We start from the raw sequence: 72089 nt of genomic DNA on the forward strand, positions 1-72089 counted from the left end.
GCCGGAATAGCCGGCTGGAGATGGAGAGGAGACGGCCCCGGCTGTACATACGTAAGTTTTCTTCTAGTTTTCCTCCCTAGTGGTGGTTGGGAGCTGTGCCTCAGATCTAGGCGGCAAGATCCGGGGATTAGGGTTCTTCTTCTTGCTGCTATATATGTCTCCGGTGGTCGGAGCATAGAAAAGGAGGGAGCCACGGTCTCCGCAAATAAAGTAGAGACCACAGATCTTCCGATGCTGCTGAGGCACCGTGGAAGTAGAGCCTCCCCTGGCCGGCCATGGAGGCGAGGGGGAGAGGCGATGCTTTCTGCGGCACACGACAGAGCTTCTTATGGCCAGCCGTGGAGGCGAGGAGGAGAAGCCAAGCCGTGTGCTCTCCCCGGCGGAGCAGAGATCCAGGTACTTCTCTCTGGCTCTGGATTTGGTGAGTTCTTGGGCAGCTCTTCCTCCTCCTTGTGGTCGTGGAGACAGACAGGAGGGTGAGAGCCCCAGAGCTCGTCGATCTGGAGTTAAGAGGCACACGGCTGAGCGTGCGGTGCTCACCACAATGGAAGCTCTCTATCGGCGGCAGATCTCAAGCGTCGGCGCCTTCAGTCGCCGCTATTTTTGGCCAAGGGGGAAGAGAATTATACGTACGTAGGCACTTGATGGACTACTTCTTTTCCTAACTTTAACGTACGTGCTTGTGAGTCCCAATTAACCACGCGCGCGCGATATAGGCATCCAATGGAGGCGCGTACGTGATCGAGGAGAAATTAATAAAAGCCACGTACGTAGTAACTTGTTTTCGCCGGCTCGGAATTCGGTCCGCGCCGTACGTACGGTTTTAATGGATCGAGTCAAAAGGTGCGATTTTAATGGATGGACGATTTTAACTTGTCAAAAGGTGGAAGGAAAGAAGAGACGAGAAGGGGGCTCGAACGACTCGCTGCCGCTCCGCGTCGCCCCGCGGCGACAGGGGGCGACCCCTCCTCCTCCCCGCCTCAGCGCTCCTCCCCCGCCCCTCCCCGCTGCCGCTGCCGGCGCGAGCCGCCGGGCAAAGCCCGCACGGTGCCGGCGGCGGTGGCTCTTCTCGGCGCGAGCTGCTGCGGGCCTCGCGGGGCGGTCTTCAGCGGCGTCGACGCCCATCCCCTCCGGCCGACGCGGGGGCGCATCCGGATCCCGGCTTGGTGGTGGCGCGGCACGGCGGCCCAGCCACCGGTGCTGGCGCGACCTTGACGCCGGGGCGGCCGTGGCCAGGGGTGGCGGCGGCGGGCACACAACTGTGCACGACTGCCTTCTATTTAAAAAAAACATGTCCAAAGGTTGAACAGCACGTCTGTTCGATCCACGCGCGCGCGCGGGGCAACGAAAGAAAGAAACGATTCGAGTGCACGATCGCGCGCGCGTGAAAAGGTGGAAGGAAAGATGAGTCAATCGAACGACCTGCTCCGCTGCTGTGATTGTGAGCGATGGGTGAAGTGAAGCGACGCAGGTCCTTCTCCATTCTCCATGAGGCGAGGTCTGCACAGGCAGCAGCCCTCCTAGTCCTGGTCCCTGTTCTCTTGGCGTCCGTCCTCCTCATGGTGCGCCGCTTCGGGAACGGGACGGCCACGGCGAGAGCCAGAGAGGAGGCGCTGGGCAAGCTGCCCTCTCCCCGCGGCCGGCTCCCCGTCATCGGTCACCTGCACCTGCTGGGCTCCTTCCCGCACGTCTCCCTCCGCGACCTCGCCGCCCAGCACGGCCGCGACGGCCTCATGCTCCTCCGCCTCGGCGCCGTCCCCACGCTCGTCGTCTCCTCGCCGGCCGCCACGGCAGTTGTTGATGAAGTGGGCGGCGGCAGAGTGCCTCCTCTCCTCTCCTCTCCGCGTATTGAAGAATCGATATCCCTCCCTCCACAAGGTGAGGTACCAACCCCCTGATTTGACCATCCTCTTTAGCTCTAGCTATAAGAACAGCTAACATATCAGCCACGATATTGAACAAAATAGGTGACATAGGGTCACCCTACCGAAGGCCCTTCAAGGTTTGAAAATAGTGTCCAATATCATCATTAACTTTAATACCTATTCCATAGGTGTTTTTACGATCCATGCTATGCAAGAACATGGAAACAAGCGGGTATCCGAATATCTCAAAAATTACCCGCCAATACGAGCCAAGGGTTCCCACGTCCTAGGCTCCTAGCAGTATAAAACTAGTTGGCCCGGCCTCCAGGTTTGTAGTTAGGAAGCTAGCACTCCGCTGCTTTGATTGTGAGCGATGGGTCAAGCGACGCAGGTCCTTCTCCATGAGGCGAGGTCTGCACAGGCAGCAGCCCTCCTAGTCCTGGTCCCTCTTCTCTTGGCGTCCGTCCTCCTCATGGTGCGCCGCTTCGGGAACGGGACGGCCACGGCGAGAGCCAGAGAGGAGGTGCTGGGCAAGCTGCCCTCTCCCTGCGGCCGGCTCCCCGTCATCGGCCACCTGCACCTGCTGGGCTCCCTCCCGCACGTCTCCCTCCGCGACCTCGCCGCCCAGCACGGCCGCGACGGCCTCATGCTCCTCCGCCTCGGCGCCGTCCCCACGCTCGTCGTCTCCTCGCCGGCCGCCGCGCAGGCCGTCCTGCGCACGCACGACCACGTCTTCGCCTCCCGGCCGCACTCCCCCGTCACCGACATCCTCTTCTACGGCTCCACGGACGTCGCCTTCTGCCCCTACGGCCACCACTGGCGCCAGGTCAAGAAGATCGCCACCACGCACCTCCTCACCGCCAGGAAGGTCCGCTCCTACCGCCACGCGCGGGAGCACGAGGTCAGGCTCGTCGTCGCCAAGCTCCGCGACGCGGTCGGCGCCGGCGCCCCCGTCGACCTCAGCGACATGCTCAGCGCCTTCGCCAACGACGTCGTCTGCCACGCCGTGTCCGGCAAGTCCTTCCGGAAGCAGGGCCACAACAAGCTCTTCCGGGAGCTGGTGGAGGCCAACTCCTCGCTCATCGGCGGCTTCAACCTCGAGGACCACTTCCCGGCGCTGGTGAAGCTGGACATCATCAAGAGGATGGTGTGCGCCAAGGCCCGGAGAGTGCACAAGATGTGGGACGACCTGCTTGATAGCCTCATCGACCACCACGCCAGCAAGCCGGCGTCAGAACGCGGCGGCGAGGACTGCGACTTCATCGACGTCTTGCTTTCCGTGCAGCAAGAGTACAACCTCACGAATGACCATATCAAGGCTCAGTTGACGGTACGCACGTATAGTATGACCTCACAATCAAACGGCACCTTCACCTACACGTCACATACTAGCAAAGCTAGTCTAGCTCTATATGCATGCTAAGCTGTTGGTTTTTTGTATTTACCTGCTGATCCATCCAAATGCATATGTAGATCATGCTTGAAGCTGGCACGGACACATCATTCATAGTGCTGGAGTACGCCATGGTTCGGCTCATGCAAAACCCCCACCTCATGGCCAAGCTACAAGCCGAGGTGAGGAACACCATACCCAAGGAAAAAGACATGGTCACAGAAGACGACCTCACCGGTTTGGCCTACCTGAAAGCGGTGATCAAGGAGACGCTCCGGCTCCACATGCCGGCGCCGCTCCTCGTGCCCCACCTATCCATGGCCGGCTGCGACATCAATGGCTACACCATACCATCGGGGACGCGCGTCATCATCAATAGCTGGGCTCTCGCGAGGGATCCAGGCGGCTGGGAGAACGCGGAGGAGTTCGTGCCCGAGCGCTTCTTGGAAGGCGGCAGCGCCGCCGCCGTGGACTACAGGGGGAACGACTTCCTCTACCTCCCGTTTGGGGCCGGGCGAAGGATATGCCCCGGCATCAACTTCGCCATCGTGACCGTCGAGATCATGCTGGCAAATCTCATGTACCACTTCGACTGGAAGCTACCACATGGATCGGCGCGGGAAGGTGGCATTAGTATGGCCGAATCATTTGGGATCACTGTGCACCGCAAGGAGAAGCTCCTCCTCGTCCCTTCGCTGCCGCAAGATTAACATACTGGTTTATGCATGGTCTTGTGAGTTTTGTGCCCACAAGATTAACTGAGGACTATATTACCTATCACAATAATATCGTGCTTTTGGACTTCTAGTTAAGCACATATGTATTATTATTGAATAAAGATGAAGCAGCCTACCCTCTCAGCCAGATCGGAGGGGGGAGCCACTGGAATCGCCCCCATTAAATCCTATGTTGTCTCCATGATAAATTTGGAGTAGTCCACAACTAGATTTGTGTGTGTGGCAATATCTTGATGAAATATTTCCAAGTAATGTCATTATTAAAGAACCATATGAATTTCCCTATATATTATTACCATATTATTTATGTATTATTGGTGGTTGATATGTTGCTTGTTAGGTGAATTTTTCATATGCAATCAATAATTATGCTTTCCCTTGATGCATTTTTTTGACGGTCAACGGCAGGAGCTCTGCCTTTGCATTAAGAAGGGGCAAATTGATCCGGTTAATAAGGAAAACCGGGCCCAAAAACCGTACATCGCGTGGTTGATTCAGGAAAACCGGCAAAAGACCACACACGATAACTCATGGCACATCGTCTGTGCCAGTATACAAGTGCCTCTAAACCTAAGAATACATGCCACACCTTGTACCCGACAAAGACAAACCCCTCAGACACACACAAACTCTCACCGCTGGTAGCGCACCGATGTGCACCCTCACAATAGAAGTGGTCAAGCATTGACGTCTACTAAGGCGCACACCGCCTTGATTGTCCGAGGCGTGTGTTGCTTCTTATACATCTGCAGATAATGTTGCATCTTCTCATTCAGAACTTCTTCGTTGGTTTTCCCTTTGCTCTTAGAATTATGGAACCTCCCCAAAAGCCTCCGCCCGCCTATCCTCGGCGCGCTTGGCTACATGAATGTCGCAATCTGTGCTTTTCTTGTCCAAACGATAACTGCGTCGCTCTAAGAGAGATGGAGCAGTCTCCCCATCTGCATAGGGCTCGACACGGTGAGAGCAAGATCTCCGAAGAAGTCCCCCCACGGAGAAGGTGAGGCCTTCTCGAGTGGCTCATCTCGCATCCATCTGGATTAACCCCTTTGAGGACTTCTCGGTGCAGGGAGCACCAGAAACTTTCAGATCTTCCGCAGCTGAAAGCCCATCAAGTTCCACCTCAGTCAGCTCCATGTCAAAGCAAGATGCCATTATTTGAACATCCACCTTGTCCTGCTCCTTTGCGCCTTGAATCATCATCTCCGGAAGGACTAAAGCCAAATCAGGAGGATCATCTGTAGCCTGCACCATCACACTAGACCTCTCAGATTGATGGGATTCGTAGCATAGAAAACAAAAAAATTCCTACCGCGAGAACGCAATCCAAGCCAAGATGCAATCTAGAAGATGGTAGCAACGAGGGGATGAACGAGACTAACCCTTGAAGATTTCCAAAGCCTACGAGATTAGATCTCGTTGTTGCAGAAGATGATCACTTGCCGCTTACAAAAGCGCGTAGAAGATCTTGACGGTGCCACAATCGGGCATGGGCGGCATGGGCTCGAGACTTACAAAAGCCTTCGAGAAGTGGCTCGCCGACTGGGAGCGCGACCGCGCCTCGAAGGCGGCATGGGCGGCGAGCATCGGCAGCACCAGCGGCGGAGGAAGCGGAGGAGATCCGCCCGCTGGCGAGGAGGAAGCGGAGGCGGCAGAGGAGGAGGCGGCCTTCCGGCGTGCGGTGGCCGAATCCGAGAAGGATGCCGCCGAGAAGGCTCGGGCGAAGGCAGAGGAGGAGGCGGCGGCCATCGCCGCCGTCCGGGAGTTCGAGGCGCGGGAGGCGCAGGAGGAGGCGGCCTCCATCGCGTTCATCCCCTTCGTCATCCTTGACGAATAGATGTAGGATAGATGTAGTATGATCGCAATGTATGTATGATCCGTAGTATGATCAATGAAGATGAATCCGGCAGCACGACGGCGTGGTGGCGGTGGCGGTGGAGATCTCCGACGGAGCTTCGCTAAGCGTGCGGGAGAAGAGGAGGAGAGAGGGGGGGCGGCTAGGGTTTGGGAGAGGGGTGGCCGGCCTCCTTGGGTGCGGCCAAGGTGGGGTGGTTGTGGTGGCCGGCCCACTCTCCTATGCCCCTCATTATATAGGTGGATCCCCAAGTGTTGGACTACAAGTCTTCGAATAAGACCCCAACACTAGAACCTTCCATGTAGTAGGGTCACCGGCGAGATCGTCGGCACAGCCACCCTGCTCGGCCGCACCACCGCCAGCGCCGACCCAGCGCGCCGGACCTCTCCGACCCCGCTCAACGCACCACTTCGGAAACGCGGAGGAGCAGAGCAGAGGAACCGCGACCCTCTCCCGCCGGGAGCGAAGGCCGCACGCCGCCGGTGACGGAGGGAGCCCCCGAGCTCCTCCGCTCTCACGATGAAGTCACCCAAGGTCGCCGCCGCAGGTCTGCGCCATGGCGAGAGCCCCTGCTGTTGGTCAGACCCCGACCCGCCCTCGGCGCCGTGGGCGGCCGCACACCCCTGCTCCTCGTCATCGTCCGAGAGGCCGGCCAACGCCCAGAACCTGCCGCGGCCGTTCCCCGCCCCTGCGGAAACCTCCGCCGGCCCTGCTCCGGCGCCGCTCGCCGTCGACGGCGGCTCTGAAGCCATACCGAACCCAAAATCGCCTATCTTATCGCCAGAGCCTTGCTCTCCGTACTGTGACAACCCTGCCTCGCGATTCATGCTGGCAAAAATTACTACTCCTCCGTTTGATCCGTTTTAATCGACGACGCAAACCATCTACACATGCACGCGATTTTCACAAACTTGGCGTAGATGTAACCGGATTAGAGATCTTCCAAACTAGCCCGGCTTTGCCAAAAGAACATGGATAAAATTAATCAGCCCTGCAAGATGGACTCAAAAACAGATGCTCAAAGGTGAGAAACAGAAACTATGCATGATGAGGTTACCTGTTGGGCTTGCTCGCGAACGTCCAGGCGAACTGAGATTATAAGCACAGGAAGACGACGGATGACTCCCAGTTCCTACCGGATGATGTAGCCATCTTCACCACGGCCTCACCACCGATTGAAACGATAGACGCAACTGCTCGTCCACCATGGCCACTCCTCGCATCTGTCCACCACTGCAATTGTTGCGGCAGAGTGCCTCCTCTTCTCTTCTCTCCGAGCAAGAGTCAAAGTCTAAGTCACACGCGACGCACGCGTTGGTTCCATCCCTCCTTGTATATATAGACTGAAGGAGGCCAAGATTGGAGGTTCAAATTTTGGGGGAGGGAACATAGGTAGAGCGGGAAGAAGATGAAATTTCTTTTGATTCTATCATCTTACTTCGTTGGTGGCTGTTAGCAGCTTGCCATAGATGGACGCCTAAGATTACGTTGTCCCGCGGATCGCGCAGACGGATCACTAATGAATTCTTGATTTTTAATCCTATGCATGCCAGAGGCATAATAGCACAGCTCTAGCTTGGTTTGGGAGTCTGTCGCTTAGTTTCACCTAAAAATCAGGGCCCATTCATTTATTATGGTTCCTAAGATTTAACGATTAGTTTCCCCAGTTACTACTGGTGACCCCGGAACTAGTGCAAATTAGTAGTACTATACATGTTTTACTAAGATCGATTGCATGGTTTGTGCTAGTAGAGATTAACACAGATTTTTTTGAAGTGGATTAAATAGGGCTTAGCTACTCCAGACCCTGCAATGTTTTAGTTTCATGTTACCAACTGATCATCGTTTAGAATGTTCAAACTTGAAACTTTTTTCACTCTTTTGAGGCCCTGAGTTGTTCATCTCTCGCAGTAGCTAAACCTTGGCAGCTATATAGGTGCTAAGTAGATACACGGATGTATTTTCTGGCTTTGTATTTCTATGAGGATTCACAAGTTGTTGTCGAAGAGGTGTGAGACCAATCTCACCATGAGCAACAATTATGTTTATGCTAGTTGTACCGACTATATGACGTCATGTACTTGTTTTAACTGATGAAACAATATGGATGCACGTCACCGTTCGTTTACAGGGCCCTATGTCCAGCACAATTGGCAGTCGTGCTTCTTAGCCAGATCCTACTTATGTGCTGATCCATTTCAGAACAAACCAAATACTCCTTTTGTACTAAGGAACCAGCCCAGATGAGCAATGCCAAATTATTTTCTTGTGCTGTTTACAAGGGGGAGACTTGTATAGGATCTATCTATTAGGTGAGATCATAGGATCAACTCACACAAAACTTGTTTTTATCATGCGAAAAAATCTTAAAATAATATAGAACATACATATAGATTGTATCTACAACTCCAAAAAAAATCATCTCAAAATTTGATCTACACTTGAAGAAACAAAAAAGACAAATCTGACTATGAATAGTGTCATATCTGATTGAATTCTAGTTCACACTATTCACACCTAAATTTGTCTTTTTTGGTTCTCTAAGTATATGTTGAATTTGAAGCTGCAATTTTTTGGTCTTGCATATGTAACATATATGTGCGTTGTCATTTTTTTTCATAATTTTTTGAACATGTTTTGTGCTTCAAAAAATTTGTTCTCATAGATCCTATCTAAAGGGTGATCCTACCTAAGTCTTCCCCGGAGGTCAAGAAAGAGCAGTGATAGTTCAACAATTTGCGTTAAGAACATAAAATTAATAATCAACTGAAAAAAAAATTGGGTGTTATTTGCTTTTTTTTTACCACACAACGGACTTCACAAACTACAAAAGTGCAAACAGAAACACATCAGGTGATATTCAACCAAACCATAGGCTGAACCAAACGGAAATGCCACGACACTAAACAACCAACAACAGTGAAAGTTAATCCTAATGCATAACTCAAAAGTTTCTTAATCAGTTCCGGGACGGATACAAAAGTACATAATATAAATGCAAGATTCTATCGAACGTAATTTTTTTTACGAGGAATATATATTTCTACTATCGAACGTAATCAGCTCTAGATACATCATAAGTATACATCAGCTAGCTAAGCTACAATCAGCAGGTACATTCACACAGATAGATAGTTCCAGGAGTTTGGACATCAGGAAATGTAACACACACCTAGCTAGACATGCACATATATCACCCCTCAAGTGTGACAATACTATCCCGTCTAAACTAGCTGCCTAGATCATCCAAAGATGGCAACTCTTTTTTGTGAAAAGGCAGCCTGGCCTGCTTTTCATTGATATTAGAAAGAGGGTACAAGATGACCAAAGGGAAAATAAAACATACAAAGAAAAGAACCTGCAGCTAGCAAGCTAGGCAGATGCGAAACATCATGGATTAGTCAATCCGGCTCTCTCGGTCTGTGCAGCAGCTCATGAGCCCTTTTTGCCTGCGTCTCGCCAATTCCGCTTCCTCGATGATATTGGAATGGATTCTGCTGATCGGCGCTGCATTGTTGTGGAAGATCCTATTGTTACGCTCCTTCCAAATTGTCCACCAAGTGAGGTGAACTACGCTCCTTCCAAATTGCCCAAGTGAGGTGAACTAGGCTTTGTCACTGTCATTCTATGTGTGCCAAATCCATCGCACACGAAGTGCAGTAGCCTTACGCTGCAGGTCGGTTATACCAAGACCGGCAAATTCCAGCGGCCGACAGATAGCTTCCCATCTCACCAAGCATTTTCCACCCTAAGCTCATCATTATTCCAGAGAAATCCCATTCGGAGCTTATCGATAGCCTTGATAAGCCAAATATGAGGGTCAATGACTAGCAGCTGATAAATGTGCATTGCCGAGAGCACATGCTTAACGAGGAGCAGCCTAGCATCAAGGGAGAAGTTCCCTTTGTTCCAGCCCTTGACCTTTCTGGACAGCTTGTTGAGGGAGGGTTGTAGGTCACCTTTGCGCAGGCGCTGGTCAGACAACGGAAGACCTAGGTAGGTGCAGGGGAACACCTTCACAGTGCATTGCAGGGTCATGGAGAGGGTGTTGGTGTCAATATGGCCGCACTGGATCGGTATGATTGCACTCTTGGCGTAATTTGTGATCAGCCCTGAAGCATCACCAAAGCATTGCAGTAGTGACTTGACGGCTATGAGCTCCTCCACATCAGGCTCTATGAAGATAACCACATCATCAGCGTACATAGAGACTCTATTCTTGGGTTGCAGGTATCTGTTGCTCTTCAGGGCACCCACGCGGTCTGCCATGGTGAATAGCGCCTTCATACTTCCACCAGTATCAGAGTACCATCCAAAACAGGAATACCTATAAGGTAAATGGTGATTTCGGAAACAGATGCTCCCAGGTCCAATAACAAATGGACTTGATAATGTAACCAAGACCACCACCCTTGGATTCGCCCCACCGTGAGTGATCAATAACACCATCTGCTACCAAATGCAACTGTGGTCCAGGTGGACACGCACTGCTGGTCAAGAACACCATCTCGCTACCGAATGCAACCGTGGTCCAGGTGGCCACGCACCACCAATACTCACCACTAACCGCAGTGGATGCACAAAGCCGCCGCAGGAAATCTTCTCCAATAGTTGATGGCCCTATGGCAGTGAAGAAAGACATTTTACTACATTTATTAGCATTGAAGAACCAGTAAATACAGTAACTATACTAAAGACAAGAAGAAATAACTAAGCAATTACATCATATATCCTAATGCTCCAATCACATAAACTGGCTCAATACCCTTCTCCGGTCTACCTGCAACAGCGAATTCTGCTAGGCATTCTCAGGAACAAGCAGTGTTTCTATCATGAAAAAGAGAAGTCCCAGGTCGGAAGTTCATGTATCTTTGTCACTGCTGCTATCTTTACTTTTCTTATCATCCAACCTAAGGCTCATAGTGATATCAATCGGTATGCTACAGATCAATGTATTTCTACAAAATTCAACCATCCTAGAATGCCCCTGCTAGGGATGACCACAGTAATAATCATATTATAAATAGCATGCAGGTATATAGTAGTTCATGGAAAGAAGGGTATTTAGTTCATGGAAAGACGGGTATATAATCACTCATTTGAGTGCAAGTACCAAAAAAAGCATAAGCACCACAATTCCATATTGACAAATTGGTGGCGGCATGACTGCACTGGAGAGAACACATCGATATGAGCAAGAAGCAGTGGTAGAACTGCAGCTTTGACCGACACTCGCCAGCTAGCTGCGCCTCTCCTCCTGATGTCTCTGTTTACGGACATGAATTCTAAATGCTTTCTTTTGTTTTCAAAAGGGAGTGATGCAGTATTTCCTTACCAAAAAATGCAACATATAGTATGGTTATAGAAAGGCAAAAACAACATAATAATTTATATTTTCTTTCACAAACACATCATGTATTATGTTCAAAAGTTAGCTCAGCAAAATGACCACACTGGGAAGAGGTTTATGCACAAGAATCATGACTGATTCTCAAATGTTCTAAGCAAGTGCATCCCAATAGCTTCTAGGCTTCTACCATTTGTTTGGGCTACCCCAAATGCACACATACACCAAAATATGCAGAAATGATGAATAACAAAACCAAGTACATACTCGGCTCATAATGCATATAAGATCACAAAGAATACATGTAGGTAGCATAGACCAAAGAAGAAACACAACTATAGCATGCTTAACATCAACATAGTTTACATGAGATGATCTTTACTAGCTAAACCTAAAACAAGGAAGGAAGCACATAGGAGCAAAATAGGCTCATTGCAGCTTTGTGGTTGCGGCAAAATGGTGCAACACTAACATGTAAAAATGGTGATTCAATAAACCGACACCGAGATTGCATCAGGCTATGATGAACTTCAAAAATAAAGCTTTGATCCAAAGAGGGTGCATTGCTAAAAAAATATATGCATCTCACTAACATTAGCTATAAATTTGTGCTCTCCTTGACTAGATGATTCAGAGAAGGACAAAACTATAGAGCACACAGAGAATACCACTATATGGACCTAATAATGAAGGATTTATACCTCGGTGAAGAAGAGAGTAGTAGAAACAGCCTTGGTTCCTACAACAGCTATGCCAGGGAAGGGTGCTCACAGCACGGCCTCGGCGCTGGCAAGAGCATGGCTGTGGTCGCAGCCCACCTGCGAGCCTTCCGCTCTCTGTGTCTCCCACCCGAGAAAGCATACATCTACTGCCTATGCGGAAAGCAATTGTTTATTGAGTGAAACAAAGTTTCCATTCATGCATGCAGATGATTTCCTACACACAACTTAACAAAGAGACATTAAGGCATTTGTTTTAGTCGATATCAGCATAGGACATCAAGGGTAACAATCAACCCATGAGGCCAATGCAAGAAGTTTGTGTATGTATATTTCCAGCGATGCAACCATCAAAAGTAATCTCACACTCAAATGAAAATTAAATCTGATTCTATTATCTCCTCATAGAGTCATAGCCAATCTATTTATCATCATAGCAAATCAACTATTTACTTAGTGAACAGAAAATATCAACTATGTATGTTCAAACAAGAATACACTTCGATCTTGTTAGGAAATCAAACACCTCTACATAACATCAAGGTGGTAACAATCTGAATACCAAAAAAAGAGGCTAAATCGACACAACCAAAAGCTAACATGAGTGACTGAATTAACAAAAAATATTTTTTTCCTGCAAATTTGTGGCCTAATCCAATTAAGAATGTCATACTAACCTTAGAACATCATGACACGCTGCCCATAGTTTCATTTGTATACGATGCCGATCTTCAGCACGAAGAGATGTGGTCCCACCGGAAAGCGAGACCACTACCCATTGACGGCCACCAACCATTGGAGGGCTCTAGGGAGCATCCGAGGCCGTGAAGCCGTGCCGCCTGCAGCAGCCATGGGACACGTTCGCGGGAGACACCGGCAGCAGCATCCCAAGCAGGCAAACAACAGAGGAGTTCAGGGAGGCCGACTTAATTTGATCACCTCCTTTTTGCATGGCCACGAGCATGATCACCAGAGGCATGTCATTACTATAAAAACGACCACGTTACTTCTAAACCCATCATGGTAAATATAATTATTTTCACCAATTGCCACTATCAAAAAATGAGTAAGACATTATTTTTTTACAAGGACTAACTACCCGGAAAATTCTATCATAAGCAAATAATTAGTTTGAAGCTAATATCAGGAACATAGCAACAATTTGAATAGAATATGTACTACTATAGACTCTTGTGTCGAAGGGGAATGCAAACATGTAATGGTCATCATCATCATCATGAATGTCTATCAACTCACATACGTCCAGGGAACAAAGAACGTCATCGACACCACTGGCATAACAGTATAACACATAGCTACCTCCTACAGTAATCACACTTGAGACAAAAACATCAGATACCAACAGAAAAATGCACTAGAACTTTATATCAACCAATCTTCACATCGTTCAACACGTAAGAGTTATATAGATCTTCGCTATGATCACCTAGACTACATATAAAACTTTTGTCAATTACGTGCTTTGAATAAAGGCAGATACATTTTAACAAAAAAAGTTATGAACATTTGATTCTCTTAAAATTCAGAGAAGAACACATAGAAGGATACACACAAAAGCACAAGAAACAAGCATAGAGATGAAGTATCTACCTCACTAGAAATGCTAAAACCACCTCATCAAAGACATCCATCATCGCAGCAGAAGCACCAAGCATTGCATCGTCGGCTAGGTCCGGGAAGGGGTGCTTTCACGCCTCTTGGCTCTTGGTCTTGGCAAAGTGGGGAGGCTCGAGCACAAGTGCACATCGTGTGGAAGCGGCGCTGCAACTGATCTCAGCAGTCACAGCCAAGTTGCGCCTCTTCTCCTGATGTCTCTATTTATTCAAACAAATCATAAATGCTTATAATATTTTTTTTGTTGCCAAAAGGGAGTAATGCATGATTTAATTATCAAAACTACACGATCTAGTGCAATTATACAAAGACAAAAACAACTGAATATTTTCAAACTTCCTTGCAAAAATAAATCATGTATTATGTTCAAAAGTTGGCTCGAAAGAAATGATTTCAATTGTTTAAATTTACATCTAATCAAAATATGGATATGCTTTAACAACACCAATTGCAACTATCTTACATGCAAACCAACTTAACATTTCTTAGCCTAGTTTGAATCTGAGAACCTAGGAACATATATATTCTTTGGCTCGGTCGTTTTATCCCGGAGCACGTAGAGTAGAAAGGAGTGGCACGAGGAACTTACCAAAAAATCCACAAAAGTCTAAGAACGCCACCCTCTAGTCATGAACCAGACACAATCATATTATGCTCCTGTGCTTCAAAAACTTGCAGTTAAGAAACATCAAATATCAAGACAATGAATGTCATAGCATTGTGAATTAAATCAATAAAAGTGAGTTCAAAGCAGAACGGATAAAAGTAAAGCTCTAGACCTCTAATTATAACATTGAGATGATACTTCCAATCATGGAAGAGCTTGCAGGATAGCTTGGTATTCTTATAAAGCAGAATACAAAAAACAGGGGAGAAAACAACAAAGATCTCATAAGTAGTACCCACATAGTCATGAAGTCCGTCACAATACAAAAACATTCATGTAGATAACAGATGCATGTATAGATACTAACCGCTCGCATATGCATGTAGAGATACTAACTTCTCACATATACATGTATAGATACTAACCGCTCATCTAAACAAGGTTAACCAGTTGTTTCACAAAAAAAAAAATTGTTGAAGATTCGTATAAAGAGAAATACCAGCTAAATTTGTTCGTTCTAGAAAGTAAACAGATAACGCCAAAGTACCATAAGGAATATCTAAACCTCACCAGCAGAATATCTATGTACACATAGATAGCAATACCGAGATCATTCCAAGATCTAGCAATAAGTTATCGAGACCACACAAGACCAACAAGTGGTATTCAATACCAAATAATAGCAAGTTTAGGCCTATAACACAAAATCATCAACTACGTTGGCTTACAATAACCAAGGACAGATGTCAATGTGTTAGGAATAGAACGTAGAAACTACACCGACCAGATGATCATCATCACCATAAATCAAATAAGGTTCATCATCTCAAATGCTGGAGCATAGTGAAGCCATCGCACGATGGTCCACATGGGAGCAACACATTCAAGTGGTAAACAAATAACTCACCAGAGAGGTCATCCACGAGCCACTACGGTTTCGTGCGGTGAGCTCATGATGTTCACTAGGACCAGCCATTGACCTCCGCCATCATCTTGGCTATGATGGGAGCCACCTTCAGGTTGACTTGGTTCTTGGCGAAGTTGGCTAGGAGGCTCATCACTACCGAACCGCAACGTCACCCCTCCCATCCCCTACCCTAGAAGAACCCTGAAACATCAAGAATATGCTACTCAACAACATAGCATACACAGTTATTAATAAGTTGTTGATGCAAAAAAAGTGCAACTACTTTCCCGAAAAATTCAAGTTACCCAAATAGCAGCACTCGAGCTGCATAACATCCGCATAGAGATCAGATATGGTGCTAATTAATGACTCATTGGAAGGCTAGCCATTCCATTACAATATAAGAAAAAACTAGCAAAACTACACTACAATGAACATTAACATTTCACAATGTCCTGGACTATTCACCATGATTATTATGTGGATTTTAAATGCTAACTATCCACTAAAACAAATAATTGATAAAGAAATTTCCAGTTTACATGCAAAAATACATCTTACTAATAAGCATTGGCGCGACGACAAGCTGCCCCTGGTTGCAAAGTTGTTTAACATTGTTCTAAAAGATGTCGTGTACTAAAATTTGGTCGCACATTGTACGAATGTTGCACTTCTAATTACCATTTTATTTACTCATTTGAGGTTTCAAGTATGTAGCTATATTAAGATTTTTACAAATCGACTTTTTTCTAAATTAAGGCAAAAATACATCTTACTAATAAGATCAGTTCCAACAAGTGCAATCAACAACATTTTAGACAACAAAAACCTCTTAATAAGAACTCAAGCTCCATGCATTAAATAAATATCTGGTTTGAGGTTCACATTAGTCACCCAAACCAAATGCACAAGCCTGGAGCTAACATTGTGCCCACAAATGGCCCACAAGTTAAATACAAAGACTCATCTTTATAAAAAAATCAGCCCTCTCAAGCTAACACTCAGCAAACAGCCCAGCCAAGATTTAAAAACACTTGGCATATCAAAATTAAACCCACATGTGGTTAACACTTCGACACGGTGTGCTTGTCAACTTAGGATACCCATCAGCTGAACTTGATAACTATCAACAAGACTATGACAGAACAGCCTATAATAGAACACCAAGTAAATAAGAACAGCAAGACATGACAAAGCAAGTAGTGCCATCACCTAGTAATTCAGAAACAAGTATCAAGAGCATCACAGGTAGCAACACTAAAGGTAACTAGCACCACCTGACCAGCAGCATATGATCACAAGCAAGGAGGTAACTAAGAAACACTCTAAACTCAATGTCATTACTTTTTCTCAAGTGAGCAACAACATACCATGAGCAAAGCATCCTAGAGCTTAAAAGTCAAAAGTACTAGTATGATACAACATACATTGTGAGTTGAGGAGCCCCAAATTCTGAACACAAGTAACCAAGACACAAACAAGATTGCCCATGCATCGTAGATCCTAACTAGATTCTTGGGAATACCTGCAAATATAAAAGGATGGTGGAAATTAAACCATGGGCATTCACATTAACAATTTCATCATCGTAGTACCATCGCTTTCGAGTTAAGTGATTGCAGTAGAAGTACAATGCATGCCTAGAAAATGTTATATGTGTTGAGAATCATAGCTTACTTACAAATCTCCGCAAGATTACTATAGCCAATGAACTTAAACGATAGAGAAGCATATCACCACTAATATAAAAAGAGCGAGACTGCCGATCCGGTGCATCTTGACCGTTCATATGCCTATATTTAATGGTCCACGTTCTTCCAATGTTGTATGATATGCCACACAATCGAATCACACAACAAAAATAATTGCTCCCAAACCCCAAATCCCACCCATGCCATAATTACCATCCCAAGTTTTTTTTAGAGAACGCAAGACATGTTGCGTTTCATTTCATTGAACAGAAGAAGACAACGGGAGTACAACGTCCGTAAGGAGGGACACACACACACAACACACACACACACACGACCGTCCTCACCAAGCGACTACAACTTGGTAAGGAGGTGCCCTCGACTACAGACCGCAACAACATTAGGCCTCGCCTAGCCTTGCCTCCAACCAAGAATGGTGAGGCATTCAGACGTGGGACAACAGGGCAGCGACACCGCCGTTGCTGACTCTTCCAAGGATGATTGCAGCTCCAAGACTGCCCATGCCAACGTACCTCACACCCATCATGTGATAAGAGAGTCGGCAAGTGGGAGGCAGGGCCTAGCTGGAACAGGTGTAGCAATCATCGAGAGGCGTCGGCTTTGGCATACGCAGCGCCCTGGATTTCCATGCCTTGTGAAGCAGTCTACGCCGTAGCGACGCATCACCAACATCCAGCTGCAGCAACCAATACTCCACTTGCAGCCAAAGCAGCGCCCTCAAGAGGGGAACAGCGCTGAGAAGCCGCCGCTGCCCGATCCAGCAGGCCAGACCTAGGGTTTCCCCCGATGCTCGAGGAGAAAGTCTGGTGAGAGTCATGCCAATGCCTCCAAGAAGGTAACGGCACCCTCGGGCGTCGACGTTGACAGCGCAGGCTGTTGCCACGCGGGGATTTCGCCTCGACCCACGAACAGGACCTTCAATGGTGCAGGGGCAGACCGGAGGTGGTGAGGCAGGTTGCGGGAGTAGCCCGACCCGCGGAGGAAGCCTAGAACCGGCGCAGGAGGAGGGGCACCGGCCAGCGCAGGCGCCGCCGCGCCGGCCCGCAGCTACCGCCGCCGGGATCCGTCGGGGCAAAGCAGAGCAGCCATCGCCCAAAGGGCCGTTGCTCGCATGCCCGCACGTCCGACGTCCTCCACCAGCGATGGCCGGGAGGAGGGTTGGAGGAGGGGATCGAAGAAGGGGAAGCCAACACCGCAGCTAGCATCGTCGCGGAGCGCCACAGCTGCAGCCCGCACGGCCCAGGTCGGGCATGAGCGCCGCCACCAGCAGGCATTCCTCGCCGCGCAGCTTCCCCGGGCGCCACACCGCCGCGTGCCGCCTTCATTCCCCGCGCCACACCACGCCGCCGCAGCCCGCGTGACCCGCGCGAAGGAGCTCCGTCGTGGTGCGCCACGAACACAGCCCCCGCATTCGCCGCCGGGAGCCGCCATCACCGCGGGCGGCGGCGGCTAGGGAGCAGGGGAGCTCGGTTTGGTTTTAGGGTTTGGGGTGGTCGCCTCCGGAGTCGCCCGCGTGAGCGACCCGGGAGGCAGAGGGTGAGCCAGGCTTGACCACTTTTCTACCTTCCCAAATATTATGCGCCATCCGCACGATCACTGGAACTGCTCCTATACGCATGTATGACCTCGACGACCTGGATTTTGGTGGTGGTTCTTAATTTGAACATGACTTTCTCTTCCAATTAGTTTGATGATATGGTTTGCATGGATGCACTACTGGGCGATATTGGGGTTGACCTGCCTAGAAATGAAAGACCTGGTTTCGTTCATCTACAAAGCAAACTCAAGTGTCCATGCTTTGGTGAGATCAAACTTAAGTGTCCATGCTCTGGTGAGAACATACCTTCGCATGATGCAATTGATTTTTGTTGAACATTGTTTTCTTTTGAGGGTTTGATGAGCCAAATTCAGTATTTTTATCTTCTTTTTTCGAGACAGCTTTGATGCGGTTTCGTTTGCAGATTATTAATCAATGTGTTAAGACCAAGAGTTTATGAGCTGAAGTTAGATGTTTCTAACCGTGACGATTACCCATGAGCTCCTGGTCACTAGGTTGCATGTGCCAAAGCTATTTTGTCCATGAAGGATTGAAGATTCTGGGGTGCAGTGCTCGGTTGTCATTTAGATGGTACTACCGGGACTTTATTTTTCATGAAAAAATAGGCCCTAATAATAAAGCTAGATCACTTTATTATTTTTATTTGGATATACCAAACTCCATTCTCATTTTCAAGTTCATCAACCTAAATATTGTGAAGACTACTATGGGTGGTACAAAAGTAAATGTTTGGGAATACAATTTAACATATTTGGATGACCTGGTTAGATTTCTTATTGTTGACTATAATTTCCATCTAATCTAAAATTTAAAATGTCACTTCTTATCATTAGGTAGGATTCACTATTGTTTTTATCGTAAGATTTTACACTATGGTATGACTAGAGGCACATAGTACTCATCTGCATCAGCCAACAATGTGCTTCTTCGTTCCATAGTGAAAACCTTTCATGTTACTTATAAACCTCTTCCAGGCCAGACAAATTCCCGTGGTAGGAACCCTTAAATGTTGGTAGACAAGCTACTTTGTGTATAGTTACAATGCATATGTCCATGATTGGAGACAGTTTGAGAGCAAGAAAGAGACAGATAAGAGAGAAACTCTATTAGAGTACAAATAATTTGTCCAAATATTATTAGCAAAATATTCTCTCTGTGTAGAGGCTACCACATATATATTAGAAATGAGTTATTCAACATCTGAGGACATGAACTAAAGATATTGACAACATTCAGATTGTATACTTTCGTATTATGCATCCATGTCCTACACATGTATGGACAACATTCAGATTGACCAGCAAACATGGATGCATAATACGAAAGTATACAATTATGGACCTGCCTATGCAAACAGCAAATTTTGATGCGGTGAAACATCTACTAAGTGTAACAGATGGACCTCACCTAGCAGTTACAGGTTTGGGTGGTCGCCTACAACAGCGGGAGGGAGTCGTTGATTGCAGCAGCTCCGGGAAGGCAACCGCCATCTCTTCCTTCTTGCCTCAATGCTGCCATTTGTACATACGGCCAGCTCTGCCAGCCGGCCGCGGCCGCCGATGAACTTGCCCATCAATAGTGGATCTTGAGGGATAGTCCTAGAAAGTTTAAGAAAAAGTGACAGCAATCTTAGTAAATTTGAGCAGCACTACCCAAGAAAAACGAACATAAGTAATGCAATGAAACAATTCAAAAAGATATATCAAAATTCATTCGCATGATCTACACCAGTAAAACATTCAACATGATAAAAAAAAAGAAACACATTTACAATGAATGCATGGATAAGGAGGACGGGGACACAGAGATCACTGGGAGTAGTTGGCTGCGGTAGCCAGCGGTGGTAGGAGGTCAGGGATGTTGCCAGCAGCAATGGCAGCAGCTAGGGGAGGTTGTACAAGAGGTCTCCTTCAACAGTTTGCGATGCCTACGCACATACCGGCTCTTAGGGAAGAACAATCACTTGTACTAGCTAGTAAAACCTTGAACATACCGGCTCTATTGTGCAAATAAGCAGCTAAAAAAAAGTCAAGAAAATGGAGCGCATCCATGTCCTACACATGTATGTACAACATTCAGATTGACCAGCAAACATGTATGCATAATGGGAAAATGTACAAGTATGGACATGCCTAGGCACATGACAAATTTTAATTCAGTGAACCATTTACTACCTAAGTGAAAATGAGGGTCCTCACCTGGCAGCTGCAGGTTGGGGCGGTTGTCTACAACAACTGGAGGGAGTGGTTTATTGTAGCAGCAAGTCGGGGACATCACCGGCACTGAAAGCAGCAGCTCCGGGCCGACCACCATCTCTTCTTTCTTGCCTCCATGCTGCCATTTATGCGACACGGCGAGCTCCGCCTGCGGGACTCGCCGATTAACTTGCCGGTCAGTCAATCGTGGATCAAATAACTTGAGGGATAGTCATGCAAAATTTAAGAAAAAAGTGACAGCAATCTTAGTAAATATGGGCACCAGTACCCCACAAAAACGAACACAGGTAATGCAATGATCTCCACTGGCAGCACATTCAACACATTCAACATGGTAAAAAGAAACACATTTTACAAGGAATGCATGGAGAGGGAGGAGGAGGAGGAGGAGGAGGAGAGAAAGATCACCGGGAGCAGTAGGTTGCGGAGGCCACCGGTGGCAGGAGGTTGTGGATGTTGCCGCCGGCGGTGGAGGCAGCTCGGGGAGGTTGAACAGGAGGTCCCCTGCAACATTTCCCCATGGACGACCGCAGCAGCTCCCCGGGAAGGACACATCACCAGCTCATCCTCCTGTTCTCCCCGCCGCCATGACTGCACCGCGGCCCAGCCGTCGGCCGCCGCCCAATTTTCCCGTACCCAATAGCAACCAGGACGACAGGCCAAGCTCCGCCCTTCCCTCGTCGTTGGCTCGCTTGCCACAAGGACGAGCGCATTCATGGCGGGCCAGCAGGAGCACACAGATCCAGGGAAGCGTGCGGGCCTCTTCTGTGTGATTCTCCTCCGTCACCAGGAAGAGGGTGTTTGGACAAGAGGCACCGGGCGGCGTCCCTACCGACAGGTGGGAGGCGCGACGGCCTCTCTTCTCCGGACGGCGGATGCACGGGAAATCTGAGGGTGGGCGGCGAGGAGGTTGGGTGCGCCGGTGAGCGGAGGTGCTGGTTTCCCGGCGGTGAGCAGCAGCAGCAAGAGGCGGCGGCGATGGGGAAGAAAGAGGATCCGGCAGGAGATGAGAGGACGCGAGAGATTGGTTGTGTGTTTTGTGATTTCGGGAACGAGAAGAGCATTGATCGCCGGCGTTCGTTGGGTTGGGTTTTCGTCCGCCCCATCAACTCCTGTGTTTGGTTGGTCCGCTAATTATTTGCTCTCCCAATAAATTGCGTCTTCCCGATGAGTCTGCTCCAAAATCACTCTGGAATAAATTAGGCGGCATGTGGCAGCAATTCATCAGCATCCACCTGGACGTGAATTACCCCGTTTCATGTTCACATGTGTAGTACGTATTTGCATGTATCGGTGCACCAATATAAAATGTTTTGGTACTTTTAAATTAGACTATATACAAACTAAAATAAGTGAACCTACATACTAAAGTTGACTAAATATAAAATAAAGTGGTTGAACCAAAAACAAAATGCTTAAAATGCCATTGCCACGCGACTAATTGAGATGCATGGCTCCCTAGACAACCGGCAAGGTCATCGATGCCCCATGTCGCGCACTCGATCACGTCCTTTCAGGCTCGGTATAATGGTATATACTGTATTTGCTCCTCACGAGACCGTCGTAGAACCCTGAGCCGAACGTCGCCGAATGCAGCAACTTCACGCCTTGGCTCGCCCGAGCATGTTGACATGATTGAAAATTTACATCGTCACCCGCCACTAACAATGCACGTTGCCAGGCTAGCTCTTCCCGACGCCACCTTCCGCTAGGCGCGGAATGCTTTGATATCGGCCATGGGATCTCTTGAAAGTCGATAAAAACACACACACACACACACATTATCAGATTATTTGGCCATGCTTGCGAAGGCTTTTATTTTGTTTACCCTATCTTTGTTCTTCACGGCTTCTCACGTCACAATCTCATGTTGCATCGATTTAGCTTCCTTCTCCTCTCTCACGTGCCTCCCCCCAACCCCTTTGAGAATTAACCAGATCCTTGGCTCCTCTTCCTCTCGCCCCGACAGCCGCGCTGGCCGGTGTGTAGATGGATTAGAGGCTGGTGAATCCTTGTACAAAGTGGCTAAGTCTAGGGCTAGGTTTAGAATTGTTGCTTCCTTTATGGAGTCCGGCGTCATGTCGCGGTGGAGTTCTGGTCGCTCCGGTGGCGGAAGAAGAGTAAAGATGCTAGGATTTGGAGTCTCTCGTGGAGTTTCTGAATCCGCGTCGATCTACTGCGGAGTTCATCAATGGTGGCACCATCGGCCGGCGTTATCCTTGGCCAACGGGGAGGCCACTCCGTTCTCAGGTATCTTGTATGCGTTAGCTTCGTCAACCTTCAAGCCAATGTGCCATTATGGAGGTTGTTTGATCTCGGTGTGGTGACACACGCTTGCATCATCCCATGTGGTCTCGTCCTTGGCGACGGGGTGAGTAGCCATGATTTGAGGTCTCACAGATTATGCGGTGGAGTTGGACTTGAGTGCACTTCTTTCTAAGGTCCTAGTTGCTAAGAGTGAGGATCATGTTGTAATTTCAATTTTTGAGACCCTCCTTGTATTTTTTTTTGTACCTACCGCTTTCACTAATGCAGTTCCCAAGCCCGGTAAAAAAAAAGACCATGCCTAATTTGTGCTAGCCAGCAAGCCAGATCTACGGCTCGCATACGGTAGGTAGGTAAATCCATCATTGCATTGCGCGTCAGTAAGCTACGACTCAGGGGTTTGACCAGTAGTGTTCTCAGTTTGTCTCGCTCGGTTCCATAATGTTAAATCGCGGCGCTCTCATTCCCCCCAACCCGCTCTCAACTCACTACAGTAGCTGCTCTCTCTCCCCCTCTCCGGGGCCGCTCCTTCCTCATCTCCGCCGGAATAGCCGGCTGGAGATGGAGAGGAGACGGCCCCGGCTGTACATACGTAAGTTTTCTTCTAGTTTTCCTCCCCTAGTGGTGGTTGGGAGCTGTGCCTCAGATCTAGGCGGCAAGATCTGGGGATTAGGGTTCTTCTTCTTGCTGCTATATATGTCTCCGGTGGTCGGAGCATAGAAAAAAGGAGGGAGCCACGGTCTCCGCAAATAAAGTAGAGACCACAGATCTTCTGATGCTGCTGTGGCACGGGGACGTAGAGCCTCCCCTGGCCGGCCAGGGAGGCGAGGGGGAGTGGCGATGCTTCCTGCGGCACACGACGGCGCTGCTTCTGGCCGGCCGTGGAGGCGAGGAGGAGAGGCGAAGCGGTGTGCTCTCCCCGGTGGAGCAGAGATCCAGGTACTTCTCTCGGCTCTGGATTTGGTGAGTTCTTGGGCAGCTCTTCCTCCTCCTTGTGGTCGTGGAGACAGACAGGAGGGTGAGAGCCCCAGAGCTCGTCGATCTGGAGTTAAGAGGCACACGGCTGAGCGTGCGGTGCTCACCACAATGGAAGCTCTCTATCGGCGGCAGATCTCAAGCGTCGGCGCCTTCAGTCGCCGCTATTTTTGGCCAAGGGGGAAGAGAATTATACGTACGTAGGCACTTGATGGACTACTTCTTTTCCTAACTTTAACGTACGTGCTTGTGAGTCCCAATTAACCACGCGCGCGCGATATAGGCATCCAATGGAGGCGCGTACGTGATCGAGGAGAAATTAATAAAAGCCACGTACGTAGTAACTTGTTTTCGCCGGCTCGAATTCGGTCCGCGCCGTACGTACGGTTTTAATGGATCGAGTCAAAAGGTGCGATTTTAATGGATGGACGATTTTAACTTGTCAAAAGGTGGAAGGAAAGAAGAGACGAGAAGGGGGCTCGAACGACTCGCTGTCGCTCCGCGTCGCCCCCGCGGCGACAGGGCGACCCCTCCTCCTCCCCGCCTCAGCGCTCCTCCCCGCCCCTCCCGCTGCCGCTGCCGGCGCGAGCCGCCGGGCAAAGCCCGCACGGTGCCGGCGGCGGTGGCTCTTCTCGGCGCGAGCTGCTGCGGGCCTCGCGGGGCGGTCTTCAGCGGCGTCGACGCCCATCCCCTCCGGCCGACGCGGGGCGCATCCGGATCCCGGCTTGGTGGTGGCGCGGCACGGCGGCCCAGCCACCGGTGCTGGCGCGACCTTGACGCCGGGGCGGCCGTGGCCAGGGGTGGCGGCGGCGGGCCCAGATCTGGGCCGGAGGGCCTTCTATTTAAAAAAAACTTGTCAAAAGGTTGAACAGCACGTCTGTTCGATCCACGCGCGCGCGCGGGGCAACGAAAGAAAGAAACGATTCGAGTGCACGATCGCGCGCGCGTGAAAAGGTGGAAGGAAAGATGAGTCAATCGAACGACCTGCTCCGCTGCTGTGATTGTGAGCGATGGGTGAAGTGAAGCGACGCAGGTCCTTCTCCATTCTCCATGAGGCGAGGTCTGCACAGGCAGCAGCCCTCCTAGTCCTGGTCCCTGTTCTCTTGGCGTCCGTCCTCCTCATGGTGCGCCGCTTCGGGAACGGGACGGCCACGGCGAGAGCCAGAGAGGAGGCGCTGGGCAAGCTGCCCTCTCCCCGTGGCCGGCTCCCCGTCATTGGTCACCTGCACCTGCTGGGCTCCTTCCCGCACGTCTCCCTCCGCGACCTCGCCGCCCAGCACGGCCGCGACGGCCTCATGCTCCTCCGCCTCGGCGCCGTCCCCACGCTCGTCGTCTCCTCGCCGGCCGCCGCGCAGGCCGTCCTGCGCACGCACGACCACGTCTTCGCGTCCCGGCCGCACTCCCCCGTCACCGACATCCTCTTCTACGGCTCCACCGACGTCGCCTTCTGCCCTACGGCCACCACCGGCGCCAGGTCAAGAAGATCGCCACCACCCACCTCCTCACCGCCAGGAAGGTCCGCTCCTACCGCCACGCGCGGGAGCACGAGGTCAGGCTCGTCGTCGCCAAGCTCCGCCGTGACGCGGTCGGCGGCGACGCCGTCAACATGAGCGACCTGCTCAACGCCTTCGCCAACGACGTCATCTGCCACGCCGTGTCCGGCAAGTCCTTCCGGAAGCAGGGCCACAACAAGCTCTTCCGGGAGCTGGTGGAGGCCAACTCCTCGCTCATCGGCGGCTTCAACCTCGAGGACCACTTCCCGGCGCTGGTGAAGCTGGACATCATCAAGAGGATGGTGTGCGCCAAGGCCCGGAGAGTGCACAAGATGTGGGACGACCTGCTTGATAGCCTCATCGACCACCACGCCAGCAAGCCGGCGTCAGAACGCGGCGGCGAGGACTGCGACTTCATCGACGTCTTGCTTTCCGTGCAGCAAGAGTACAACCTCACGAAAGACCATATCAAGGCTCAGTTGACGGTACGCACGTATAGTATGACCTCACAATTAAACGGCACCTTCACCTACACGTCACATACTAGCAAAGCTATTCTAGCTCTATATACATGCTAAGATGTTGATTCTTTGTATTCTTGCACAAAATGTATGTATGCATGTAGATCATGTTTGAAGCTGGCACGGACACATCATTCATAGTGCTGGAGTACGCCATGGTCCGGCTCATGCAAAGCCCCCACCTCATGGCCAAGCTACAAGCCGAGGTGAGGAACACCGTACCCAAGGAAAAAGACACGGTCACCGAAGACGATCTCACTGGTTTGGCCTACCTGAAAGCGGTGATCAAGGAGACGCTCCGGCTCCACATGCCGGCGCCGCTCCTCGTGCCCCACCTATCCATGGCCGGCTGCGACGTCAACGGCTACACGATACCATCGGAGACGCGCGTCATCGTCAATAGCTGGGCTCTCGCGAGGGACCCTAGCGGCTGGGAGAGCGCGGAGGAGTTCGTGCCCGAGCGGTTCTTGGAAGGCGGCAGCGCCGCCGCCGTGGACTACAGGGGGAACGACTTCCTCTACCTCCCATTTGGGGCCGGGCGAAGGATATGCCCCGGCATCAACTTCGCCATCGTGACCGTCGAGATCATGCTGGCGAATCTCATGTACCACTTCGACCGGAAGCTGCCACCTCGATCGGCGCAGGAAGGTGGCATTAGTATGGCCGAATCATTTGGGATCACTGTGCACCGCAAGGAGAAGCTCCTCCTCGTCCCTCTACTGCCGTAAGATTAACTGAGGACTCTAGACTCTATATTACCTGTATATCGCAATAATATCGTGCTTTTGAACTTCTATTTTGAAGCTAGTCATAGTGGGGAGTAACATAGGGTAGTAACTATGATCGCTAGAGGGTTTTGGTTTAACGATGGGGACTTCCATCGGTTGCGTGTTAATTTATATGCCAACATCGGCAGAGGATGAGTACACGGAAGGTTACAACAAACAGAGAAAAGGAAGGGATGATCCTGATCTTATAGTTACGATCGGATCATCACAAATACATCTGACCTCAAAGAAAGCTTGTTTATCCCCAATTCCCAAATCGCAAGTCATCCATGTTCCCTTCTCCCGCACCACACGGCTAGCCTGCTGCTTCTTCTCGCCGCCACCGCAATTCACCATCTAACCGTGTCGCATTTCTTGGCGCTTGATCCTGCTGCTCCCCATCCTCAGTCAAGGAGATCTGACTACATGCCCCGGTGGCGTGAAGCTAGTCATAGTGTGGAGTAACATAGGGTAGTAACATGCACAAGTTACTACTCTATTTTACTATCCTTCATAGTGGGTAGTAGGTTGTAACTTATATTTGGTTTCGTGGATTGTGTCATCTATTATGTTCCTTTTTTTGTGGTGTGTGATGTTATGGTAATATAGCTAGTTAACACCACACTCTCTTTATTTATTTATTATCATGTCATGTCACGAAAATATCTTGGGTATGTGATGTAGTTACTCCCACTATGGGTAAAATTAATCAGCCCCGCAAGATGGACTCAAAAAACAGATGCTCAAAGGTGAGAAGCAGAAACTATGCATGATGAGGTTACCTGTTGGGCTTGCTCGCGGACGGCCAAGCGAACTGAGATTATAAGCACAGGAAGACGACGAATGACTCCCAGTTCCTACTGGGTGATGCAGCCATCTTCACCACGGCCCCGCCACCGATTGAAACGATAGACGCGGCTGCTCGTCCACCATGGCCACTCCTCGCATCTGTCCACCACGGCAGTTGTTGATGAAGTGGGCGGCGGCAGAGTGCCTCCTCTCCTCTCCTCTCCGAGCAAGAGTCAAAGTCTAAGTCACACGCGACGCACGCGTTGGTTCCACCCCTCCTTGTATATATAGGCTGAAGGAGGCCAAGATTGGAGGTTCAAATTTTGGGGGAGGGAACATAGGTAGAGCGGAAAGAAGATGAAATTTCTTTTGGTTCTATCATCTTGCTTCGTTGGTGGCTATTAGCAGCTTGCGATAGATGGACGCCTAAGATTACGTTGCCCCACGGATCGGCCAGATGGATCTCTAATGGATCCTTGATTTTTAATCTCATGCATGCCAGAGCCCATAATAGCACAGCTCTAGCATGTGAGAGAGATGGAAGAGTTCGGGAGTCTGTCGCTTAGTTTCACCTAAAAATCAGGACCCATTCATTTATTATGGTTCCTAAGATTTGACGATTAGTTTCCCCAGTTACTACTACCGTGACCCCGGAACTAGTGCAAATTAGTACTACTACATATTTTACTAAGATCGATTGTATGGTTGGTGCTAGTTTTCTGAGAGAGATTAACACAGATTTTTTTTAGGTTGATTAAATAGGGCTTAGCTACTCCAGAACCTGCATGTTTTAGTTTCATGTTACCAACTGATCATCGTTTAGAATGTTCAAACTTGAAACTTTTTTCATTCTTTTGAGGCCCTGAGTTGTTCATCTCTCGCAGTAGCTACAACTTGGCAGCCCTATATAGGTGCCAAGTAGATACACGCACACAGATGTATTTTCTGGCTTTGTATTTCTTTGAGGATTCACAGGTTGCTGTCGAAGAGGTGTGAGACCAATCTCACCACAAGCAATCTTTTTGTTTATTCTAGTTGTACCGACTATATGACGTCATGGTACTTGTTTTAACTGATGAAACAATATGTATGCATGTCACCGTTTACAGGGCCCTATGTCCAGCACAATTGGCAGTCGTGCTTCTTAGCCAGATCGTACTTATGTGCTGATCCATTTCTGAACAAACCAATACTCTTTTTGTACTAAGGAACCAGCCCAGATGAGCAATGCATGTGCAGCTGAAAGTGAACTTCAAAACTAGCTTGGCTTTGCCAAATTATTTTCTTGTGCTGTTTACAAGGAGGTCACGAAAGAGCAGTGATAGTTCAACAATTTACGTTAAGAACACAAAATTAACGTACTTACCCTGAATAATCAACTGAAAAAAAAAATATCAAGATATTTGCTTTTTTTTTTTACCACCGACGTCGCCTTCTGCCCCTACGGCCACCACTGGCGCCAGGTCAAGAAGATCGCCACCACGCACCTCCTCACCGCCAGGAAGGTCCGCTCCTACCGCCACGCGCGGGAGCACGAGGTCAGGCTCGTCGTCGCCAAGCTCCGCGACGCGGTCGGCGCCGGCGCCCCCGTCGACCTCAGCGACATGCTCAGCGCCTTCGCCAACGACGTCGTCTGCCACGCCGTGTCCGGCAAGTCCTTCCGGAAGCAGGGCCACAACAAGCTCTTCCGGGAGCTGGTGGAGGCCAACTCCTCGCTCATCGGCGGCTTCAACCTCGAGGACCACTTCCCGGCGCTGGTGAAGCTGGACATCATCAAGAGGATGGTGTGCGCCAAGGCCCGGAGAGTGCACAAGATGTGGGACGACCTGCTTGATAGCCTCATCGACCACCACGCCAGCAAGCCGGCGTCAGAACGCGGCGGCGAGGACCACCATGGCCACTCCTCGCATCTGTCCACCACGGCAGTTGTTGATGAAGTGGGCGGCGGCAGAGTGCCTCCTCTCCTCTCCTCTCCTCTCCGAGCAAGAGTCAAAGTCTAAGTCACACGCGACGCACGCGTTAGCTCCACCCCTCTTTGTATATATAGGATGAAGGAGGCCAAGATTGGAGGTTCAAATTTTGGGGGGAGGGAACATAGGTAGAGCGGGAAGAAGATGAAATTTTCTTTTGGTTCTGTCATCTTGCTTCGTTGGTGGCTGTTAGCAGCTTGTAAACAGCCTAAGATTACGTTGTCCCGCGGATCGCGCAGACGGATCGCTAATGAATCCTTGATTTTTAATCCCATGCATGCCAGAGCCATAATAGCACAGCTCTAGCTTAGTTTGGGAGTCTGTCGCTTAGTTTCACCTAAAAATCAGGACCCATTCATTTATTATGGTTCCTAAGATTTAACGATTAGTTTCCCCAGTTACTACTGGTGACCCCGGAACTAGTGCAAATTAGTACTACTTGTTTTACTAAGATCGATTGCATGGTTGGTGCTAGTTTTCTGAGAGATTAACACAGATTTTTTTGAAGTGGATTAAATAGGGCTTAGCTACTCCAGAACCTGCAATGTTTTAGTTTCATGTTACCAACTGATCATCGTTTAGAATGTTCAAACTTGAAACTTTTTTCACTCTTTTGAGGCCCTGAGTTGTTCATCTCTCGCAGTAGCTAAACCTTGACAGCTATATAGGTGCTAAGTAGATACACGCACACAGATGTATTTTCTGGCTTTGTATTTCTATGAGGATTCACAAGTTGCTGTCGAAGAGGTGTGAGACCAATCTCACCACGAGCAACAATTTTGTTTATGCTAGTTGTACCGACTATATGACGTCATGGTACTTGTTTTAACTGATGAAACAATATGGATGCACGTCACCGTTCGTTTACAGGGCCCTATGTCCAGCACAATTGGCAGTCGTGCTTCTTAGCCAGATCCTACTTATGTGCTAATCCATTTCAGAACAAACCAAATACTCCTTTTGTACTAAGGAACCAGCCCAGATGAGCAATGCCAAATTATTTTCTTGTGCTGTTTACAAGGAGGTCAAGAAAGAGCAGTGATAGTTCAACAATTTGCGTTAAGAACATAAAATTAACGTACTTACCCTGAATAATCAACTGAAAAAAAAAATTATCAAGATATTTTTTCTTTTACCACACAACAGACTTCACAAACTACAAAAGTGCAAACAGAAACACCTCAGGTGATATTCAACCAAACCATAGGCTGAACCAAACGGAAATGCCACGACACTAGAAAACCAACATCAGTGAAAGTTAATCCTAATGCATAACTCAAAAGTTTCATAATCAGTTCTGGACGGATACAAAAGTACATAATATAAATGCGCAAGATTCTATCGAACGTAATCAGCTCTAGACATCATAAGTATACATCAGCTAGCTAAGCTACAATCGGCAGGTACATTCACACAGCTAGATAGTTCCAGGAGTTTGGACATCGGGAAATGTAACACACACCTAGCTAGACATGCACATATATCACCCCTCAAGTGTGACAATACTATCCCGTCTAAACTAGCTGCCTAGATCATCCAACATGGCAACTCTTTTTTTTTTTACGAAAAGGCAGCCTTGGCCTGCTTTTCATTGATATTAGAAAGAGGGTACAAGATGTACAAGGTGACCAAAGGGAAAATAAAACATACAAAGAAAAGAACCTGCAGCTAGCAAGCTAGGAAGATGCGAAACATCATGGATTAGTCAATCCGGCTCTCTCGGTCTATGCAGCAGCTCATGAGCCCTTTTTTTGCATGCGTCTGGCCAATTCCGCTTCCTCGATGATATTGGAATGGATTCTGCTGATCGGCGCTGCATTGTTGTGGAAGATCCTATTATTACGCTCTTTCCAAATTGTCCACCAAGTGAGGTGAACTAGGCTTGCCCATTGTTTCTTGATTGCCTGCGGCTGTGACATCTGGGTCGTCAAGAACCAATCTGCAAACAAGCCGTGTTAGGGCTAGGCACCAAGCTGAGAGGCAACCCAGCAGTGCGCAAGACCTTGTTCCAGAGTCTGGCTCACTGAGGCATAGCACGCACGCGGCATTGTGAGGCCATCCTTTCTTCATAAGGCAGTCTGCAGTGTGGCATTTCCCTAACATGGCAAGCCACGAGAAGGTTCGACATTTCAGAGGAGCATCACACCACTCCATATCAGCACTCGAAAGTGTCGGCATAGGGCACCTTCAAACTGCATAGCGTAAGCCGAGGTAGCAGAGTACTGCCCATCAACCGTCCACCTCCATATCACCTCGTCCGACACATCAGGTTGCAGCTGCATGCTCGCGAGTTTGCCATGGATGAGTAGGAACTGTTGTAGGGCTTCAGGAGTCATGTCTTTCTTGAAGTGCCTCGTCCATTTGCCGTTGAAGAATTGACAAATTGGTGGCGGCATGACTGCACTGGAGAGAACACATCGATATGAGCAAGAAGCGATGGTAGAACTGCAGCTTTGACCGACACTCGCCGGCTAGCTGCGCCTCTCCTCCCGATGTCTCTGTTTACAGACATGAATTCTAAATGCTTTCTTTTGTTTTCAAAAGGGAGTGATGCAGTATTTCCTTACCAAAAAATGCAACATATAGTATGGTTATAGAAAGGCAAAAACAACATAATAATTTCCATTTTCTTTCACAAACACATCATGTATTATGTTCAAAAGTTAGCTCAGCAAAATGACCACACTGGAAGAAGTTTATGCACAAGAATCATGACTGATTCTCAAATGTTCTAAGCAAGTGCATCCCAATAGCTTCTAGGCTTCTACCATTTGTTTGGGCTACCCCAAATGAACACATACACCAAAATATGCAGAAATGATGAATAGCAAAACCAAGTACATACTCAGCTCATATATAAGATCACAGCAATACATGTAGGTAGCATAGACCAAAGAAGAAACACAACTATAGCATGCTTAACAGCAACATAGTTTACATGAGATGATCTCTACTAGATAAACCTAGAACAAGGAAGCGCATAGGGACAAAATAGGCTTATTGCAGCTTTGTGGTTGCGGCAAAATGGTGCAACACTAACATGTAAACATGGTGATTCAATAAACTGACACCGAGATTGCATCAGTCTGTGATGAACTAGAAAAAATAGAGCTTTGATCCACTAGGTGCTTTGCGAAAAAATTATATGCATCTCACTAACAGGAGCTCTAAATGTGTGCTCTCCTAGACTAGATGATTTAGAGAAGGACAAAACTATACAGCACACAGAGAATAACACTAGATGGGCCTAATAATGAAGGATTTATACCTCGGCGAAGAAGAGAGTAGTAGAAACAGCCTTGGTTCCTCCAACAGCTATGCCAGGGCAGGGTGCTCACAACACGGCCTCGGCGCTGGCAAGAGCATGGCTGTGGTTGCAGCCCACCAGCGAGCCTTCCGCTTAACAGTAGACATTAAGGCATTTGTTTCACTCAATATAAGCATACGACATCAAGCGTAACAAACAACCAATGAGGCCAAGGCAGTATCACCACACACAACTTAACAGTAGACATTAAGGCATTTGTTTCAGTCAATATCAGCATACGACATCAAGCGTAACAAACAACCAATGAGACCAATGCAACAATATAGTGTAGCTATATTACCAGACATGCAACCATCAAAAGAAATCTCACAAACATATGAAAAAAAAAACTGATTCTATTATCTCCTCATAGCCAATCTATTTATCATCATAGCAAATCAACTATTTATTTAGTGAACAGAAAATATCAAATATGTATGTTCAAACAAGAATACACTTCGATATTGTTAGGAAATCAAACACCTTTACATAACATCAAGGTGGTAACAATCTGAATACCAAAAAAAGGCTAAATCGACACAACCAAAAGCTAACATGAGTGACTAAATTAACAAAAAATAATTTTTTTCCTGCAAATTTGCGGCATAATCCAATTAATCATGATGTCATACTAACAACATAACCAAATACTAACCTTAGAATGTCATGACACGCTGCCCATAGTTTCATTTGTATACGATGATGATCTCAGTGCACGAAGAGGTGTGGTCCCACCGGAAAGCGAGACCACTACCCATTGATGGCCACCAACCATTGGAGGGCTCTAGGGGAGCATCCGAAGCCGTGAAGCCGTGCCGCCTGCAGCAGCCATGGGACACATTCGGGGGAGACACCGGCAGCAGCATCCAAAGCAGGCAAACACCAAAAGGAGCTCAGGGAGGCCAACTTTGATCACCTCCTTTTTTGCACGGCGATCACCAGAGGCATGTCATTACTATAAAAAAAGCGACCAAGTAACTTCTAAACCCGTCATGGTAAATATAAGTATTTTCACCAATTGCCACTATCAAAAAATGAGCAAGACATTATTTTTTACAAGGACTAAGTACCCGGCAAATTCTATCATAAGCAAATAATTAGTTTGAAGCTAATATCACGAACATAGCAACAATTTGAATAGAATATGTACTACTATAGAATCTTGTGTCAAAGGGGCATGCAAACAAGTAATGGTCATCATCATCATCATGAATGTCTAGCAACTCACATACGTCCAGGGCACAAAGAACGTCATCGACACCACTGGCATAACACATAGCTACCTACTACAGAAATCACACTTGAGACAAAACCATCAGATACCAACAGAAAAATGCACTAGAACTTTATATCAACCAATATTCACACGTTCAACACAGAAGAGTTATATTGATCTTCGCTATGATCACCTAGACTACATATAAAACTTTGGTCAATTACATGCTTTGAATAAAGGCAGATGCATTTTAACAAAAGAAGTTATGAACATTTGATTCTCTTAAAATTCAGAGAAGAACACATAGAAGGATACACACAAAAGCACAAGAAACAAGCATAGAGATGAAGGATCTACCTCACTAGAAATGGAAAAACCACCTCATCAAAGACATGCATCATCAGCAACAGCGACAGGATTGCATCGTCGGCTAGGTCTGGGAAGGGGTGCTTTCATGCCTCTTGGCTCTTGGTCTTGGCAGTGGGGAGGCTCGAGCACAAGCGCACATCGTGTGGAAGCGGCGCTGGCAACTGAGCTCAGCAACAACGCCAAGTTGCGCCTCTTCTCCTGATGTCTCTATTCATTCAAACGAATCATAAATGCTTATAATATTTTTTTGTTGCCAAAAGGGAGTGATGCATGATTTAATTATCAAAACTACATGATCTAGTACAATTATACAGACAAAAACAACTGAATATTTTCAAACTTCCTTGCAAAATAAAATCATATATTATGTTCAAAAGTTGGCTCGGAAGAAATGATTTCAATTGTTTAAATTTACATCTAATCAAAACATGGATGTGCTTTAACAACACCAATTGCAACTATCTTACATGCAAACCAACTTAACATTTCTTAGCCTAGTTTGAACCTGAGAACCTAGAAACATATATGGTCCGTTTGGATGTATGCATTCAGCCTTGGTATTAGATATTGGCATTTCTTAGGCCCGAATACCCTGAATACATCTGTTTGGCCGGCCTAAACATTCACGCTTGGTATTCGGGCTGAATATTGCGAAGGCCCAATTCATGTACAGCCAGGTCGCTCCCGAAAGTTGAGCCTTTTACCTCGACATCGTTGTGGATTCGCGTTGCTCGCTATCCCCGAGAGACCCAGCAGGAGGAGGCAGTCACAGAGCGGCGGCGGCGCAGGTACTTCTCCTCCTTCCGCCTCCCCATCCTCCGGTGAATGGCACGGCGGCCCTCCAGCGAGGCATGATCCCGCCGCCCTTCTCTGATATCCCTCTACCCGACCTTTCCCATCCACCCCGACTCTCTTTCATCCGGCACAGGTCACCGGTGCGGAGCACCCCGGCCCTCTCCTTTCTGGCGCATGTACTGATGGTGACCTCCCCCACCTATTCTACAGCAGCATAGTGCCCTACCCTCTCCCTGTCTTCTATCTTTGCTCTCTGTCAAGCAGCCGTGCCGAGGATCTCGCCCCTCTCACTAGATGTATCATGGGAAATTTGGAAGGAAGAAACTGGCTCAATCTGTCTCGACCTACAACAGTTTGTTGATTTGTGATGTGGTGTGAAGCTTCTCCAGCATTTTGTTAATTTCTGGTGCATATATGATTTGTGATGATGTGGAAATTTTAGATAAAGATTTCTTTGACTTTATCATGTGATATATAATTACTCGAATATATTTGAAAATTATACAAAACACATTTGCAAACAAGTATAATGATCATATGATGTCGTACAAACGCAATTCATCACTTTGACCACCCAAACAGGATTTGATATTCAACCAAGGTATCAATTCTATGTTCCAAATACCTAAACATTTTTTTTTGGAGCAACCGGCAGGAGCACTGCCTCTTCATTAAGCAAGGGGGAAAAACACAACAAAACTGTACAGGGAGGCATATGTTTAGATTAAGGTGGTAACATAGCAAAAACCACCCAAAAGGAAAAAAACTAATCAGGCTCGGCCGGAATGGCCTGTCCGGAGGTGGTAAAAGCGCGCTGACGCTGTGTAATGTCCTCCCTAGCAAGATCCGCAACCTCCGGGTATGTGAGCCGAAGGCCGGTGAAGATACGACGGTTCCTTTCCTTCCATGCGTTCCATACAACGTAAAGGAAACGCCCGCTGATACGTCTTTGCTCTTTGCGAGGCTTGCCGGTAAGCATGTCGTCCCACCAAACGGAAATATTGAGATTGAATCTCAATGCAAATATCACAAGATATTGACATTCAAGCCAATGTAATGCCAAGCCCACGAATAAAAACATCCAAACGAAGCCATATATTCTTTGGCTCTGGTCGTTTTATCCCAGAGCACAGAGAGTAGAAAGGAGTGGCACGAGGAACTTACCAAAAAATCCACAAAAGTCTAAGAATGCCACCCTCTAGTCATGAACCAGACACCATCATATTATGCTACCAGGCTTCAAAAACTTGCAGTTAGGAAACATCAAATATCAGTACAATGAATGTCATAGCATTGTGAATAAAATCAATAAAAGTGAGTTCAAAGCAGGAACGGATAAAAGTAAAGCTCTAGACCTCTAATTATAACATTGAGATGATACTTCCAATCATGCAAGAGCTTGCAGGCTAGCTTGGTATGCTTATAAAGCAGAATACAAAAAAAACAGGGGAGAAAACAACAAAGATCGCATACGTAGTACCCACATAGTCATGAAGTCCATCACAATACAAAAAACATTCATGTAGATACCAGATGCATGTATAGATACTAACTGCTCAGATATGCATGTAGAGATACTAACTTCTCACATATACATGTACAAATACTAACTGCTCATCTAAACAAGGTTAACCAGTTCAGTGTTTCACAAAAAAAATACATGGTTGAAGATTCAGATAAAGGGAAAAATACCAGCTAAATTTTTTCGTTCTAGAAAGTAAACAGATAACGCCAGTACCATAAGGAATATCTAAACCTCACCAGCAGAATATCTATGTACATACAGATAGCAATACCGAGATCATTCCAAGATCTAGCAATAAATTATCGAGACCACACAGTACACAAGTGGTATTCAATACCAAATAATAGCAAGTTTAGGCCTATAACACAAAAATCATCAACTACGTTGGCTTATCAGGATCTCTAATAACCAGGGACATATGTCAATGTGTTAGGAATAGAACGTAGAAACTACACTGACCAGATGATCATCATCACCATATATCAAATAAGGTTCATCGTCTCAAATGCCAGAGCATAGTGAAGCCATCGCACGATGGTCCACACGGGAGCCAGATATTCAAGTGGTAAACAAATAACTCGCCAGAGAGGTCATCCATGAGCCACTATGGTTGCTGCGCGGTAAGCTCATGATGTTCACTAGGACCAGCCATTGACCTTTTCCAACATCTTGGCTATGATGGGACCCACCTTCAGGTTGACTTGGTGTTTGGCGAAGTTGGCTAGGAGGCTCATCAGTACCGAACCGCAACGTCACCCCCTCCCATCCCCTACCCTAGAAGAACCCTGAAACATCAAGAATATGCTACTCAACGACATAGCATATACACTTAGTAATAAGCTGTTGATGCAAAAAAAAAAGTGCAACTATTTTCCTGAAAAATTCAAGTTACCCAAATAGCAGCACTCGAGCTGCATAACATCTGCATAGAGATCAGATATGGTGCTAATTAATGACTCATTGCAAGGCTAGCCATTCCATTACAATATAAGGAAAAAAAAACTAGCCAAACTACACAATGTCCTGGACTATTCACCATGATTATTATGTAGATTTTCATCGCTAACTATCCACTAAAACAAGTAATAAAGAATTTTCCAGTTTACATGCAAAAATACATCTTACTAGTAAGCCTTGGCGCGACGACAAGCCGCCCCGTTGTTGCAAAGTTGTTTAACATTGTTCGAAAAGATGTCAGGTACTAAAATTTGGCCGCACATTGTACGAATGTTGCACTTCTAATTACCATTTTATTTACTCATTTGAGGTTTCAAGTATGTAGCTATATTAAGCGTTTTACAAATCAACTTTTTTTCTAAATTAAGGCGAAAATACATCTTATTAATAAGCACCAGATCCGTTCCAACAAGTGCAATCAACAACATTTTAGACAACAAAACCCTCTTAATAAGAACTCAAGCTCATTGCATTAAATAAATATCTGGTTAAGGTTCACATTAGTCACCCAAACCAAATGCACAAGCCTGGAGCTAACATTGTGCCCACAAACGGCCCACAAGTTAAATACAAAGACTCACATTTATAAAAAAAAATCAGCCCTCTCAAGCTAACACTCAGCAAACAGCCTAGCCAAGACAGAAAAAACACTTGGAATATCAAAATTAAACCCACATGCGGTTAACACTTCTGACACAGTGTGCTTGTCAACTTAGGATACCCATCAGCTGAACTTGATAACTATCAACAAGACTATGACAGAACAGCGAGACATGACAGCAAGTAGTGCCATCACCTAGTAATTCAGAAATAAGTATCAAGAGCATCACAGGGTAGCAACACTAAAGCAGAACTAGCACCATCTGACCAGCAGGATATGATCACAAGCAAGGAGGTAACTAAGAAACACTAAACTCAATGTCATTACTTTTTCTTAAGTGAGCAACAACATATCATGAGCAAAGCATCCTAGAGCTTAAGTCAAAAGTACTAGTATGATACAACATAGATTGTTAGTTGAGGAGCCCCAAATTCTGAACACAAGTAACCAAGACACAAACAAGATTGCCCATGCATCAGGTAGATCCTAACTGGATTCTTGGGAATAGCTGAAAATATAAAAGGATGGTGGAAATTAAACCATGGGCATTCACATTAACAATTTCATCATCAGGTAGTACCATCAGTTTCTGACTAAGTGATTGCAGTAGAAGTACAATGCATGCCTAGAAAATGTCATATGTGTTGAGAATCATAGCTTACTTACAAATCTCCGCAAGATTACTATAGCCAATGAACTTAAACGATAGAGAAGCATATCAATACTAATATAAAAAAGCGAGACTGTCGGTGCATCTTGACCATTCATATGTCTATATTTAATGGTCCACGTTCTCCCAATGTTGTATGATATGCCACACAATCGAATCACACAACAATAACTACTCCCAATCCCCTAATCCCACCCTTGCCGTAATTACCTTCCCAAATATTATGCGCCATCATCTGCACGATCACTGGAACTGCTCCTATACGCATGTATGACCTCGATGACCTGGATCTTGGTGGTGGTTCTTAATTTGCACATGACTTGCTCTTCCAATTAGTTTGATGGTATGGTTTGCATGGATGCACTACTGGGCGATATTGGGGGTTCACCTGCCTGGAAATGAAAGATTAGACCTGGTTTTGTTCATCTACAAATCAAACTCTATTGTCAATGCTTTGGTGAGATCAAACTTAAGTGTCCATGCTCTGGTGAGAACATACCTTCGCACGATGCAATTGATTTTTGTTGAACATTTTTTTCTTTCTAAGGTAATGCAATGAAACAATTCAAAAAGATATATCAAAATTCATTCCGCATGATCTCCACCAGTAAAACATTCAACATGATAAAAAAAGAAACACATTTACAATGAATGCATGGATGAGGAGGACGGGGACACAGACATCACTGGGAGTAGTTGGCTGCGGTAGCCAGCGGCGGTAGGAGGTCAGGGATGTTGCCAGCAGCAATGGCGACAGCTAGGGGAGGTTGTACAGGAGGTCCCCTTCAACAGTTTGCGGTGCCTACGCACATACCGGCTCTTAGGGAAGAACAAATCACTTGTACTAGTAAAACCCTGAACATACCGACTCTATTGTGCAAATAAGCAGCTAAAAAAAGTCAAGAAAATGTAGCGCATCCCATGTCCTACACATGTATGTACAAGATTCAGATTGACCAGCAAACATGTATGCATAATCGGAAAATGTACAAGTATGGACATGCCTACGCACATGACAAATTTTAATTCAGTGAACCATTTACTACCTAAGTGAAAATGAGGGAGCTGACCTGGCAGCTTCAGGTTGGGGCGGTTGTCTACAACAGCTGGAGGGACTCGTTTATTGTAGCCGCAAGTCGGGGACATCACCGGCACTGAAAGCAGCAGTTCCGGGCCGACCACCATCTCTTCTTTCTTGCCTCCATGGTGCCATTTATGCGACACGGCGAGCTCCGCCTGCGGGCGTCGCCGGTTAACTTGCCGGTCAGTCAATCGTGGATCAAATAACTTGAGGGATAGTCATGCAAAATTTAAGAAAAAAGTGACAGCAATCTTAGTAAATATGGGCACCAGTACCCCACAAAAACGAACACAGGTAATGCAATGATCTCCACTGGCAGCACATTCAACACATTCAACATGGTAAAAAGAAACACATTTTACAAGGAATGCATGGAGAGGGAGGAGGAGGAGGAGGAGGAGGAGAGAAAGATCACCGGGAGCAGTAGGTTGCGGAGGCCACCGGTGGCAGGAGGTTGTGGATGTTGCCGCCGGCGGTGGAGGCAGCTCGGGGAGGTTGAACAGGAGGTCCCCTGCAACATTTCCCCATGGACGACCGCAGCAGCTCCCCGGGAAGGACACATCACCAGCTCATCCTCCTGTTCTCCCCGCCGCCATGACTGCACCGCGGCCCAGCCGTCGGCCGCCGCCCAATTTTCCCGTACCCAATAGCAACCAGGACGACAGGCCAAGCTCCGCCCCTTCCCTGTCGTTGGCTCGCTTGCCACAAGGACGAGCGCATTCATGGCGGGCCAGCAGGAGCACACAGATCCAGCGAAGCGTGCGGCCCTCTTCTGTGGGATTCTCCTCCGTCACCAGGAAGAGGGTGTTTGGACAAGAGGCACCGGGGCGGCGTCCCTACCGACAGGTGGGAGGCGCGACGGCCTCTCTTCTCCGGACGGCGGATGCACGGGAAATCTGAGGGTGGGCGGCGAGGAGGTTGGGTGCGCCGGTGAGCGGAGGTGCTGGTTTCCCGGCGGTGAGCAGCAGCAGCAAGAGGCGGCGGCGATGGGGAAGAAAGAGGATCCGGCAGGAGATGAGAGGACGCGAGAGATTGGTTGTGTGTTTTGTGATTTCGGGAACGAGAAGAGCATTGATCGCCGGCGTTCGTTGGGTTGGGTTTTCGTCCGCCCCATCAACTCCTGTGTTTGGTTGGTCCGCTAATTATTTGCTCTCCCAATAAATTGCGTCTTCCCCGATGAGTCTGCTCCAAAATCACTCTGGAATAAATTAGGCGGCATGTGGCAGCAATTCATCAGCATCCACCTGGACGTGAATTACCCCGTTTCATGTTCACATGTGTAGTACGTATTTGCATGTATCGGTGCACCAATATAAAATGTTTTGGTACTTTTAAATTAGACTATATACAAACTAAAATAAGTGAACCTACATACTAAAGTTGACTAAATATAAAATAAAGTGGTTGAACCAAAAACAAAATGCTTAAAATGCCATTGCCACGGGACTAATTGAGATGCATGGCTCCCTAGACAACCGGCAAGGTCATCGATGCCCCATGTCGCGCACTCGATCACGTCCTTTCAGGCTCGGTATAATGGTATATACTGTATTTGCTCCTCACGAGACCGTCGTAGAACCCTGAGCCGAACGTCGCCGAATGCAGCAACTTCACGCCTTGGCTCGCCCGAGCATGTTGACATGATTGAAAATTTACATCGTCACCCGCCACTAACAATGCACGTTGCCAGGCTAGCTCTTCCCGACGCCACCTTCCGCTAGCCGCGGAATGCTTTGATATCGGCCATGGGATCTCTTGAAAGTCGATAAAAACACACACACACACACATTATCAGATTATTTGGCCATGCTTGCGAAGGCTTTTATTTTGTTTACCCTATCTTTGTTCTTCACGGCTTCTCACGTCACAATCTCATGTTGCATCGATTTAGCTTCCTTCTCCTCTCTCACGTGCCTCCCCCCAACCCCTTTGAGAATTAACCAGATCCTTGGCTCCTCTTCCTCTCGCCCCCGACAGCCGCGCTGGCCGGTGTGTAGATGGATTAGGAGGCTGGTGAATCCTTGTACAAAGTGGCTAAGTCTAGGGCTAGGTTTAGAATTGTTGCTTCCTTTATGGAGTCTGGCGTCATGTCGCGGTGGAGTTCTGGTCGCTCTGGTGGCGGAAGAAGAGTAAAGATGCTAGGATTTGGAGTCTCTCAGGGAGTTTCTGAATCCGCGTCGATCTACTGCGGAGTTCATCAATGGTGGCACCATCGGCCGGCGTTATCCTTGGCCAACGGGGAGGCCACTCCGTTCTCAGGTATCTTGTATGCGTTAGCTTCGTCAACCTTCAAGCCAATGTGCCATTATGGAGGTTGTTTGATCTCGGTGTGGTGACACACGCTTGCATCATCCCATGTGGTCTCGTCCTTGGCGACGGGGTGAGTAGCCATGATTTGAGGTCTCACAGATTATGCGGTGGAGTTGGACTTGAGTGCACTTCTTTCTAAGGTCCTAGTTGCTAAGAGTGAGGATCATGTTGTAATTTCAATTTTTGAGACCCTCCTTGTATTTTTTTTTGTACCTACCGCTTTCACTAATGCAGTTCCCAAGCCCGGTAAAAAAAAAGACCATGCCTAATTTGTGCTAGCCAGCAAGCCAGATCTACGGCTCGCATACGGTAGGTAGGTAAATCCATCATTGCATTGCGCGTCAGTAAGCTACGACTCAGGGGTTTGACCAGTAGTGTTCTCAGTTTGTCTCGCTCGGTTCCATAATGTTAAATCGCGGCGCTCTCATTCCCCCCAACCCGCTCTCAACTCACTACAGTAGCTGCTCTCTCTCCCCCCCCCCTCTCCGGGCCGCTCCTTCCTCATCTCCGCCGGAATAGCCGGCTGGAGATGGAGAGGAGACGGCCCCGGCTGTACATACGTAAGTTTTCTTCTAGTTTTCCTCCCCTAGTGGTGGTTGGGAGCTGTGCCTCAGATCTAGGCGGCAAGATCTGGGGATTAGGGTTCTTCTTCTTGCTGCTATATATGTCTCCGGTGGTCGGAGCATAGAAAAAAGGAGGGAGCCACGGTCTCCGCAAATAAAGTAGAGACCACAGATCTTCTGATGCTGCTGAGGCACTGTGAAGTAGAGCCTCCCTGGCCGGCCATGGAGGCGAGGGGGAGAGGCGATGCTTTCTGCGGCACACGACGAGCTTCTTATGGCGAGCCGAGGAGGCGAGGAGTCGAAGCCCAGCCGGGTGCTCGACCCGGCGGAGCAGCCCTCCAGGTACTTCTCTCTGGCTCTGGATTTGGTGAGTTCTTGGGCAGCTCTTCCTCCTCCTTGTGGTCGTGGAGACAGACAGGAGGGTGAGAGCCCCAGAGCTCGTCGATCTGGAGTTAAGAGGCACACGGCTGAGCGTGCGGTGCTCACCACAATGGAAGCTCTCTATCGGCGGCAGATCTCAAGCGTCGGCGCCTTCAGTCGCCGCTATTTTTGGCCAAGGGGGAAGAGAATTATACGTACGTAGGCACTTGATGGACTACTTCTTTTCCTAACTTTAACGTACGTGCTTGTGAGTCCCAATTAACCACGCGCGCGCGATATAGGCATCCAATGGAGGCGCGTACGTGATCGAGGAGAAATTAATAAAAGCCACGTACGTAGTAACTTGTTTTCGCCGGCTCGGAATTCGGTCCGCGCCGTACGTACGGTTTTAATGGATCGAGTCAAAAGGTGCGATTTTAATGGATGGACGATTTTAACTTGTCAAAAGGTGGAAGGAAAGAAGAGACGAGAAGGGGGCTCGAACGACTCGCGTCGCTCCGCGTCGCCCCCGCGGCGACAGGGGCGACCCCTCCTCCTCCCCGCCTCAGCGCTCCTCCCCCGCCCCTCCCCGCTGCCGCTGCCGGCGCGAGCCGCCGGGCAAAGCCCGCACGGTGCCGGCGGCGGTGGCTCTTCTCGGCGCGAGCTGCTGCGGGCCTCGCGGGGCGGTCTTCAGCGGCGTCGACGCCCATCCTCCGGCCGACGCGGGGCGCATCCGGATCCCGGCTTGGTGGTGGCGCGGCACGGCGGCCCAGCCACCGGTGCTGGCGCGACCTTGACGCCGGGGCGGCCGTGGCCAGGGGTGGCGGCGGCGGGCCCAGATCTGGGCCGGAGGGCCTTCTATTGAAACAATACTTGTCAAAAGGTTGAACAGCACGTCTGTTCGATCCACGCGCGCGCGGGCAACGAAAGAAAGAAACGATTCGAGTGCACGATCGCGCGCGCGTGAAAAGGTGGAAGGAAAGATGAGTCAATCGAACGACCTGCTCCGCTGCTGTGATTGTGAGCGATGGGTGAAGTGAAGCGACGCAGGTCCTTCTCCATTCTCCATGAGGCGAGGTCTGCACAGGCAGCAGCCCTCCTAGTCCTGGTCCCTGTTCTCTTGGCGTCCGTCCTCCTCATGGTGCGCCGCTTCGGGAACGGGACGGCCACGGCGAGAGCCAGAGAGGAGGCGCTGGGCAAGCTGCCCTCTCCCCGCGGCCGGCTCCCCGTCATCGGTCACCCGCACCTGCTGGGCTCCTTCCCGCACGTCTCCCTCCGCGACCTCGCCGCCCAGCACGGCCGCGACGGCCTCATGCTCCTCCGCCTCGGCGCCGTCCCCACGCTCGTCGTCTCCTCGCCGGCCGCCACGGCAGTTGTTGATGAAGTGGGCGGCGGCAGAGTGCCTCCTCTCCTCTCCTCTCCGAGCAAGAGTCAAAGTCTAAGTCACACGCGACGCACGCGTTGGTTCCATCCCTCCTTGTATATATAGACTGAAGGAGGCCAAGATTGGAGGTTCAAATTTTGGGGGAGGGAACATAGGTAGAGCGGGAAGAAGATGAAATTTCTTTTGATTCTATCATCTTACTTCGTTGGTGGCTGTTAGCAGCTTGCCATAGATGGACGCCTAAGATTACGTTGTCCCGCGGATCGCGCAGACGGATCACTAATGAATTCTTGATTTTTAATCCTATGCATGCCGAGGCATAATAGCACAGCTCTAGCTTGGTTTGGGAGTCTGTCGCTTAGTTTCACCTAAAAATCAGGGCCCATTCATTTATTATGGTTCCTAAGATTTAACGATTAGTTTCCCCAGTTACTACTGGTGACCCCGGAACTAGTGCAAATTAGTAGTACTATACATGTTTTACTAAGATCGATTGCATGGTTTGTGCTAGTAGAGATTAACACAGATTTTTTTGAAGTGGATTAAATAGGGCTTAGCTACTCCAGACCCTGCAATGTTTTAGTTTCATGTTACCAACTGATCATCGTTTAGAATGTTCAAACTTGAAACTTTTTTCACTCTTTTGAGGCCCTGAGTTGTTCATCTCTCGCAGTAGCTAAACCTTGGCAGCTATATAGGTGCTAAGTAGATACACGGATGTATTTTCCGGCTTTGTATTTCTATGAGGATTCACAAGTTGTTGTCGAAGAGGTGTGAGACCAATCTCACCATGAGCAACAATTATGTTTATGCTAGTTGTACCGACTATATGACGTCATGTACTTGTTTTAACTGATGAAACAATATGGATGCACGTCACCGTTCGTTTACAGGGCCCTATGTCCAGCACAATTGGCAGTCGTGCTTCTTAGCCAGATCCTACTTATGTGCTGATCCATTTCAGAACAAACCAAATACTCCTTTTGTACTAAGGAACCAGCCCGGATGAGCAATGCCAAATTATTTTCTTGTGCTGTTTACAAGGGGGAGACTTGTATAGGATCTATCTATTAGGTGAGATCATAGGATCAACTCACACAAAACTTGTTTTTATCATGCGAAAAAATCTTAAAATAATATAGAACATACATATAGATTGTATCTACAACTCCAAAAAAATCATCTCAAAATTTGATCTACATTTGAAGAAACAAAAAAGACAAATCTGACTATGAATAGTGTCATATCTGATTGAATTCCTAGTTCACACTATTCACACCTAAATTTGTCTTTTTTGGTTCTCTAAGTATATGTTGAATTTGAAGCTGCAATTTTTTGGTCTTGCATATGTAACATATATGTGCGTTGTCATTTTTTTTTCATAATTTTTTGAACATGTTTTGTGCTTCAAAAAATTTGTTCTCATAGATCCTATCTAAAGGGTGATCCTACCTAAGTCTTCCCGGAGGTCAAGAAAGAGCAGTGATAGTTCAACAATTTGCGTTAAGAACATAAAATTAATAATCAACTGAAAAAAAAATTGGGTGTTATTTGCTTTTTTTACCACACAACGGACTTCACAAACTACAAAAGTGCAAACAGAAACACATCAGGTGATATTCAACCAAACCATAGGCTGAACCAAACGGAAATGCCACGACACTAAACAACCAACAACAGTGAAAGTTAATCCTAATGCATAACTCAAAAGTTTCTTAATCAGTTCCGGGACGGATACAAAAGTACATAATATAAATGCAAGATTCTATCGAACGTAATTTTTTTTACGAGGAATATATATTTCTACTATCGAACGTAATCAGCTCTAGATACATCATAAGTATACATCAGCTAGCTAAGCTACAATCAGCAGGTACATTCACACAGATAGATAGTTCCAGGAGTTTGGACATCAGGAAATGTAACACACACCTAGCTAGACATGCACATATATCACCCCTCAAGTGTGACAATACTATCCCGTCTAAACTAGCTGCCTAGATCATCCAGCATCGCAACTCTTTGATGTGTGAAAAGGCAGCCTGGCCTGCTTTTCATTGATATTAGAAAGAGGGTACAAGATGACCAAAGGGAAAATAAAACATACAAAGAAAAGAACCTGCAGCTAGCAAGCTAGGCAGATGCGAAACATCATGGATTAGTCAATCCGGCTCTCTCGGTACGTGCAGCAGCTCATGAGCCCTTTTTGCCTGCGTCTCGCCAATTCCGCTTCCTCGATGATATTGGAATGGATTCTGCTGATCGGCGCTGCATTGTTGTGGAAGATCCTATTGTTACGCTCCTTCCAAATTGTCCACCAAGTGAGGTGAACTACGCTCCTTCCAAATTGCCCAAGTGAGGTGAACTAGGCTTTGTCACTGTCATTCCATGTGTGCCAAATCCATCGCACACGAAGTGCAGTAGCCTTACGCTGCAGGTCGGTTATACCAAGACCGGCAAATTCCAGCGGCCGACAGATAGCTTCCCATCTCACCAAGCATTTTCCACCCTAAGCTCATCATTATTCCAGAGAAATCCCATTCGGAGCTTATCGATAGCCTTGATAAGCCAAATAGGAGGGTCAATGACTAGCAGCTGATAAATGTGCATTGCCGAGAGCACATGCTTAACGAGGAGCAGCCTAGCATCAAGGGAGAAGTTCCCTTTGTTCCAGCCCTTGACCTTTCTGGACAGCTTGTTGAGGGAGGGTTGTAGGTCACCTTTGCGCAGCGCTGGTCGACAACGGAAGACCTAGGTAGGTGCAGGGGAACACCTTCACAGTGCATTGCAGGGTCATGGAGAGGGTGTTGGTGTCAATATGGCCGCACTGGATCGGTATGATTGCACTCTTGGCGTAATTTGTGATCAGCCCTGAAGCATCACCAAAGCATTGCAGTAGTGACTTGACGGCTATGAGCTCCTCCACATCAGGCTCTATGAAGATAACCACATCATCAGCGTACATAGAGACTCTATTCTTGGGTTGCAGGTATCTGTTGCTCTTCAGGGCACCCACGCGGTCTGCCATGGTGAATAGCGCCTTCATACTTCCACCAGTATCAGAGTACCATCCAAAACAGGAATACCTATAAGGTAAATGGTGATTTCGGAAACAGATGCTCCCAGGTCCAATAACAAATGGACTTGATAATGTAACCAAGACCACCACCCTTGGATTCGCCCCACCGTGAGTGATCAATAACACCATCTGCTACCAAATGCAACTGTGGTCCAGGTGGACACGCACCAGTGGTCAAGAACACCATCTGCTACCGAATGCAACTGTGGTCCAGGTGGCCACGCACCACCAATACTCACCACTAACCGCAGTGGATGCACAGGTGCTGCCGCAGGAAATCTTCTCCAATAGTTGATGGCCCTATGGCAGTGAAGAAAGACATTTTACTACATTTATTAGCATTGAAGAACCAGTAAATACAGTAACTATACTAAAGACAATAAGAAATAACTAAGCAATTACATCATATATCCTAATGCTCCAATCACATAAACTGGCTCAATACCCTTCTCCGGTCTACCTGCAACAGCGAATTCTGCTAGGCATTCTCAGGAACAAGCAGTGTTTCTATCATGAAAAAGAGAAGTCCCAGGTCGGAAGTTCATGTATCTTTGTCACTGCTGCTATCTTTACTTTTCTTATCATCCAACCTAAGGCTCATAGTGATATCAATCGGTATGCTACAGATCAATGTATTTCTACAAAATTCAACCATCCTAGAATGCCCCTGCTAGGGATGACCACAGTAATAATCATATTATAAATAGCATGCAGGTATATAGTAGTTCATGGAAAGAAGGGTATTTAGTTCATGGAAAGACGGGTATATAATCACTCATTTGAGTGCAAGTACCAAAAAAAGCATAAGCACCACAATTCCATATTGACAAATTGGTGGCGGCATGACTGCACTGGAGAGAACACATCGATATGAGCAAGAAGCAGTGGTAGAACTGCAGCTTTGACCGACACTCGCCAGCTAGCTGCGCCTCTCCTCCTGATATCTCTGTTTACGGACATGAATTCTAAATGCTTTCTTTTGTTTTCAAAAGGGAGTGATGCAGTATTTCCTTACCAAAAAATGCAACATATAGTATGGTTATAGAAAGGCAAAAACAACATAATAATTTATATTTTCTTTCACAAACACATCATGTATTATGTTCAAAAGTTAGCTCAGCAAAATGACCACACTGGGAAGAGGTTTATGCACAAGAATCATGACTGATTCTCAAATGTTCTAAGCAAGTGCATCCCAATAGCTTCTAGGCTTCTACCATTTGTTTGGGCTACCCCAAATGCACACATACACCAAAATATGCAGAAATGATGAATAACAAAACCAAGTACATACTCGGCTCATAATGCATATAAGATCACAGTAATACATGTAGGTAGCATAGACCAAAGAAGAAACACAACTATAGCATGCTTAACATCAACATAGTTTACATGAGATGATCTTTACTAGCTAAACCTAAAACAAGGAAGGAAGCACATAGGAGCAAAATAGGCTCATTGCAGCTTTGTGGTTGCGGCAAAATGGTGCAACACTAACATGTAAAAATGGTGATTCAATAAACTGACACTGAGATTGCATCAGGCTATGATGAACTTCAAAAAATAAAGCTTTGATCCAGTAGGTGCATTGCGAAAAAAATATATGCATCTCACTAACAGGAGCTCTAAATGTGTGCTCTCCTTGACTAGATGATTCAGAGAAGGACAAAACTATAGAGCACACAGAGAATACCACTATATGGACCTAATAATGAAGGATTTATACCTCGGTGAAGAAGAGAGTAGTAGAAACAGCCTTGGTTCCTACAACAGCTATGCCAGGGAAGGGTGCTCACAAAGCACGGCCTCGGCGCCGGCAAGAGCATGGCTGTGGTCGCAGCCCACTGCGAGCCTTCCGCTCTCTCGTGTCTCCCACCCGAGAAAGCATACATCTACCGCCTATGCGGAAAGCAATTGTTTATTGAGTGAAACAAAGTTTCCATTCATGCATGCAGATGATTTCCTACACACAACTTAACAAGAGACATTAAGGCATTTGTTTTAGTCGATATCAGCATAGGACATCAAGCGTAACAAACAACCAATGAGGCCAATCCAACAAGATAGTGTAGCTATATTACCAGACATGCAACCATCAAAAGAAATCTCACAAACAAATGAAAAAAACTGATTCTATTATCTCCTCATAGAGTCATAGCCAATCTATTTATCATCATAGCAAATCAACTATTTACTTAGTGAACAGAAAATATCAACTATGTATGTTCAAACAAGAATACACTTCGATCTTGTTAGGAAATCAAACACCTCTACATAACATCAAGGTGGTAACAATCTGAATACCAAAAAAAGAGGCTAAATCGACACAACCAAAAGCTAACATGAGTGACTGAATTAACAAAAAATATTTTTTTCCTGCAAATTTGTGGCCTAATCCAATTAAGAATGTCATACTAACCTTAGAACATCATGACACGCTGCCCATAGTTTCATTTGTATACGATGCCGATCTTCAGTGCACGAAGAGATGTGGTCCCACCGGAAAGCGAGACCACTACCCATTGACGGCCACCAACCACTGGAGGGCTCTAGGGGAGCATCCGAGGCCGTGAAGCCGTGCCGCCTGCAGCAGCCATGGGACACGTTCGCGGGAGACACCGGCAGCAGCATCCCAAGCAGGCAAACAACAGGAGGAGTTCAGGGAGGCCGACTTAATTTGATCACCTCCTTTTTTGCATGGCCACGAGCATGATCACCAGAGGCATGTCATTACTATAAAAAAACGACCAAGTTACTTCTAAACCCATCATGGTAAATATAATTATTTTCACCAATTGCCACTATCAAAAAATGAGTAAGACATTATTTTTTTACAAGGACTAACTACCCGGAAAATTCTATCATAAGCAAATAATTAGTTTGAAGCTAATATCAGGAACATAGCAACAATTTGAATAGAATATGTACTACTATAGACTCTTGTGTCGAAGGGGAATGCAAACATGTAATGGTCATCATCATCATCATGAATGTCTATCAACTCACATACGTCCAGGGAACAAAGAACGTCATCGACACCACTGGCATAATAAAGATAACACATAGCTACCTCTTACAGTAATCACACTTGAGACAAAAACATCAGATACCAACAGAAAAATGCACTAGAACTTTATATCAACCAATCTTCACACGTTCAACACAGAAGAGTTATATAGATCTTCGCTATGATCACCTAGACTACATATAAAACTTTTGTCAATTACGTGCTTTGAATAAAGGCAGATACATTTTAACAAAAAAAGTTATGAACATTTGATTCTCTTAAAATTCAGAGAAGAACACATAGAAGGATACACACAAAAGCACAAGAAACAAGCATAGAGATGAAGTATCTACCTCACTAGAAATGCTAAAACCACCTCATCAAAGACATCCATCATCAGCAGAAGCACCAGCATTGCATCGTCGGCTAGGTCTGGGAAGGGGTGCTTTCACGCCTCTTGGCTCTTGGTCTTGGCAGTGGGGAGGCTCGAGCACAAGTGCACATCGTGTGGAAGCGGCGCTGGCAACTGATCTCAGCAGTCACAGCCAAGTTGCGCCTCTTCTCCTGATGTCTCTATTTATTCAAACAAATCATAAATGCTTATAATATTTTTTTTGTTGCCAAAAGGGAGTAATGCATGATTTAATTATCAAAACTACACGATCTAGTGCAATTATACAAAGACAAAAACAACTGAATATTTTCAAACTTCCTTGCAAAAATAAATCATGTATTATGTTCAAAAGTTGGCTCGAAAGAAATGATTTCAATTGTTTAAATTTACATCTAATCAAAATATGGATATGCTTTAACAACACCAATTGCAACTATCTTACATGCAAACCAACTTAACATTTCTTAGCCTAGTTTGAATCTGAGAACCTAGGAACATATATATTCTTTGGCTCTGGTCGTTTTATCCCGGAGCACAGAGAGTAGAAAGGAGTGGCACGAGGAACTTACCAAAAAATCCACAAAAGTCTAAGAACGCCACCCTCTAGTCATGAACCAGACACAATCATATTATGCTCCTGTGCTTCAAAAACTTGCAGTTAAGAAACATCAAATATCAGTACAATGAATGTCATAGCATTGTGAATTAAATCAATAAAAGTGAGTTCAAAGCAGGAACGGATAAAAGTAAAGCTCTAGACCTCTAATTATAACATTGAGATGATACTTCCAATCATGGAAGAGCTTGCAGGATAGCTTGGTATTCTTATAAAGCAGAATACAAAAAACAGGGGAGAAAACAACAAAGATCTCATAAGTAGTACCCACATAGTCATGAAGTCCGTCACAATACAAAAAACATTCATGTAGATAACAGATGCATGTATAGATACTAACTGCTCGCATATGCATGTAGAGATACTAACTTCTCACATATACATGTATAGATACTAACTGCTCATCTAAACAAGGTTAACCAGTGTTTCACAAAAAAAAAATTGTTGAAGATTCAGATAAAGAGAAATACCAGCTAAATTTGTTCGTTCTAGAAAGTAAACAGATAACGCCAGTACCATAAGGAATATCTAAACCTCACCAGCAGAATATCTATGTACACATAGATAGCAATACTGAGATCATTCCAAGATCTAGCAATAAGTTATCGAGACCACACAGTACCAACAAGTGGTATTCAATACCAAATAATAGCAAGTTTAGGCCTATAACACAAAATCATCAACTACGTTGGCTTACAATAACCAAGGATAGATGTCAATGTGTTAGGAATAGAACGTAGAAACTACACTGACCAGATGATCATCATCACCATAAATCAAATAAGGTTCATCATCTCAAATGCTGGAGCATAGTGAAGCCATCGCACGATGGTCCACATGGGAGCAACACATTCAAGTGGTAAACAAATAACTCACCAGAGAGGTCATCCACGAGCCACTACGGTTTCTGTGCGGTGAGCTCATGATGTTCACTAGGACCAGCCATTGACCTCCGCCATCATCTTGGCTATGATGGGAGCCACCTTCAGGTTGACTTGGTTCTTGGCGAAGTTGGCTAGGAGGCTCATCACTACCGAACTGCAACGTCACCCCCTCCCATCCCCTACCCTAGAAGAACCCTGAAACATCAAGAATATGCTACTCAACAACATAGCATACACAGTTATTAATAAGTTGTTGATGCAAAAAAAAGTGCAACTACTTTCCTGAAAAATTCAAGTTACCCAAATAGCAGCACTCGAGCTGCATAACATCTCGCATAGAGATCAGATATGGTGCTAATTAATGACTCATTGGAAGGCTAGCCATTCCATTACAATATAAGAAAAAAAACTAGCAAAACTACACTACAATGAACATTAACATTTCACAATGTCCTGGACTATTCACCATGATTATTATGTGGATTTTAAATGCTAACTATCCACTAAAACAAATAATTGATAAAGAAATTTCCAGTTTACATGCAAAAATACATCTTACTAATAAGCATTGGCGCGACGACAAGCTGCCCCTGGTTGCAAAGTTGTTTAACATTGTTCGAAAAGATGTCAGGTACTAAAATTTGGTCGCACATTGTACGAATGTTGCACTTCTAATTACCATTTTATTTACTCATTTGAGGTTTCAAGTATGTAGCTATATTAAGATTTTTACAAATCGACTTTTTTCTAAATTAAGGCAAAAATACATCTTACTAATAAGATCAGTTCCAACAAGTGCAATCAACAACATTTTAGACAACAAAAACCTCTTAATAAGAACTCAAGCTCCATGCATTAAATAAATATCTGGTTTGAGGTTCACATTAGTCACCCAAACCAAATGCACAAGCCTGGAGCTAACATTGTGCCCACAAATGGCCCACAAGTTAAATACAAAGACTCATCTTTATAAAAAAATCAGCCCTCTCAAGCTAACACTCAGCAAACAGCCCAGCCAAGACAGAAAAAACACTTGGCATATCAAAATTAAACCCACATGTGGTTAACACTTCTGACACGGTGTGCTTGTCAACTTAGGATACCCATCAGCTGAACTTGATAACTATCAACAAGACTATGACAGAACAGCCTATAATAGAACACCAAGTAAATAAGAACAGCAAGACATGACAGCAAGTAGTGCCATCACCTAGTAATTCAGAAACAAGTATCAAGAGCATCACAGGGTAGCAACACTAAAGCAGAACTAGCACCAGCTGACCAGCAGCATATGATCACAAGCAAGGAGGTAACTAAGAAACACTCTAAACTCAATGTCATTACTTTTTCTCAAGTGAGCAACAACATACCATGAGCAAAGCATCCTAGAGCTTAAAAGTCAAAAGTACTAGTATGATACAACATACATTGTGAGTTGAGGAGCCCCAAATTCTGAACACAAGTAACCAAGACACAAACAAGATTGCCCATGCATCAGGTAGATCCTAACTAGATTCTTGGGAATACCTGCAAATATAAAAGGATGGTGGAAATTAAACCATGGGCATTCACATTAACAATTTCATCATCAGGTAGTACCATCAGTTTCTGAGTTAAGTGATTGCAGTAGAAGTACAATGCATGCCTAGAAAATGTTATATGTGTTGAGAATCATAGCTTACTTACAAATCTCCGCAAGATTACTATAGCCAATGAACTTAAACGATAGAGAAGCATATCACCACTAATATAAAAAGAGCGAGACTGTCAGATCCGGTGCATCTTGACCGTTCATATGCCTATATTTAATGGTCCACGTTCTTCCAATGTTGTATGATATGCCACACAATCGAATCACACAACAATAATAATTGCTCCCAACCCCCTAATCCCACCCTTGCCATAATTACCTTCCCAAGTTTTTTTTTAGAGAACGCAAGACATGTTGCGTTTCATTTCATTGAACAGGAAGAAGACAACGGGAGTACAACGTCCAGAAGGAGGGACACACACACACAACACACACACACACACGACCGTCCTCACCAAGCGACTACAACTTGGTAAGGAGGTGCCCTCGACTACAGACCGCAACAACATTAGGCCTCGCCTAGCCTTGCCTCCAACCAAGAATGGTGAGGCATTCAGACGTGGGACAACAGGGCAGCGACACCGCCGTTGCCAGACTCTTCCAAGGATGATTGCAGCTCCAAGACTGCCCATGCCAACGTACCTCACACCCATCATGTGATAAGAGAGTCGGCAAGTGGGAGGCAGGGCCTAGCTGGAACAGGTGTAGCAATCATCGAGAGGCGTCGGCTTTGGCATACGCAGCGCCCTGGATTTCCATGCCTTGTGAAGCAGTCTACGCCGTAGCGACGCATCACCAACATCCAGCTGCAGCAACCAATACTCCACTTGCAGCCAAAGCAGCGCCCTCAAGAGGGGAACAGCGCTGAGAAGCCGCCGCTGCCCGATCCAGCAGGCCAGACCTAGGGTTTCCCCCGATGCTCGAGGAGAAAGTCTGGTGAGAGTCATGCCAATGCCTCCAAGAAGGTAACGGCACCCTCGGGCGTCGACGTTGACAGCGCAGGCTGTTGCCACGCGGGGATTTCGCCTCGACCCACGAACAGGACCTTCAATGGTGCAGGGGCAGACCGGAGGTGGTGATGAAGGTTGCTGGAGTAGACCGACACTCGGAGGAAGCCTAGAAACGTCGCAGGAGGAGGGGCACCGGCCAGCGCAGGCGCCGCCGCGCCGGCCCGCAGCTACCGCCGCCGGGATCCGTCGGGGCAAAGCAGAGCAGCCATCGCCCAAAGGGCCGTTGCTCGCATGCCCGCACGTCCGACGTCCTCCACCAGCGATGGCCGGGAGGAGGGTTGGAGGAGGGGGATCGAAGAAGGGGAAGCCAACACCGCAGCTAGCATCGTCGCGGAGCGCCACAGCTGCAGCCCGCACGGCCCAGGTCGGGCATGAGCGCCGCCACCAGCAGGCATTCCTCGCCGCGCAGCTTCCTGGCGCCACACCGCCGCGTGCCGCCTTCATTCCCCGCGCCTACACCACGCCGCCTCGCAGCCCGCGTGACCCGCGCGAAGGAGCTCCGTCAGGGTGCGCCACGAACACAGCCCCCCGCATTCGCCGGCCGGGAGCCGCCATCACCGCTGGCGGCGGCGGCTAGGGAGCAGGGGAGCTCGGTTTGGTTTTAGGGTTTGGGGTGGTCGCCTCCGGAGTCGCCCGCGTGAGCGACCCGGGAGGCAGAGGGTGAGCCAGGCTTGACCACTTTTCTACCTTCCCAAATATTATGCGCCATCCGCACGATCACTGGAACTGCTCCTATACGCATGTATGACCTCGACGACCTGGATTTTGGTGGTGGTTCTTAATTTGAACATGAATTTCTCTTCCAATTAGTTTGATGATATGGTTTGCATGGATGCACTACTGGGCGATATTGGGGGTTGACCTGCCTAGAAATGAAAGACCTGGTTTCGTTCATCTACAAAGCAAACTCAAGTGTCCATGCTTTGGTGAGATCAAACTTAAGTGTCCATGCTCTGGTGAGAACATACCTTCGCATGATGCAATTGATTTTTGTTGAACATTGTTTTCTTTTGAGGGTTTGATGAGCCAAATTCAGTATTTTTATCTTCTTTTTTCGAGACAGCTTTGATGCGGTTTCGTTTGCAGATTATTAATCAATGTGTTAAGACCAAGAGTTTATGAGCTGAAGTTAGATGTTTCTAACCGTGACGATTACCCATGAGCTCCTGGTCACTAGGTTGCATGTGCCAAAGCTATTTTGTCCATGAAGGATTGAAGATTCTGGGGTGCAGTGCTCGGTTGTCATTTAGATGGTACTACCGGGACTTTATTTTTCATGAAAAAATAGGCCCTAATAATAAAGCTAGATCACTTTATTATTTTTATTTGGATATACCAAACTCCATTCTCATTTTCAAGTTCATCAACCTAAATATTGTGAAGACTACTATGGGTGGTACAAAAGTAAATGTTTGGGAATACAATTTAACATATTTGGATGACCTGGTTAGATTTCTTATTGTTGACTATAATTTCCATCTAATCTAAAATTTAAAATGTCACTTCTTATCATTAGGTAGGATTCACTATTGTTTTTATCGTAAGATTTTACACTATGGTATGACTAGAGGCACATAGTACTCATCTGCATCAGCCAACAATGTGCTTCTTCGTTCCATAGTGAAAACCTTTCATGTTACTTATAAACCTCTTCCAGGCCAGACAAATTCCCGTGGTAGGAACCCTTAAATGTTGGTAGACAAGCTACTTTGTGTATAGTTACAATGCATATGTCCATGATTGGAGACAGTTTGAGAGCAAGAAAGAGACAGATAAGAGAGAAACTCTATTAGAGTACAAATAATTTGTCCAAATATTATTAGCAAAATATTCTCTCTGTGTAGAGGCTACCACATATATATTAGAAATGAGTTATTCAACATCTGAGGACATGAACTAAAGATATTGACAACATTCAGATTGTATACTTTCGTATTATGCATCCATGTCCTACACATGTATGGACAACATTCAGATTGACCAGCAAACATGGATGCATAATACGAAAGTATACAATTATGGACCTGCCTATGCAAACAGCAAATTTTGATGCGGTGAAACATCTACTAAGTGTAACAGATGGACCTCACCTAGCAGTTACAGGTTTGGGTGGTCGCCTACAACAGCGGGAGGGAGTCGTTGATTGCAGCAGCTCCGGGAAGGCAACCGCCATCTCTTCCTTCTTGCCTCAATGCTGCCATTTGTACATACGGCCAGCTCTGCCAGCCGGCCGCGGCCGCCGATGAACTTGCCCATCAATAGTGGATCTTGAGGGATAGTCCTAGAAAGTTTAAGAAAAAAGTGACAGCAATCTTAGTAAATTTGAGCAGCACTACCCAAGAAAAACGAACATAAGTAATGCAATGAAACAATTCAAAAAGATATATCAAAATTCATTCGCATGATCTACACCAGTAAAACATTCAACATGATAAAAAAAAAGAAACACATTTACAATGAATGCATGGATAAGGAGGACGGGGACACAGAGATCACTGGGAGTAGTTGGCTGCGGTAGCCAGCGGTGGTAGGAGGTCAGGGATGTTGCCAGCAGCAATGGCAGCAGCTAGGGGAGGTTGTACAAGAGGTCTCCTTCAACAGTTTGCGATGCCTACGCACATACCGGCTCTTAGGGAAGAACAATCACTTGTACTAGCTAGTAAAACCTTGAACATACCGGCTCTATTGTGCAAATAAGCAGCTAAAAAAAAGTCAAGAAAATGGAGCGCATCCATGTCCTACACATGTATGTACAACATTCAGATTGACCAGCAAACATGTATGCATAATGGGAAAATGTACAAGTATGGACATGCCTAGGCACATGACAAATTTTAATTCAGTGAACCATTTACTACCTAAGTGAAAATGAGGGTCCTCACCTGGCAGCTGCAGGTTGGGGCGGTTGTCTACAACAACTGGAGGGAGTGGTTTATTGTAGCAGCAAGTCGGGGACATCACCGGCACTGAAAGCAGCAGCTCCGGGCCGACCACCATCTCTTCTTTCTTGCCTCCATGCTGCCATTTATGCGACACGGCGAGCTCCGCCTGCGGGACTCGCCGATTAACTTGCCGGTCAGTCAATCGTGGATCAAATAACTTGAGGGATAGTCATGCAAAATTTAAGAAAAAAGTGACAGCAATCTTAGTAAATATGGGCACCAGTACCCCACAAAAACGAACACAGGTAATGCAATGATCTCCACTGGCAGCACATTCAACACATTCAACATGGTAAAAAGAAACACATTTTACAAGGAATGCATGGAGAGGGAGGAGGAGGAGGAGGAGGAGGAGAGAAAGATCACCGGGAGCAGTAGGTTGCGGAGGCCACCGGTGGCAGGAGGTTGTGGATGTTGCCGCCGGCGGTGGAGGCAGCTCGGGGAGGTTGAACAGGAGGTCCCCTGCAACATTTCCCCATGGACGACCGCAGCAGCTCCCCGGGAAGGACACATCACCAGCTCATCCTCCTGTTCTCCCCGCCGCCATGACTGCACCGCGGCCCAGCCGTCGGCCGCCGCCCAATTTTCCCGTACCCAATAGCAACCAGGACGACAGGCCAAGCTCCGCCCCTTCCCTGTCGTTGGCTCGCTTGCCACAAGGACGAGCGCATTCATGGCGGGCCAGCAGGAGCACACAGATCCAGCGAAGCGTGCGGCCCTCTTCTGTGGGATTCTCCTCCGTCACCAGGAAGAGGGTGTTTGGACAAGAGGCACCGGGCGGCGTCCCTACCGACAGGTGGGAGGCGCGACGGCCTCTCTTCTCCGGACGGCGGATGCACGGGAAATCTGAGGGTGGGCGGCGAGGAGGTTGGGTGCGCCGGTGAGCGGAGGTGCTGGTTTCCCGGCGGTGAGCAGCAGCAGCAAGAGGCGGCGGCGATGGGGAAGAAAGAGGATCCGGCAGGAGATGAGAGGACGCGAGAGATTGGTTGTGTGTTTTGTGATTTCGGGAACGAGAAGAGCATTGATCGCCGGCGTTCGTTGGGTTGGGTTTTCGTCCGCCCCATCAACTCCTGTGTTTGGTTGGTCCGCTAATTATTTGCTCTCCCAATAAATTGCGTCTTCCCCGATGAGTCTGCTCCAAAATCACTCTGGAATAAATTAGGCGGCATGTGGCAGCAATTCATCAGCATCCACCTGGACGTGAATTACCCCGTTTCATGTTCACATGTGTAGTACGTATTTGCATGTATCGGTGCACCAATATAAAATGTTTTGGTACTTTTAAATTAGACTATATACAAACTAAAATAAGTGAACCTACATACTAAAGTTGACTAAATATAAAATAAAGTGGTTGAACCAAAAACAAAATGCTTAAAATGCCATTGCCACGGGACTAATTGAGATGCATGGCTCCCTAGACAACCGGCAAGGTCATCGATGCCCCATGTCGCGCACTCGATCACGTCCTTTCAGGCTCGGTATAATGGTATATACTGTATTTGCTCCTCACGAGACCGTCGTAGAACCCTGAGCCGAACGTCGCCGAATGCAGCAACTTCACGCCTTGGCTCGCCCGAGCATGTTGACATGATTGAAAATTTACATCGTCACCCGCCACTAACAATGCACGTTGCCAGGCTAGCTCTTCCCGACGCCACCTTCCGCTAGCCGCGGAATGCTTTGATATCGGCCATGGGATCTCTTGAAAGTCGATAAAAACACACACACACACACACATTATCAGATTATTTGGCCATGCTTGCGAAGGCTTTTATTTTGTTTACCCTATCTTTGTTCTTCACGGCTTCTCACGTCACAATCTCATGTTGCATCGATTTAGCTTCCTTCTCCTCTCTCACGTGCCTCCCCCCAACCCCTTTGAGAATTAACCAGATCCTTGGCTCCTCTTCCTCTCGCCCCCGACAGCCGCGCTGGCCGGTGTGTAGATGGATTAGGAGGCTGGTGAATCCTTGTACAAAGTGGCTAAGTCTAGGGCTAGGTTTAGAATTGTTGCTTCCTTTATGGAGTCTGGCGTCATGTCGCGGTGGAGTTCTGGTCGCTCTGGTGGCGGAAGAAGAGTAAAGATGCTAGGATTTGGAGTCTCTCAGGGAGTTTCTGAATCCGCGTCGATCTACTGCGGAGTTCATCAATGGTGGCACCATCGGCCGGCGTTATCCTTGGCCAACGGGGAGGCCACTCCGTTCTCAGGTATCTTGTATGCGTTAGCTTCGTCAACCTTCAAGCCAATGTGCCATTATGGAGGTTGTTTGATCTCGGTGTGGTGACACACGCTTGCATCATCCCATGTGGTCTCGTCCTTGGCGACGGGGTGAGTAGCCATGATTTGAGGTCTCACAGATTATGCGGTGGAGTTGGACTTGAGTGCACTTCTTTCTAAGGTCCTAGTTGCTAAGAGTGAGGATCATGTTGTAATTTCAATTTTTGAGACCCTCCTTGTATTTTTTTTTGTACCTACCGCTTTCACTAATGCAGTTCCCAAGCCCGGTAAAAAAAAAGACCATGCCTAATTTGTGCTAGCCAGCAAGCCAGATCTACGGCTCGCATACGGTAGGTAGGTAAATCCATCATTGCATTGCGCGTCAGTAAGCTACGACTCAGGGGTTTGACCAGTAGTGTTCTCAGTTTGTCTCGCTCGGTTCCATAATGTTAAATCGCGGCGCTCTCATTCCCCCCAACCCGCTCTCAACTCACTACAGTAGCTGCTCTCTCTCCCCCCCCCCTCTCCGGGCCGCTCCTTCCTCATCTCCGCCGGAATAGCCGGCTGGAGATGGAGAGGAGACGGCCCCGGCTGTACATACGTAAGTTTTCTTCTAGTTTTCCTCCCCTAGTGGTGGTTGGGAGCTGTGCCTCAGATCTAGGCGGCAAGATCTGGGGATTAGGGTTCTTCTTCTTGCTGCTATATATGTCTCCGGTGGTCGGAGCATAGAAAAAAGGAGGGAGCCACGGTCTCCGCAAATAAAGTAGAGACCACAGATCTTCTGATGCTGCTGAGGCACTGTGAAGTAGAGCCTCCCCTGGCCGGCCATGGAGGCGAGGGGGAGAGGCGATGCTTTCTGCGGCACACGACAGAGCTTCTTATGGCCAGCCGTGGAGGCGAGGAGGAGAAGCCAAGCCGTGTGCTCTCCCCGGCGGAGCAGAGATCCAGGTACTTCTCTCTGGCTCTGGATTTGGTGAGTTCTTGGGCAGCTCTTCCTCCTCCTTGTGGTCGTGGAGACAGACAGGAGGGTGAGAGCCCCAGAGCTCGTCGATCTGGAGTTAAGAGGCACACGGCTGAGCGTGCGGTGCTCACCACAATGGAAGCTCTCTATCGGCGGCAGATCTCAAGCGTCGGCGCCTTCAGTCGCCGCTATTTTTGGCCAAGGGGGAAGAGAATTATACGTACGTAGGCACTTGATGGACTACTTCTTTTCCTAACTTTAACGTACGTGCTTGTGAGTCCCAATTAACCACGCGCGCGCGATATAGGCATCCAATGGAGGCGCGTACGTGATCGAGGAGAAATTAATAAAAGCCACGTACGTAGTAACTTGTTTTCGCCGGCTCGGAATTCGGTCCGCGCCGTACGTACGGTTTTAATGGATCGAGTCAAAAGGTGCGATTTTAATGGATGGACGATTTTAACTTGTCAAAAGGTGGAAGGAAAGAAGAGACGAGAAGGGGGCTCGAACGACTCGCGTCGCTCCGCGTCGCCCCCGCGGCGACAGGGGCGACCCCTCCTCCTCCCCGCCTCAGCGCTCCTCCCCCGCCCCTCCCCGCTGCCGCTGCCGGCGCGAGCCGCCGGGCAAAGCCCGCACGGTGCCGGCGGCGGTGGCTCTTCTCGGCGCGAGCTGCTGCGGGCCTCGCGGGGCGGTCTTCAGCGGCGTCGACGCCCATCCCCCTCCGGCCGACGCGGGGGCGCATCCGGATCCCGGCTTGGTGGTGGCGCGGCACGGCGGCCCAGCCACCGGTGCTGGCGCGACCTTGACGCCGGGGCGGCCGTGGCCAGGGGTGGCGGCGGCGGGCCCAGATCTGGGCCGGAGGGCCTTCTATTTAAAAAAAACTTGTCAAAAGGTTGAACAGCACGTCTGTTCGATCCACGCGCGCGCGGGGCAACGAAAGAAAGAAACGATTCGAGTGCACGATCGCGCGCGCGTGAAAAGGTGGAAGGAAAGATGAGTCAATCGAACGACCTGCTCCGCTGCTGTGATTGTGAGCGATGGGTGAAGTGAAGCGACGCAGGTCCTTCTCCATTCTCCATGAGGCGAGGTCTGCACAGGCAGCAGCCCTCCTAGTCCTGGTCCCTGTTCTCTTGGCGTCCGTCCTCCTCATGGTGCGCCGCTTCGGGAACGGGACGGCCACGGCGAGAGCCAGAGAGGAGGCGCTGGGCAAGCTGCCCTCTCCCCGCGGCCGGCTCCCCGTCATCGGTCACCTGCACCTGCTGGGCTCCTTCCCGCACGTCTCCCTCCGCGACCTCGCCGCCCAGCACGGCCGCGACGGCCTCATGCTCCTCCGCCTCGGCGCCGTCCCCACGCTCGTCGTCTCCTCGCCGGCCGCCACGGCAGTTGTTGATGAAGTGGGCGGCGGCAGAGTGCCTCCTCTCCTCTCCTCTCCGAGCAAGAGTCAAAGTCTAAGTCACACGCGACGCACGCGTTGGTTCCATCCCTCCTTGTATATATAGACTGAAGGAGGCCAAGATTGGAGGTTCAAATTTTGGGGGAGGGAACATAGGTAGAGCGGGAAGAAGATGAAATTTCTTTTGATTCTATCATCTTACTTCGTTGGTGGCTGTTAGCAGCTTGCCATAGATGGACGCCTAAGATTACGTTGTCCCGCGGATCGCGCAGACGGATCACTAATGAATTCTTGATTTTTAATCCTATGCATGCCAGAGGCATAATAGCACAGCTCTAGCTTGGTTTGGGAGTCTGTCGCTTAGTTTCACCTAAAAATCAGGGCCCATTCATTTATTATGGTTCCTAAGATTTAACGATTAGTTTCCCCAGTTACTACTGGTGACCCCGGAACTAGTGCAAATTAGTAGTACTATACATGTTTTACTAAGATCGATTGCATGGTTTGTGCTAGTAGAGATTAACACAGATTTTTTTGAAGTGGATTAAATAGGGCTTAGCTACTCCAGACCCTGCAATGTTTTAGTTTCATGTTACCAACTGATCATCGTTTAGAATGTTCAAACTTGAAACTTTTTTCACTCTTTTGAGGCCCTGAGTTGTTCATCTCTCGCAGTAGCTAAACCTTGGCAGCTATATAGGTGCTAAGTAGATACACGGATGTATTTTCTGGCTTTGTATTTCTATGAGGATTCACAAGTTGTTGTCGAAGAGGTGTGAGACCAATCTCACCATGAGCAACAATTATGTTTATGCTAGTTGTACCGACTATATGACGTCATGTACTTGTTTTAACTGATGAAACAATATGGATGCACGTCACCGTTCGTTTACAGGGCCCTATATCCAGCACAATTGGCAGTCGTGCTTCTTAGCCAGATCCTACTTATGTGCTGATCCATTTCAGAACAAACCAAATACTCCTTTTGTACTAAGGAACCAGCCCAGATGAGCAATGCCAAATTATTTTCTTGTGCTGTTTACAAGGGGGAGACTTGTATAGGATCTATCTATTAGGTGAGATCATAGGATCAACTCACACAAAACTTGTTTTTATCATGCGAAAAAATCTTAAAATAATATAGAACATACATATAGATTGTATCTACAACTCCAAAAAAAATCATCTCAAAATTTGATCTACACTTGAAGAAACAAAAAAGACAAATCTGACTATGAATAGTGTCATATCTGATTGAATTCTAGTTCACACTATTCACACCTAAATTTGTCTTTTTTGGTTCTCTAAGTATATGTTGAATTTGAAGCTGCAATTTTTTGGTCTTGCATATGTAACATATATGTGCGTTGTCATTTTTTTTCATAATTTTTTGAACATGTTTTGTGCTTCAAAAAATTTGTTCTCATAGATCCTATCTAAAGGGTGATCCTACCTAAGTCTTCCCCGGAGGTCAAGAAAGAGCAGTGATAGTTCAACAATTTGCGTTAAGAACATAAAATTAATAATCAACTGAAAAAAAAATTGGGTGTTATTTGCTTTTTTTTTACCACACAACGGACTTCACAAACTACAAAAGTGCAAACAGAAACACATCAGGTGATATTCAACCAAACCATAGGCTGAACCAAACGGAAATGCCACGACACTAAACAACCAACAACAGTGAAAGTTAATCCTAATGCATAACTCAAAAGTTTCTTAATCAGTTCCGGGACGGATACAAAAGTACATAATATAAATGCAAGATTCTATCGAACGTAATTTTTTTTACGAGGAATATATATTTCTACTATCGAACGTAATCAGCTCTAGATACATCATAAGTATACATCAGCTAGCTAAGCTACAATCAGCAGGTACATTCACACAGATAGATAGTTCCAGGAGTTTGGACATCAGGAAATGTAACACACACCTAGCTAGACATGCACATATATCACCCCTCAAGTGTGACAATACTATCCCGTCTAAACTAGCTGCCTAGATCATCCAGCATGGCAACTCTTTTTTTTGTGAAAAGGCAGCCTGGCCTGCTTTTCATTGATATTAGAAAGAGGGTACAAGATGACCAAAGGGAAAATAAAACATACAAAGAAAAGAACCTGCAGCTAGCAAGCTAGGCAGATGCGAAACATCATGGATTAGTCAATCCGGCTCTCTCGGTCTGTGCAGCAGCTCATGAGCCCTTTTTGCCTGCGTCTCGCCAATTCCGCTTCCTCGATGATATTGGAATGGATTCTGCTGATCGGCGCTGCATTGTTGTGGAAGATCCTATTGTTACGCTCCTTCCAAATTGTCCACCAAGTGAGGTGAACTACGCTCCTTCCAAATTGCCCAAGTGAGGTGAACTAGGCTTTGTCACTGTCATTCCATGTGTGCCAAATCCATCGCACACGAAGTGCAGTAGCCTTACGCTGCAGGTCGGTTATACCAAGACCGGCAAATTCCAGCGGCCGACAGATAGCTTCCCATCTCACCAAGCATTTTCCACCCTAAGCTCATCATTATTCCAGAGAAATCCCATTCGGAGCTTATCGATAGCCTTGATAAGCCAAATATGAGGGTCAATGACTAGCAGCTGATAAATGTGCATTGCCGAGAGCACATGCTTAACGAGGAGCAGCCTAGCATCAAGGGAGAAGTTCCCTTTGTTCCAGCCCTTGACCTTTCTGGACAGCTTGTTGAGGGAGGGTTGTAGGTCACCTTTGCGCAGGCGCTGGTCAGACAACGGAAGACCTAGGTAGGTGCAGGGGAACACCTTCACAGTGCATTGCAGGGTCATGGAGAGGGTGTTGGTGTCAATATGGCCGCACTGGATCGGTATGATTGCACTCTTGGCGTAATTTGTGATCAGCCCTGAAGCATCACCAAAGCATTGCAGTAGTGACTTGACGGCTATGAGCTCCTCCACATCAGGCTCTATGAAGATAACCACATCATCAGCGTACATAGAGACTCTATTCTTGGGTTGCAGGTATCTGTTGCTCTTCAGGGCACCCACGCGGTCTGCCATGGTGAATAGCGCCTTCATACTTCCACCAGTATCAGAGTACCATCCAAAACAGGAATACCTATAAGGTAAATGGTGATTTCGGAAACAGATGCTCCCAGGTCCAATAACAAATGGACTTGATAATGTAACCAAGACCACCACCCTTGGATTCGCCCCACCGTGAGTGATCAATAACACCATCTGCTACCAAATGCAACTGTGGTCCAGGTGGACACGCACCAGTGGTCAAGAACACCATCTGCTACCGAATGCAACTGTGGTCCAGGTGGCCACGCACCACCAATACTCACCACTAACCGCAGTGGATGCACAGGTGCTGCCGCAGGAAATCTTCTCCAATAGTTGATGGCCCTATGGCAGTGAAGAAAGACATTTTACTACATTTATTAGCATTGAAGAACCAGTAAATACAGTAACTATACTAAAGACAAGAAGAAATAACTAAGCAATTACATCATATATCCTAATGCTCCAATCACATAAACTGGCTCAATACCCTTCTCCGGTCTACCTGCAACAGCGAATTCTGCTAGGCATTCTCAGGAACAAGCAGTGTTTCTATCATGAAAAAGAGAAGTCCCAGGTCGGAAGTTCATGTATCTTTGTCACTGCTGCTATCTTTACTTTTCTTATCATCCAACCTAAGGCTCATAGTGATATCAATCGGTATGCTACAGATCAATGTATTTCTACAAAATTCAACCATCCTAGAATGCCCCTGCTAGGGATGACCACAGTAATAATCATATTATAAATAGCATGCAGGTATATAGTAGTTCATGGAAAGAAGGGTATTTAGTTCATGGAAAGACGGGTATATAATCACTCATTTGAGTGCAAGTACCAAAAAAAGCATAAGCACCACAATTCCATATTGACAAATTGGTGGCGGCATGACTGCACTGGAGAGAACACATCGATATGAGCAAGAAGCAGTGGTAGAACTGCAGCTTTGACCGACACTCGCCAGCTAGCTGCGCCTCTCCTCCTGATGTCTCTGTTTACGGACATGAATTCTAAATGCTTTCTTTTGTTTTCAAAAGGGAGTGATGCAGTATTTCCTTACCAAAAAATGCAACATATAGTATGGTTATAGAAAGGCAAAAACAACATAATAATTTATATTTTCTTTCACAAACACATCATGTATTATGTTCAAAAGTTAGCTCAGCAAAATGACCACACTGGGAAGAGGTTTATGCACAAGAATCATGAATGATTCTCAAATGTTCTAAGCAAGTGCATCCCAATAGCTTCTAGGCTTCTACCATTTGTTTGGGCTACCCCAAATGCACACATACACCAAAATATGCAGAAATGATGAATAACAAAACCAAGTACATACTCGGCTCATAATGCATATAAGATCACAGTAATACATGTAGGTAGCATAGACCAAAGAAGAAACACAACTATAGCATGCTTAACATCAACATAGTTTACATGAGATGATCTTTACTAGCTAAACCTAAAACAAGGAAGGAAGCACATAGGAGCAAAATAGGCTCATTGCAGCTTTGTGGTTGCGGCAAAATGGTGCAACACTAACATGTAAAAATGGTGATTCAATAAACTGACACTGAGATTGCATCAGGCTATGATGAACTTCAAAAAATAAAGCTTTGATCCAAAGAGGGTGCATTGCGAAAAAAATATATGCATCTCACTAACAGGAGCTCTAAATGTGTGCTCTCCTTGACTAGATGATTCAGAGAAGGACAAAACTATAGAGCACACAGAGAATACCACTATATGGACCTAATAATGAAGGATTTATACCTCGGTGAAGAAGAGAGTAGTAGAAACAGCCTTGGTTCCTACAACAGCTATGCCAGGGAAGGGTGCTCACAAAGACGGCCTCGGCGCCGGCAAGAGCATGGCTGTGGTCGCAGCCCACTGCGAGCCTTCCGCTCTCTCGTGTCTCCCACCCGAGAAAGCATACATCTACTGCCTATGCGGAAAGCAATTGTTTATTGAGTGAAACAAAGTTTCCATTCATGCATGCAGATGATTTCCTACACACAACTTAACAAGAGACATTAAGGCATTTGTTTTAGTCGATATCAGCATAGGACATCAAGCGTAACAAACAACCAATGAGGCCAATCCAACAAGATAGTGTAGCTATATTACCAGACATGCAACCATCAAAAGAAATCTCACAAACAAATGAAAAAAAAAACTGATTCTATTATCTCCTCATAGAGTCATAGCCAATCTATTTATCATCATAGCAAATCAACTATTTACTTAGTGAACAGAAAATATCAACTATGTATGTTCAAACAAGAATACACTTCGATCTTGTTAGGAAATCAAACACCTCTACATAACATCAAGGTGGTAACAATCTGAATACCAAAAAAAGAGGCTAAATCGACACAACCAAAAGCTAACATGAGTGACTGAATTAACAAAAAATATTTTTTTCCTGCAAATTTGTGGCCTAATCCAATTAAGAATGTCATACTAACCTTAGAACATCATGACACGCTGCCCATAGTTTCATTTGTATACGATGCCGATCTTCAGTGCACGAAGAGATGTGGTCCCACCGGAAAGCGAGACCACTACCCATTGACGGCCACCAACCATTGGAGGGCTCTAGGGGAGCATCCGAGGCCGTGAAGCCGTGCCGCCTGCAGCAGCCATGGGACACGTTCGCGGGAGACACCGGCAGCAGCATCCCAAGCAGGCAAACAACAGGAGGAGTTCAGGGAGGCCGACTTAATTTGATCACCTCCTTTTTTGCATGGCCACGAGCATGATCACCAGAGGCATGTCATTACTATAAAAAAACGACCAAGTTACTTCTAAACCCATCATGGTAAATATAATTATTTTCACCAATTGCCACTATCAAAAAATGAGTAAGACATTATTTTTTTACAAGGACTAACTACCCGGAAAATTCTATCATAAGCAAATAATTAGTTTGAAGCTAATATCAGGAACATAGCAACAATTTGAATAGAATATGTACTACTATAGACTCTTGTGTCGAAGGGGAATGCAAACATGTAATGGTCATCATCATCATCATGAATGTCTATCAACTCACATACGTCCAGGGAACAAAGAACGTCATCGACACCACTGGCATAACAGTATAACACATAGCTACCTCCTACAGTAATCACACTTGAGACAAAAACATCAGATACCAACAGAAAAATGCACTAGAACTTTATATCAACCAATCTTCACACGTTCAACACAGAAGAGTTATATAGATCTTCGCTATGATCACCTAGACTACATATAAAACTTTTGTCAATTACGTGCTTTGAATAAAGGCAGATACATTTTAACAAAAAAAGTTATGAACATTTGATTCTCTTAAAATTCAGAGAAGAACACATAGAAGGATACACACAAAAGCACAAGAAACAAGCATAGAGATGAAGTATCTACCTCACTAGAAATGCTAAAACCACCTCATCAAAGACATCCATCATCAGCAGCAGAAGCACCAGCATTGCATCGTCGGCTAGGTCTGGGAAGGGGTGCTTTCACGCCTCTTGGCTCTTGGTCTTGGCAGTGGGGAGGCTCGAGCACAAGTGCACATCGTGTGGAAGCGGCGCTGGCAACTGATCTCAGCAGTCACAGCCAAGTTGCGCCTCTTCTCCTGATGTCTCTATTTATTCAAACAAATCATAAATGCTTATAATATTTTTTTTGTTGCCAAAAGGGAGTAATGCATGATTTAATTATCAAAACTACACGATCTAGTGCAATTATACAAAGACAAAAACAACTGAATATTTTCAAACTTCCTTGCAAAAATAAATCATGTATTATGTTCAAAAGTTGGCTCGAAAGAAATGATTTCAATTGTTTAAATTTACATCTAATCAAAATATGGATATGCTTTAACAACACCAATTGCAACTATCTTACATGCAAACCAACTTAACATTTCTTAGCCTAGTTTGAATCTGAGAACCTAGGAACATATATATTCTTTGGCTCTGGTCGTTTTATCCCGGAGCACAGAGAGTAGAAAGGAGTGGCACGAGGAACTTACCAAAAAATCCACAAAAGTCTAAGAACGCCACCCTCTAGTCATGAACCAGACACAATCATATTATGCTCCCAGGCTTCAAAAACTTGCAGTTAAGAAACATCAAATATCAGTACAATGAATGTCATAGCATTGTGAATTAAATCAATAAAAGTGAGTTCAAAGCAGGAACGGATAAAAGTAAAGCTCTAGACCTCTAATTATAACATTGAGATGATACTTCCAATCATGGAAGAGCTTGCAGGATAGCTTGGTATTCTTATAAAGCAGAATACAAAAAACAGGGGAGAAAACAACAAAGATCTCATAAGTAGTACCCACATAGTCATGAAGTCCGTCACAATACAAAAAACATTCATGTAGATAACAGATGCATGTATAGATACTAACTGCTCGCATATGCATGTAGAGATACTAACTTCTCACATATACATGTATAGATACTAACTGCTCATCTAAACAAGGTTAACCAGTGTTTCACAAAAAAAAAATTGTTGAAGATTCAGATAAAGAGAAATACCAGCTAAATTTGTTCGTTCTAGAAAGTAAACAGATAACGCCAGTACCATAAGGAATATCTAAACCTCACCAGCAGAATATCTATGTACACATAGATAGCAATACTGAGATCATTCCAAGATCTAGCAATAAGTTATCGAGACCACACAGTACCAACAAGTGGTATTCAATACCAAATAATAGCAAGTTTAGGCCTATAACACAAAATCATCAACTACGTTGGCTTACAATAACCAAGGACAGATGTCAATGTGTTAGGAATAGAACGTAGAAACTACACTGACCAGATGATCATCATCACCATAAATCAAATAAGGTTCATCATCTCAAATGCTGGAGCATAGTGAAGCCATCGCACGATGGTCCACATGGGAGCAACACATTCAAGTGGTAAACAAATAACTCACCAGAGAGGTCATCCACGAGCCACTACGGTTTCTGTGCGGTGAGCTCATGATGTTCACTAGGACCAGCCATTGACCTCCGCCATCATCTTGGCTATGATGGGAGCCACCTTCAGGTTGACTTGGTTCTTGGCGAAGTTGGCTAGGAGGCTCATCACTACCGAACTGCAACGTCACCCCCTCCCATCCCCTACCCTAGAAGAACCCTGAAACATCAAGAATATGCTACTCAACAACATAGCATACACAGTTATTAATAAGTTGTTGATGCAAAAAAAAGTGCAACTACTTTCCTGAAAAATTCAAGTTACCCAAATAGCAGCACTCGAGCTGCATAACATCTGCATAGAGATCAGATATGGTGCTAATTAATGACTCATTGGAAGGCTAGCCATTCCATTACAATATAAGAAAAAAAACTAGCAAAACTACACTACAATGAACATTAACATTTCACAATGTCCTGGACTATTCACCATGATTATTATGTGGATTTTAAATGCTAACTATCCACTAAAACAAATAATTGATAAAGAAATTTCCAGTTTACATGCAAAAATACATCTTACTAATAAGCATTGGCGCGACGACAAGCTGCCCCTGGTTGCAAAGTTGTTTAACATTGTTCGAAAAGATGTCAGGTACTAAAATTTGGTCGCACATTGTACGAATGTTGCACTTCTAATTACCATTTTATTTACTCATTTGAGGTTTCAAGTATGTAGCTATATTAAGATTTTTACAAATCGACTTTTTTCTAAATTAAGGCAAAAATACATCTTACTAATAAGATCAGTTCCAACAAGTGCAATCAACAACATTTTAGACAACAAAAACCTCTTAATAAGAACTCAAGCTCCATGCATTAAATAAATATCTGGTTTGAGGTTCACATTAGTCACCCAAACCAAATGCACAAGCCTGGAGCTAACATTGTGCCCATAAATGGCCCACAAGTTAAATACAAAGACTCATCTTTATAAAAAAATCAGCCCTCTCAAGCTAACACTCAGCAAACAGCCCAGCCAAGACAGAAAAAACACTTGGCATATCAAAATTAAACCCACATGTGGTTAACACTTCTGACACGGTGTGCTTGTCAACTTAGGATACCCATCAGCTGAACTTGATAACTATCAACAAGACTATGACAGAACAGCCTATAATAGAACACCAAGTAAATAAGAACAGCAAGACATGACAGCAAGTAGTGCCATCACCTAGTAATTCAGAAACAAGTATCAAGAGCATCACAGGGTAGCAACACTAAAGCAGAACTAGCACCAGCTGACCAGCAGCATATGATCACAAGCAAGGAGGTAACTAAGAAACACTCTAAACTCAATGTCATTACTTTTTCTCAAGTGAGCAACAACATACCATGAGCAAAGCATCCTAGAGCTTAAAAGTCAAAAGTACTAGTATGATACAACATACATTGTGAGTTGAGGAGCCCCAAATTCTGAACACAAGTAACCAAGACACAAACAAGATTGCCCATGCATCAGGTAGATCCTAACTAGATTCTTGGGAATACCTGC

The 72089-nt window shown here is 46.6% G+C and overlaps 2 protein-coding genes and 1 pseudogene across 2 annotated transcripts; all 3 read left to right on the top strand.

The window, feature by feature from the left end:
- The first annotated feature begins 2238 nt into the window (after positions 1–2238).
- Positions 2239–3968, top strand: LOC139829970 (indole-2-monooxygenase-like). Its single transcript, XM_071825227.1, has 2 exons — positions 2239–3195; positions 3339–3968. Exons 1-2 carry the CDS (start codon positions 2239–2241, stop codon positions 3966–3968), a joined length of 1587 nt encoding a protein of 528 aa, XP_071681328.1.
- Positions 3969–24801: 20833 nt separating this feature from the next.
- Positions 24802–26534, top strand: LOC139835385 (indole-2-monooxygenase-like; annotated as a pseudogene).
- Positions 26535–27503: 969 nt separating this feature from the next.
- LOC139835386 (indole-2-monooxygenase-like) lies at positions 27504–34425 on the top strand. Its single transcript, XM_071825228.1, has 3 exons — positions 27504–27562; positions 28761–29313; positions 34336–34425. Exons 1-3 carry the CDS (start codon positions 27504–27506, stop codon positions 34423–34425), a joined length of 702 nt encoding a protein of 233 aa, XP_071681329.1.
- The last annotated feature ends 37664 nt before the right edge of the window (positions 34426–72089 follow it).

Source organism: Lolium perenne, chromosome 2, assembly GCF_019359855.2.
Source record: "Lolium perenne isolate Kyuss_39 chromosome 2, Kyuss_2.0, whole genome shotgun sequence".
Lineage (NCBI taxonomy): Eukaryota > Viridiplantae > Streptophyta > Magnoliopsida > Poales > Poaceae > Lolium > Lolium perenne.

Bases quoted from the DNA above. Each gene is read 5' to 3' on its own strand.
- LOC139829970 (XM_071825227.1), top strand. From the start codon at position 2,239: ATGGGTCAAGCGACGCAGGTCCTTCTCCATGAGGCGAGGTCTGCACAG. The intron at 3,196-3,338 runs GTACGCACGTAT...ATGCATATGTAG, and splicing joins ATATCAAGGCTCAGTTGACG to ATCATGCTTGAAGCTGGCAC.
- LOC139835386 (XM_071825228.1), top strand. From the start codon at position 27,504: ATGGCCACTCCTCGCATCTGTCCACCACGGCAGTTGTTGATGAAGTGG. The intron at 27,563-28,760 runs GTGCCTCCTCTC...AAAAATATCAAG, and splicing joins ATGAAGTGGGCGGCGGCAGA to ATATTTGCTTTTTTTTTTTA. The intron at 29,314-34,335 runs GTGCCTCCTCTC...TGGTCTTGGCAG, and splicing joins ATGAAGTGGGCGGCGGCAGA to TGGGGAGGCTCGAGCACAAG.